Genomic DNA, 61,499 nt, shown 5'->3' with positions numbered 1-61,499 from the left:
AATAAATCAATATTTAATTTTACATGAAACTTCAGATGTTTTGACTCGTCTATATTTTTCTCAAAGCAATAATTGTGTTTTAAGTAATAAATTTTATGATGATTCTGGATTAAGATAATTTTCAATTTTTAAATGAGAAATTGATGAAATTAAGTTAATTGCATTAGGATGAATTTGTCACTCAAATATTACATTTTGGTATTTAAAACTTATACTATTCCTATATGTTACACACAGAATTAATTCCGTAATTATAAAGGGTCATGAATATGCTCGGAGGTTTTTATTTTAATTTATAAGGACGAAAGTATAATTACCCTCAAACTCAAGTAACCATTTGGGTTAGTGTTTTTTTTGTTTCCTGGATTTGAGTTAGTAATTGGATTAAAGTTTTTGCAACAAATAACTTGCGCGTGGAGTTCACGAGCTTCGTAAGAGCGTAAATATTATAGTTACTTTGAAATGGTGGTTGTCACTTCGCGGGAAGTGAAGTGACGGAAGCAAAACTGTAGTTGGGAGGTGTGTCGTTACGCTTCCAATGACTTTCTTTAATTAAAAAAATTTGGGGCTTATAATTTAACAAGAAGTTTAAAGCAAAAAATAAAAAAGAATAAAACCCTAATGGAGTACTTACTTTAATAATTGAATAAGAAATTAAAGATCTCACGTCTTTGACGGGAAGAAAGTGCTTGGAACTTTGCAGAAGAAAAACTTCTTTATATATAAACTTATACTAATAAACAAGTAACTTAGCATAAAAAAATTATTTACAGATTTTATTCTAGTTACAAGGCATATAAGCAGAAATAGGAGTGTTCATGGTTCGGTTTGGGTCGTTTTTCCCTAAAAAGAAACCAAACCAAGTAAGTCGGTTTTTCAAATATTGGAACCAAACCAAACCAATTAAGTCGGTTTTTTATCGATTCAGTTTTTGTCAGTTTTTCGGTTTTTTCGGTTATTTATCTGGTTTTTTCTTAAATATGAGACAGACTACCAAACGCATATTCCGGCGATCACATTTTCAACGTAACACTATCAAATAAATTGCTCTTTGAGAAATCTATCATTTACCAAGATATATTGATGATAATTGAATCAAATAGTGATGAATAATTTAAGTACTCAATTAAAAATCAATTATTTTTAACATGAAATAAATTCTTGTACTTACCAAAAGAAAACTACCAATCAAACTAGAATATAAAGGCAAAGAATTAGATTAATATAATAGTAAAGAACTAGACTAAAAATACAAATGACTAATATGTACCATAAAATTTTAGAAACTTTATATAAAAATATACTTTATATAGGTGTAGTAATAAATTTAAATAGCTACTTTTATAGTCAGTTTGATTCGGTTATTTTTTTGATTAAAACTAAAACCAAACCAAATTTGATCGTTTTTTAAAATTCAAAATCAAAACCAAACCAAACCTAAAAGTATCGATTTTTTTTATCGGTTTAGTTCGATTTTCGATTTGGTTCGATTTTTCGGTTTTTATGAACATCCCTAAGCAGAAACAATGGTCCCCAACGACACATGTTATTGGTTAAGTCATCGCGGCTAAAGAATTGTGGTGACTGCCTTGAATTATAATTTTCAACCAACAAGGCTATTATTATGCATATTTGAAAGGCACGGGCGGAGGTAGGCTATCGGCTACGGATTCGTCTGAACTCAATAACTTTGATTCAAATTATATATTTGTCTTATAAAATTCATTGAATATGTACTAATTAATAATTTAAAACTCAATAATTTAAAATGATTAAACTTTAACTCATAACCTTCAAAGCACTCCGTCTATGTTGAAGGGAGGTTAACAAATGTGTAAACTTTTCGGCTAATGCAGATTGCAAACATCACAAAGATTTTATAATTTGAAAAGTTGCGCTCAAAGACAATTTTTTTTTCTCCTAGCCTATCCAATCCACGTAGCTTACGAAAGATTTGAAGTAGTTTATTGTCTTTTCCGATGTACCAAAAAATTAAGCACGAATAATACTCCAACAAAGATTAAAACCTAGATTTCTCCTTTGATAGAAGCTTAGGGTCTACCAAATTGTCAATTTCCACAGAATACACACAATAAGAGATAAGCAAATGACACAGTAGAGTTTTACATAAAAAATTCTCAATTTACGGGATTAAATATCACGACCTACACTCGTAGATTTCAACTTCACTAACCGCAACTTTTAGATTACAACTTATTGTAACTTAGAAATTAAACTCTTAATCCCTCGCTCACTTGTAATAACTCTATTACAAGCCTATTTGTAATAACTCTATTACAAAGTTCACAACTCGACTAACTCTTACCAAGACACAAACACAAGGTTTATGTTTTTACAATTGGTTTCCTACACAATTCTTCTAGCTAAGCTAAGTAGAAATTACAAGTAAATCACTCTAACAAAGGTGCAACACAACTAGGGACATATAATAACACAATGCTGGAAATTGGTCATTCGTTATATTGTTCTTTGTTTTTGAAGCCTGGAAATCACTTGCAAGATGGCAACACACTTGAGAGAAGACTTGATTAATTCTGGAATGTGCAAGTGTGTATTTTTCTCATTGCTTCATGTTAATAATATCCAAGTGATGTCACTTGGATGATGCAAGCAATATCCGGTACAAGGCATGTCCTAGAAAGTGGTTGTTGCATTGTTCACACTGTTGCGTGTGTGCAGAGGAACAGTTGCAGTGACTTTATAACTGTGAGCAGTTGACTGGTACAGTCAGCAAGGGAACTGATGTCCATCAGTTCCCTCTGTCGTCTTTTTTACTCTGATTGTTGGAACTTGTGGCCGACTTGAGACTTGTTGATCTTGAGCACTTTAAGGATGTGTAACAGGTTCCCCGTCTGGTTCTTATCATTAAGTTTGTTAGATCATCAAAACATAACTGGACACATAACCTATCAATTTTCCCATTTTTTATGATGACAAACTTGTAATTGAAGTTCCCCCTAAGAACCAAAGTTCTAAGTTCCATACAATATTTCCCCTGAACGTGTTCCCCCTCAATCAATCTTCCCCCTTTTGGCATCATAAAAAGTGTAGTCACAAATAATAAGCAAAAAAAAGTCTAGCATGGTTAACTCATGCCACATGTGTGCACACAAACAAGGCTAAGAACATAGCATAAAAGTAAAACATGTATAGTAAAAGGACGAGAAACTCATTAATTGTAAAATAAAAAGGGAGCAAAATCAGCAGTACCATTTGTTATACAACTATTAACAAAAAAAATAGCTTAAAAAGTACCTTCCACCAAAAAAAAAACAACAAACAAAAAGGACCAAGATATAGGACAGACTACTTTGAACGGGATACTGGAAAGGGAAACTCTTTTAAGGAGCACTAGAAGGGGGAGGCAGGGATGACGAGGCAAGAGTTCGGAGGAGAATTGTCTCGATCCCAATTTTCCTCCGTAGGATGCTGTGATGGCACCTAATCTCTAAGACTAAGTAAGCCTAACAATTTGCGGAATAACTGAATATAAAACTGAACTCAAATCTCAACACATGAAATATAAATAGAAACTGTGATTCAAATAATTACAACTCCCAAAACCCGGTAGAAATAAGCCACAAACTTCTAAGAGTAAATACTAAGTGTCTCTATACATCAAAGCCTAAAGAGAATAAGGAAAAACAACATAATAAGGATAGAGGGGGACTCCGAGGTCTGCGGACGCTGGCAGATATACCTTGAAGTCTCCACGTATGGTCCAGCTCACTGGTATCTGGTCTGATATGAAGAACCTGGATCTGTACAAAAAGATGTACAGAAGTGTAGTATGAGTATACCACAACGGTACCTAGTAAGCGCCAAGCCTAACCTTGGTAGAGTAGTGACGAGTTCAGGTCACGACCTTACTAGAATAAAAGGAAATGAGGTAGAAAATATAATAATACAATGAAATGCTTGAGAAATGAACAATGAGAAATTACAGAAATGTAATAGCACAACAAATAGTGGTAAACAATAGAGGCGCTCTCGAGGTACCGCCTCGTAGTCCCAAACGTAAATACACAACATGGGGATCTCCCGAAGTACCGCCTCGTAGTTCCAAACGTAAATACACAATAGGGAAATCTCCCGAAGTACCGCCTCGTAGTACCAAAAGTAAATACATGACAGGGGGAACTCCCGAGGTACCGCCTCGTAGTCCCAAAAATAAGTACACAACTCATAACCTATGGAACAACGAATTTACAGCAAGAGATCATACAATTAAGGACTGAATACAAGATCACATAAGCAAGTAATTCGACTAAGCATGTTGCACAGATTTCAAGTAAAAGTTAAGACACGTAGACATGCGATACTTGGCCAAACATGACAGCTACACATGCTAAGGCAACTCAGCTAAGGAATTTAAAAAAGACTACTCAACAAGAACCAGAATTTCCGCATTTAGCCCATGTACGCACTCGTCACCTCGCGTACACGACACTCACATATCACAAATTGTTACAACAGTACCTAATCCTAAGGGGATCCGCCCCTCCCCCACAAGGTTAGACAAGTCACTTACCTCAAATCTCGCTCAATCAGTCGATCAGAATGTATTTCCCTCGACTTTCTGACTCCGATCGGCTCGAATCTAGAAAAAAATAATTACATACTATAAAATATAACTACAATAAACTAATTTAAATAATAAAACTACGACTTTAGCAAAGAACTGAAAATTTGGCCCAAAAAGTCGACCCAGCCTCACGTCTCGGAATCGGGTAAAATTCACAAAATACGAACACCCATTTGACCACAAGTCCAACCATACTAATTTTACCAAGATCTGATATCAACTCGACCTTCAAATCCTCAAATCTTATTTTCAAAAACATGCAACCTTGTCGAAATACTCAATGATAATTCAATATTATTGACTAGAAACGATCACAAGTGACTTACCTCGAGTTTTCCCGTGAATTCTCGCCCAAAAATCGCCTCAACCCATGTTTGAAAGGTCCAAAAATGACAAAATGTCGGACCCCTTCTATTTTTTAGCATGACCAGCGTTTCCGCTTCTGCTGAGTACTTAACCGCATATGCGGTCTCGTAGATGTGAAGTCCTCCCCGCTTCTGTGGCGTCTTTCGCTTCTACGGACAAGAGGTCTGCTTCTGTGGAACCAGGTGCCTCCATCTTCACTCCGCATCTGCGGTGCCTGGCTCGCACCTGTGGGCTCGCAGATGCGGAAAGATTCACTCACCTGCGATGCATCCCCAGACCAAGCCCCAAATCCGCTTCTGCGTCTTGCCAGCCGCACCTGCGAGAATAGTTCCGCATGTGAGATTGCACCAGAAGGTAGAAAGTCCAGTTTTGTTCTAAGTCCGATTTCGATCTGTTAACCATCTGAAACTCACCCCGAGGCCTCCAGGACCCCAACAAAATACACCAACAAGTCCTAAAGCATCATACTAACTTAGTCAACCCTATAAATCATACCAAACAACGCTAAAAATATGAATTGTGCATCGATTCAAGTCTAATGAACTTTAAAACTTCAAACTTCTACATTTGATGCCGAAACCTATCAAATCAAGTCTGATTGACCTCAAATTTTGCACACAAGTCATAATTGACATTAAGGACCTACTCCAACTTCTGGAATCAGAAACCGACCCCGATATCAAAAAATACACTCCCGGACAATCTTCTAGAAAATCATCCAATTTTCCAACTTTCACCAATTGATGCTAAAATGACCTACGGACTTCCAATTCAACATCTGAACACGCTCCTAAGACCAAAATCACCATACGGGGCTATTGGAACTGCCAAAACTCCATTCTAAGGTCGTCTTTACACAGTTCAAACTACTATCAAATTTCTAGAACTTAAACTCCCAATTTAGGGACTATATGTCCCTTTTCACCCCGAAACCAAAAATAAATCCTCCCGGCAAGTCACGTAACAAAAAAATAAAATAGAGGGAGTAATAAATAGGGGTTTCGGGGCTAATACTCTCAAAATGATCGACTGGGTCGTTACAAGAATATCTATTCTGGAATTTATAGACACTTTCTTGTTGAGCAGTCGCTCATTTAGGTCCTTGATCTGTTTCCTGATATCTGCATTTTCATTGGACAAACGAGCAACATCTGTGCCTTGTGCACTGTTGGAACCAGTGCCTCTTGAACCTGACTAAGCTGCCCTTCAAGAATGATATTTCGTGCCTTTAGCCTCCTTATCTCCTCAGTTGCAGCATTCTGAGCATCAATCAAATGCGAGATAGTGGAATTGTTGCCAACCCCTCCTTTCTTACCAATACATTCACACTCATCTAAGATGGTTTTGGAGAAGGTTTGCTTGCGAGTTCCCACTGTTGCTTTTCCCAACGGGACTTTGAAGAAGTTAAATACCTTGGTGAGTAAGAACCCGTAAGGTAACCCATTATTACCATCCTTAAAATCTGCCACTTTCTTCATGTGCTCTATCATGAGTCCAAGCAGATTGATAGTGGTGTAGGCATCCAATGCTTCCATGAGGAACAGATCTGCTCTAGACTTAATGGAACATCGTTCTGCACGTGAAAGCAAGACCTTGTTTGCCATCTCAAAAAGTAATTGATACACTAGAAGGAGGGCCTTCGTGTACACCCGTTCCCTTTGATGCACAACATCATCCTTCAGAATGGTACTTCTGAAATTGGGAGAACAAGTCCCTTCAATTGATGAAATCCCTTCAGTAGGCACCCCTAGAATGTTCCTCAATACAGCCTCATCTATCACAAATTCTACTCCATTCACCTTCAAGTAGATATTATCATCTTCCACTGTGAACATATCGGCATAGAAGCTCTGCACTTCTTCCTCATACACCTTTCGGCTCTCATTAGTGAACAAGTGTGTCCACTTTTGAAACTCACATATATCAACCAGTTGACGCATCCTTGTCATGTCCAGAATGTCAAGGGAAAATGTTCTGCCCCACAGAACCCTCTGTTTTCTCAGGTTTGTTCTGCTTTCATCCTTGGCCACACTTACTGTGGCCTTCTTGGAAGAACCAGGTTCCTCGTTGTCACCACCCTTCCTTTTCACAAAATTTCTCATATTTTTCTCTTTCTTTTCAGACTTCTTAGACACCTTCTCACTAGACTTGTCTACCTCAATATTCTCAACTTCCACAGCTTTCACAGATGGCTCTCTCCTGGGTTTTGGAACCACTGGTTTCTTAGAGGACTTACGAATTAAGGAAGCAGGTTACTCATTCAACTTTTCATCGTTAACATCAACAACAAGTGCTAGAGGCACTTCTTCCTCATTCACCAGCTTTTCCCCTTTCACCAACCTCCTATTTTTCTTCTCTTCTTTGTTTTTCTTCAAAACAGTTTCAAGAGCCTCATTCTTTTGCAACCTAGTAGTGGGTCTTTTTAGAGTAAGTGCATTCGGAACTTCTTTTCCACTTCTAGCAGCAATGAAGCTTGCTACATGCATATCATCATAGTCTTTCTCACTATTTTCCCTTCAAATAGAGATCTCATCTCAGGAATGACAAAGTTTAACATCTCAGCATCGAAGTGAGTAAAGTGAAAAGGATCAGTACTGACTTGGGGATCTTTTGTAGAGCAGGGAGTTTCATCCCAAGTAGGAACAGAGGGCTCCTATTGGGTGGAGGGAATAAGTCCCTCATTTGTTTCCCCGGTGGTACTATCAGGTGCTAGATTTTCAGGAGGCACCAGTTCCCTACCCTATTCCTGATGACCTCTACATTCCCCCTGAGACCCAACAGTCTCATTAACATCCTCACAACCACCAACCAAAACTCCCTCAGCAGTGATTAACAATATATTCTCAATGGTTTCTTGTTAATTTACCCCCAAAGTAGATTCAAACGACACAAGAGGAATATTACCTTTGGAGTTGGTAACGTTCAAATCGAAGCTTGGAATGGTCGTTGTTGAACCGTCACTGCTACGGACCACATTCTATTGGATTTTAGCACTCACTTCAACTATCAGAATGGAAACTTCCTGACTTTCATCACCATCTACTGTCTTTCCATCTGCTATTTTTTCTTGCAAGGTAGAAGGCGAGGTCTCAGCAAAAAACATTTTGGGGCTCTGAGTCTTACGACTCCGGTGAGAACCAGAACATGAGTTAGAGAGGAAGTAGGAGGAGGTTGGGGGTCTGGTGTAGGGTTTTGATTGGGTGACATAAGGGACTCAGACGATCGATCCTGTGTTTTGTGAGACAGAGACACAGGGGGGACTATACTGGAAACATTTGAGGCTTCTAGATTTTCAGATATAGTGAGGATTTGTAGTTAGAACAAAAGAGAAAGAGTGTTTGGTTTTGAGAGAAAATGGGGATTTTTGGCTTTGATGTGAATAGTGATGAGAAAGACAGCGTTTGGATTTATTTAAAGAAGGTGAGGGTCCGGTTACAAACATGTATAGATTTTCTAGGTAGACAAGTCATTTAGTAACGGGTACGGCGTTTGGATTCTAAAGAGATGAAAGAGAGAAACTGAATTTTAATAACGTGGCACTTTTACAGCCGTTAAAAAGATGTGCATCAGAGTACAAAGGAACTACTAACCCGAGTCAAGAGAACCAGTTTCCCTGACTTAGTTTTGTAAATATGAGCCTCATCCTTTTACCACAATGCAAATACTTCTTATTTGCTCTGTAATTTCCATGTGTGTCTACGTGTAACGGTATAGAAATGAGTTAGAACTTGCCAGAAAATACTTTTTAGCTATTTTACTTGTTCATTCTTTCATAGCCAATTATTGAGGGACCAAGTGCTTAGTTTGATTTTATCAACCCCAGTGCCAATCGATTCTTTTCAAAGTGCTCTCTGCTCAGTATTTTAGTGAATATATGTGCTACTTGCTCTTTTGTTTTACAAAACTTCATGCAGATAAGACCTTTTTCAACATTGTCTCTGAGAAAATAGTGTCGCACATCAATATACTTTGTTCTCTTATACTAAACTAGGTTCTTTGTCATGTTGAAAGCACTGGTGTTATCACACAATCAGAAAATATTCCAAAGTCCTCTAGTTACTGCTTGATCCACAATAATTAAGCACAGCAAGAGGCAACTGCCACTTATTCAGTACTGCATTTGAAACAGTCCTAGAGTTTTGTTTCCTTATACCCCATGAAATCAGACACGATCCCAGAAAATGTACAATGCTAGAAGTGCTTTTTTTATCCACCAGATAACCATCATAAGCAGCATCAGCATATCCAAATCAAGTCAAAATTGTCTCCTGAAGGGTAGTAGAGAACCAGATCCTGTGTTCTTTTGAGATACCGTAGAATTCTCTTGGCGGCCTTCAGATGAGATTCCTTTGGACTAGATTGAAACCTAGCACATAATCCTACACTGAATACAATACATGATCTACTAGTTGTGAGATACAAGAGTGAACCAATGATACCTCTGTATATGGTTTCGTTCATAAGGGAACCAGGTTCATCCATGTCCAAACGAGTGGCAGTGGAAATTGGGGTATCAATGATTTTTTAACTTTCCATCTCAAATATCTTTAGGATCTTTTTAATGTATTTATGCTGACTTACCATTGTACACTTAGGAGTTTACTTGACTTGTAGTCCCAAGAAAAAAATTAATTCCCTCATCATGCTCATTTCGAACTCACTTCCCATAAGCTTTGCAAACTCTTCACACAAGGAATTATTTGTTGTACCAAAGATGATGTCGTCAACATAGATTTGCACAATGAGCAGGTTCCTCCCCCGTTTGTTCAAAAATAGGGTGTTGTCAATTTTTCCTCTTGTAAAGACATTTTCAAGGAGGAATTTGGACAACATTTCATACCATGCACTAGGGGCCTGCTTCAGTCCATATAATGCCTTGTCATGTTTGAATACATGCTCAAGATGCTCATGATATTCAAAGACGGGTGGTTATTTGACGAAGAATTCCTCCTTTATATATCCATTCAGAAATGTACTTTTGACATCCATTTGGAACAATTTAAATTCCATATGAGATGCAAAGGCAATGAGGATTCCGACGGCTTCCATTCGAGCAACTGGAGCAAAAGTTTCATTATAGTCAATCCCTTCTTCTTGATTGTAGCCTTGAACTACTAACCTTGCTTTGTTTCTTGTTGTGTTCCCAAACTCATCAAGTTTGTTTCTGAACACCCGCCTAGTTCCTATAATAGTTCTGTCTGATGGTTGAGGAACCAGATGGCATACAATGTTCCTCTCAAATTGATGGAGTTTATCTTGCATAGCAGTAATCCAGTCAATACCTTTCAATACTTCCTTGATGTTTTTAGGCTCAATTTGAGAGAGAGGCTGAGAATGCAAGTGAATTTCTTGACTTTGATTTGGTTTGAATCCCTGAGTCAAAAGGAGTGATCATATTTTAAAGAGGATGTGAACTATTGTGTTTCCAGTTTTACACCTGAATCTCATTGTGAGAGGATCCAGGTTCCTCATAATACTCAGTACGACAATAACACCGACAAAAATAACACGGGAATACGACAAGTAAATCAACTCAAGAACTTTAGAACACAAAGAAACGAACGAACGAGCTCATAATGAAAGAGACAATAGAGAATAATGGTTTCAACAAGAATAGCTCAACAAGGGGAGAGATAGCGTGCAACAATGATTTCCACATAACTACAACTCGACGGTAAGAGTGATAGCATGAATCAATGATTCTATATAAGGATAAGTCAACAATGAAAGATAATAATGACTTCAATTAAGGATAAGCAATTATGGAAAGAATAATAATAACTTCAATTAAGGATAAGCAATTACGGAAAGGATAATAATAACTTTAATTAAGCATAAAAAATTACAGAAAAGATAGCATGGCAATAAAGAGGCAATATCTTCAATTAAGGCACATAAGCATTTAATTGGCAACAAGGGTAAAACTAGAATCAATTAATTCCAACAACGATGTGCAAGGGTAAATTTAGTAAATGGGGGATTTAACATGCTAAAACAACTTCACATCAAATGAACATAAGAACCTAAGAGTACTAAACGGAAATTTTCACAAATAAGCCCGAGTACGTACTCTTCACCTCGCGTACACCACCTTCACATGACACAATTAGCACAAATGACTCAAATTCTAAGGGGTAGTTTCCCTTACACAAAGTTAGGCAAAATACTTACCTCAAAGATTTTGGTATATTCGGGAGTATAATATTGAAAGTCGGCTCAGAAAGGGATTATGGTTCTAGTTGGGGCGAGAGGGCTCCGTGACTTGTTGATCTGGTAAGTGGTCATGAAATTTCGCGTGTTTCTTTTATTATCGACAGTGTACGAAGGTTTTGGGATTAGGTTTGGTTCTATATGGGTTTAATACTAGTATGCGGTTGGTTTGGAGTAGTCACTACGATCAGGAATGGTACTACGAGCATGCGAGTTATGTAATATGTTGGTTGATTATATCCGTGGTTATAGTTATAGCTCGATGCAACTTGTCCGGACTTATACGGTGAGTAAATGTAAGATTTGTGTCTTGAAAGAGATTTTAAAGGTTGAAAATTAAACTCCAAGGTTTATGGGCAAAGGTTAAATTAATGATTATTAGTTGCATTGTGTAGTCAAACCTTATGTGGGATAGGGTGACATGGGTTCACCCCCGGGCACATGTGTGGTAAGATGGAACAGTGATTTGATGGCTTGGAAACAACTCTTGGCACATTCGAGGACAAACGTATGTTTAAGTGGGGGAGAATGTAACGACCCGATCGGTCGTTTTGAGTATTACAACCCCGTTTCCCCATTTACTTCTCAAATTGTACTTTACAGTTGTTGTGTGAATTATCGGGGTAATTGGTTCGGGTCCAGTGAGGTTTTTGAAGGAATTCGAACACTTAGTTCCAAGGTTTAAAGCTTAAGTTAAAATAGTGACCGGATACGGACTTTTGTGTAAACGACCTCGGATTCGAATTTTGATGATTCCAATAGCTCCGTATGGTGATTTTGGACTTAGGAGCGTGTCCGAAAAATTATTTGGAGGTCAGTAGTGGAATTTGGCATGAATTGCCGAAAGTTGAATTTTTGAAAAGTTTGACCGAGGGTTGACTTTTTGATATCAAGGTCGGAATTCAATTCTGGAAATTGGAATAGGTCCGTAATATAAAATGTGACTTGTGTGCAAAATTTGAGGTCAATCGGACATGATTTGATAGGTTCCGGAGTCGTTTGTAGAAATTAGAAATTTTAAAGTTCATTAGGCTTGAATTGGGGTGTAATTCATGGTTTTAGCGCTGTTTTAGGTGATTTGAGGGTTCGACTGAGTTCGTATGATATTTTAGGACTTGTTGGTATATTTAGTTGAGGTCCCGAGGGGCTCGGGTGAGTTTCGGATGGTTAACGGGTTGGATTTTGGACTTGGAATTCTGCTGGAATTTTTCTGATGCACCATCCAGTTTCCTTCATCGCGTTTGCGAGTGGAGCCTCGCGTTCGCGAAGAGGAATTTCAGGCAGGCAGGATTTACTCATCGTGTTCGCGAGGTGGTCTTGCGTTTGCGAAGAGGAGCTGGGTTGTGCATCGCGTTCGCGGATGGGAGCTCGCGTTCGCGAAGAAGGGCTCCGTAAAGCATCGCGTTCGCGAAGAACAAATGTTGGGAAGCACATTTTGTACTTCGCGAACACGAGGGACCTATTGCGTTCGCGAAGAAAAGAGGTCTGGACAGAAAGTTTAAGTTCACATTTTTAGCGATTTGGAGCTCGGATTGAAGCGATATTTGGGAGATTTTCAGAGGAAACAACGTGGTAAGTGTTCTTAACTAAATATTGGTTAAATTACCCGAATCCATAGTTGTTGTTAACATTTAATTAGTGAATTAAGTTGGAAAATTGTGAAAACCCTCTTGGTTTAATTTGGAGATTTGAGGGTCGAATTGATGACGGATTTGAGTAAAAATTATATGGTTGGACTCGTGGTTGAATGGGCGTTAATATTTTGTAACTTTCATCAGATTCTGAGACGTGGACCCTACGTGTGATTTTTGGGGCGCAATTTTGGATTTTTGGAAAATATTAGTATTTTGATATGAAATTAATTCCTATAAATTTTGTGGGCTGAATCAAATTATTTTGACTAGATTCGAGCCGTTTGGAAGTTGATACGCGCATAATGGGATTTCTTGAGCATTGTTTAGCTTGCTCGGCATTGGATTTGGCTTGTTCGAGGTAAGTAACTCTTCTAATCTTGGAGTTGAGGGTATGAACCCTGAATATATGTATTTTGTGAATTATTGGGAGGTGACGCACATGCTAGGTGACGGGCGTGTGGGCGTGCACTATAGAAATCGTGACATAATTGTTTATGTGGAATTTTATAGTTAAATAATCTTGGCATTTTCCATGCGATTTTATGTGTTACAGAAATTGAGCTGAAAAGCATATTAAAAATCATGTTGAGGCTATGTGCCAGTATTATTGGGACCCACAGAGGTCATATTGCTGTGAATTATTGTGTTAAATTGAAAATTCATACACAGTCATATTCATTTCATTGCATATCATATCTCAGTCTCTGTTGTTATTTATTGATACAACATATCATCATTTTGGGCTATTTTCATGATATTGTTAAGCTTCTTCTTGTCCGGGCAGGCAATACACATTTTTTAATGGAGGGACCAAGTTCCTTAGCAGCAGTTACCTTTTCAGCAAAAACATATTTTTTCTGTTAGGACTAAATTCTAGCCTTACAGTTTTCTTTAAAGTATCCAGTGTTGCCACAGTGGGTGCAAAGTCAGTTGTCAGGGACAGTAACATACTTGCTATGCGGATTATAGGGAGTCTTTTCCTTTTGGAACCTGACTCCCTGCATGTTCCCACCATTGCTTGCATACATGGCAGTAATTGTATCAGAGGACCAGGTCCACTTTAGAGATTTTTCTAGGTCATTTTTAACTTTGCCTAGATCATTTTGAAGTTGTCTGTTTCTTTCAAGTTCAACACACATACTAGATTTCATAGATTTGAGTTCATTTTCAAGCTTAATGTGTGTCTCACTTGCAACTTCCTTTCCCTTTTGGATAATCCCAGAACTGTTTCCCTTTTTAATACCTCTATTGTTTCTTTTAGGTCCATGACAACTATTAATAGGTCATCTCTCTCATTTTCTACGTCTTCAATTTTTTTAATCAGAACATAATTTTCTTTCATTAGAACCTTGGTGGTTTCTTTTAGGTCAGCCACAACGATTACCAGATCATCTCTCTCATTTTCTACCTCTCCTAGTTCCATAGTTAATGTATTTTATCATTTATAAGACTGTAATAAGCATCAATGAAAACATTTGCCAAACATACAAGTTTTTTCTAAGAGTAAGACTTCATATTTATTTGAACGTCTAGAAATTTTACCTCATCATCATCATCATCTTCATCATCGTCAGATTTTGCCATCGGGGCAAAGATAGAGTCATATTCAGCTGCTTCACTTTCAACTGTCATCATCGAGGTATCACATTGTGCATCATCTTCTCCAGATTCGCTGGAAGAATCTCCTCATGCAGCAAGAGCTTATTTCACAACATTGTCAGCGACTTCTTTTCTTTTGAATCTTTTGTCAGGAACCGAGTTCCTCTTGGCTGCTTTGTCTGTGTTGTGCTTGTACTGGTCTTGCTTGAGGAGAGGACATTCCTTGATGAAGTGTCCTGACTTTTCACATTTATGACATAAGTCATACCCTCTTGGCTTGTTGGAGCTACCCCTTTTTGGAATACCTCCATTCCTGCGAACCATTTTTTGAAATCGCTTTGTCAGGTAAGCCATCTCAGCATCCTCACCACTTGAGTCATTATTGTCTGCCTTAAGGACCAGGTTCTTCTCCTTCATGGGTTCTCTTATTTTATGGTCCTTCTTTTTCTTCATTTAATATGTCTTCAGATTTCCAATAAGTTCATCAATGGTTAGCTTCTGCAGATCCTTTGCCTCTATGATAGCATTGACCTTGCTTTCCCATGAACTAGGTAGTAAACTAAGTATTTTCCTGACAAGTTTGTTCCTTGGAATGATTTCTCCCAGAGAGTGAAGCTCATTGATGATGGAGGTGAATCGAGTGTGCATGTCTTGAATGGATTCATCATTCTTCATCCTGAAGAGTTCATACTCAGTAGTGAGCATGTCGATCTTCGACTGCTTGACTTGAGTTGTTCCATCATGTGCTATTTGGAGAACTTCCCAGATCTCTTTGGCTGATTGACAGACAGAGATCCTGTTGTATTCATCTGGTCCAATACCACAAACGAAGATCTTTTTTGCTCGAAAGTTCTTCTCTATAACTTTGCGGTTAGCATCGTTGTATTCATTCCTTGTCTTGGGAACTGTTACTACTGGTTCACCAATGGTCTTCATAGTGACAGAGGGTCCATTACAGATAACATCACATAGCTCTGAATCTTCAGCCATGATAAAGCCATGCATCCTTGTCTTCCACCATCCATAGTATTGTCCATTGAATCTTGGTGGTCTGTAGGTTAAGTAACCTTCTTCAAATTTTGGCGGAGCAACCATTTGGATCCTTTCTAGGTGTTAGCCTGATAGAAAGAACCTCTCTGATACCAATTGATAGAATCTTAGGGTCCACCAATTTGTATAGAGAACCTGATTTTCTATCAGTTCCCACGGAATACACACAATAAGAGATAAGTAAATGACACAACAAAGTTTTACGTGGAAAACTCCCAGTTCACGGGATTAAAAATCACGACCTACACTCATAGGATTTCAACTTCACTAATCGAGCAACTTTTAGATTACAACTTATTGTAACCTAGGAGTTAAACTCTTAATCCATCACTCACATGTAATAACTCTATTACAAGCCTCTTTGTATTAATTCTACTGCAAAGTTCACAACTCGACTAACTCTAGCCAAGACACAAACACAATGTTTATGGTTTTACAATTGGTTTCCTACACAATGCTTCTAGCTAAGCTAAGTAGAAATTATAAGTAAATCACTCTAACAAAGGTGTAACACAACTAGGGACATATAATAACACAATGCTGAAAACTGGTCCTTTGTTATATTGTTCTTTATTTTTGAAGCATGGAAATCACTTGCATGATGGCAACACACTTGAGAGAAGACTTGATTAATTCTGGAATGTGCAAGTGTGTATTTTCCTCATTGCTTCATGTTAATAATATCCAAGTGATGTCACTTGGATGATGCAAGGAATATCCGGTACAAGGCATGTCCTAGAAAGTGGTTGTTGCATTGTTCACACTATTGCGTGTGTGCAGAGGAACAATTGCAGTGACTTTACAACTGTGAGCAGTTGACTGGTACAGTCAGCAAGGGAGCTGATGTCCATATGTTCCCTTTGTCGTCTCTTTGACTCTGATTGTTGGAACTTGTGGCCGACTTGAGACTTGTTGATCTTGAGCACTTTGAGGATGTGTAACAGGTTCTCCATCTGGTTCTTATCATTAAGTTTGTTAGATCATCAAAACATAACCGGGCACATAACCTATCATGTTTGATAATATGAAGCGACATACTATCTTGATTTCTTTTCACCATATAACCGGGTGAAATTAAGAATTATTTTTGTACAAAGGAATTGAGTTTTTAATACAATTAAGTTAGCAAAGTTTGGTAAGATGACTAAAAGTGTAAACACATATTGAGTGTTAATCATCAAAATGTTTTAAGATAAAATAATTCTTACGACATTGCAACTTTGAAGAAGAAATCAGTTAGAAACTTTAGTTTAACGTGTTCTATATGCTAATGAGATCTTGGTCTAGTCATAAAGTGAAATAATACATGAAAAATGCCAAAGTTTCTTGCTATGAGATTTAAAGCATCACCACTTTCTCTTTGTATATTTAGGTTTTAAGGACTTCTTGTCATTAATGTGTAATCTATTCTACTTTTATTTTAGGTCGGAAAGATAAAAGGTACAGCAATTTTGACTTAAAAGACAAGTAATCGTTTTTGATTATACAAAAGAAAGGACTAATTAAGAAAACAATAAGTACAACATGCATGGCCTTATGGTCATAGAATGTTATTAAGAAGTAAAAGTTGTAGCTACTCCTATAATCTTAAGACAATAAAACACAACTAGGTTCTACAAAGTATAGGGAGTTACGTGCCTAATATATACTAGTATATACTTTAGTGATCCTTTGACTTTTGAAAACTACTAGTACTGATCTCTACCAGCTAATATGACTTGTTGGCACTAGCTGATTGATTTTTATTTAGAAAAGGAAGTAGAAACTAACATGTGGAATTCTTACACTTTACATTAAATTTTAATGATAAAAGTAATTTTAATACATTGCATATAATCCTTTTATGTGTCAAAAGTCTTTTTTAAGTTTGTACTCAGTCAAACATTTTGTCATATAATTAGACTAATGAGTACATAATAACTTTAAAGAAACAAAAGAAGAAATTATTTCTTTCCATTACTTTCAATCAACTAAGGGATAAGGAAATTTTCTTATCAAGCTAGCTCGCACTTGAAAAGATTATTATAAGTGAATTAATTGCATATATTATTGGAATTATAATTAAAGAACCTTAATATAGTACTTCAGACTGAAAAGCAAAACTCCCATGCCATGCATTAGGTGTTCAAAAACTAGATTGATTAATTATCTTTGTGTTTAAGTCAAATCAAAAGGGTTTTTAGTCCTCTCAAGAGCATGAAAAGACATATATATATATGGTGTTAAAAAGTTGATATTAGCGTGAGACTATGAGCACATTCTATCCACCAAGCTGCAAATCCTACTTTGCTATCTTATTTTAGATTTTCCTTTTTAGGTAAGTACTAATAAAGCTGTGTTTTTTCAGTTGAGATAAGCAACTTTAATATACATTTGATCTTTTGTACTTTGGTGCCCTTTTGTCCACCCTAATCTCAACCTTCCCCCTACCTAACGCCCCTTCAAATTCTATAAAGACATTAGGGACAACTTAAGCTAACATTAGTTTATTCTAATGTCTTATTCTTGTTCTCTTCAATAGTACTTTGGGACAACTAGATCTTTTAAGATTGACATATTTCCTAGAAGGGGAACACATAAGATTGGCATATTTCCTCGTTGGGGAACTCATTTGTAGATTTATTTTTTCATGCACTTCTAAAAAAAAATCTTTAAGTAGCTCATACTTGAAATACAAATAAAAGTAAAAAAAATAAAAAATGATCGAGTTCGGTGTACGAAAATATCTAATTTAATTTTTTGTATAAAATTGAGACATTGATTTCTTGCTTTAAAATTACATAAAAGTATTATATTTCACACGATTTAACAGTTAAATTATGGTTAAAACTTTTTAAGAAAGTCGTATTAAAAAAAAATACTACTAATTGACTTCCTAAATAATAACATTATCATTTTCTCCTTTTAAGGTTACACAATTGATTGATGTCCATGCTCTTCCTTAGCATGTATACAATGGATATTCCCTACATTAATATCTTGGCGCAAAAATAATTTTGACATTATAAAATGCATTGCATTATTAGGCACGGAAATACTCTATTGCCACATTTAAGTAACCATAAACATTAGGACAAGTGGCAGCTTGTGGGTGATAATCAACCATGAGTATACGTGGCATAAAACAATAAGAGTCGTTTAATTTGAGGTTTGTTTTGAAATTATGATGAAAGCATTATTTATGTAATGAATAAAAATTTAAAATTATTGTACGACCAATAATAATACAGTGATTATTTATATGAATTATTTTGTGTTTTCCATAACAACTCTTGAGGAGTTGGTTTTGCAAATGAGAAGAATTTTTTACTCAGAAAGTAACTGTATGAGGTGATTTTTTGGAAGATGAAAGGCAGTGAAGTGAAAGGAATTAAAAATAATGAACTTGCCCCTAAACTTTATGAAACAGTTTAGATATGCCCTTCATTAATAGTTGGCCACGTGGAGACACGTGGCAGTTCCAGGTGCTAATCAGCTAATATTTAGATGCTAACTAGTGCTTTGTCCGTTCATAAGGTTATATGTGTGCCACTTTTGTAATGATAAAGTATTCCTGAAACCAATTATTAATGAAAGGTTAAGGTATTATTTCATTTAATTCAAAGGCAAATTTGAATATTCAAAGGCATTATAGAAACTGTAATTTCTTAGCATTTATCTACATTGGTATATTTGTTGAATTTTGCTTTAAATGTAATCTTGTTGGGGGAATGTGGGAAGAAGGGGAAAGAAAAGGGTTTTCTGCACTAACCAATTGTTAAAATTGGACCGGCAACATTTGAGTTTCCTTAAAACAAACAGTGGACTAGACAAGGAAATAATTTCGTTTGACGTGGTCCGACCAATCCAATTTTTGGTAAAAACCAATCTATAATTATTGAGGAATAAAAGAAGTATAAGTAAATAAATATTTTTGGTTATGTCATCTAATTATTTAGTTGGAAATATTTTTATTTCATTCCAAAAGTCTTAATTTAACTAGTCTGAAAAGAGAATACTGTTCTTCTTACTCTAAGAAAGAATAACAAATTTCAAATTCGATGAACAATAACAAATTGCAATTTTAAAATTTCATATTACCAAAAAAAAGAAAGAGTATGACACGTATCAATTATTTGAGAAAAAAAAGATAGTTTGTGTGACTGTTAGAAAATGTAATTAGACAATATTCTCTTGTTTCCCTATCAAAAAACAAGGGAAGTTGGCCCTACGTGATTCAACCAATTATGGCATTTTCAATTATATGAGGAGTATTAATTATTTGGCCCGACAAATTATAAAATATCCTTGAAAATGACTAGAAGAACATATTTCTACATTAACTCTCTGTTTCTGTCAAAATTAAATTGGTATATGGATCAAATGCGTAGCAAATTTTATGAGTTATTTATTTAAATGAGGACAAACCGCAATAATTGGGAAAATCGTACTGTAAATCGACGTACAAGTTAGACACATTATTTCTCACTGATTAATACACATTCGTTCAAGTCGATATCACCTATTTCCCGATTTTTATTTACACCGGTACAAAATAGGTCATGCACAATTAAAGTGAGTATGTACATCAATTAATTATGATTAAGAGGGTGTTTGGATTGGCTTTTAAAAAGTACTCCCTTCGTCTCATATTATGTGTCGTGTTTCTCTTTTACACGCCCTTAAGAAATATTAATTAGGAAAGAGATTAAACTATTCTACCCTTATTTATGTCTTAAGATATAATCTCTCTTCGTTGGATATTTATTTTATTTATGTGTTATCTCTATCTTCAAAAACAATTATTACTAAGGATAAAAAAGAAAAAAATAATCAATTTTGTCTTGAATTTCTAAAATGACAAATAATTTGAGATAATTTTTTTTAGTAACCATGACTATTAATATGAGATGGAGGGAGTAGCTTATAAGAGCAACTCGAACCTTGTTTCCAAAATGGGGTCAAAAATGGGGAAATTTCAAAAAATGGGGAAATTTCACTCCAACCCTCCCCCATTTTTGTCCCCAAAATGGGGAGTGAATAGTGTCTCCCCAAATTTGGGGACACACTATTCATCTCTCCATTTACTATTCTCCCATTAAAATATTATTATTATTATTATTTAATCTTTTAATTTATCTTTTTATATACGCTTAATTATGTTTATATAATATATTTACCTAATTAATTTTTCATCTTAACTTTGACGTATAATTTTAAAAAATTAATTATCGTGCATCTTTTTTTTTTAATGTAAAATTGGTAGTTAATTTTATTATGAGTTATAATTGTATGAAAAAGATATAACCATCATAAAAAATGAAAGGTGCAAATATAAAATATTTGATGTTGCTAAAATTGAAAATACATTAAAATTGAAAATACATTAAAATTAGAAATACATTAAAATTGAAAATATATTAAAATTGAAACTATGTTAAATAACATAATAATTTAGTAGCGAGACATGTCGTTTTTAGGTACACCAAAATTATTATAGTACTAAGTGAATGGGCAGATGATTGTTGTGGTTGTGACTGTTGTGGTTGTTGACTTCTTTTATACCTGCAACATCCTCATTTAAATTTACTGAAAATGATAAGTTAGGAGATGATACACAGGGTGAATCAGGGACACGAGCCTCATAGTCCGATGATATATTAGCATCGTTTTGCTTTCTTGTTTTTTCTTTCAACATTGCCATCGTTAAATTTCTCGAAATCCTTCATTAGAGCCCACACATGATCAAATTTAAATCCTTTTTTGAAGTTTGGATCTTGCATAAATAAAGATTTTACTTGTGTAAGCTACAATGTTTAAAAAAAGATAAGAAAAATAATAAGTAAATAAATACAAATAAAGTATAAGTAACTACAAAATAAATACTCACAATGTCTTGATCTGAAGCACCAATAGGACGCAACATTTCTACTTGACGTACATATCCATTTAAATTTCTTACTGCCTTCTCAATATTTACAAATCGATGTTGTAGTGATTTTTTGTTATGAATCTCCCAATTAGATACCTTTGCATTATTGTATGCATCTACAACTCGAGATCAAAATTGATCTCTAGATTGATAGACGCCCGTTATTGCACATCGGTGAACAACGTGGCTTTCTAAGAATGCTAGGCAGTCTAGACTGCATGCATTGAAAATGGAAAAATTGTCCAACAGCATGGGCTGGACAATATGCAGGTCGTAGTGGATCCCCAACAATTATTCTTGAAGCTGTGGCTGATTATGACCTTTGGATATGGCATGTATATTTTGGTATGTCCGGCACCTATAATGACATTAATATTTTAGAGTCATCACATTTGTTTTTCGATCTTGCTGCAGGTACTGCTCCTCCCGCCCATTATGTTATTCAAGGACAAGAATATAATATGAGTTATTATTTAGCTGACGGTATATATCCAAAATGGTCAACCCTTATGCAAACTATTCGTGAGCCACGTTCAGCAAAGAAGAAATATTTTGCGATGAAACAGGAATCATGTCGAAAAGATGTTGAACGTGCATTCGGAATTTTGCAACAACGTTTTGCAATTGTTGTAGGACCGTCACGTTTTTGGCAAAAAGAAGTGCTACATGATATAATGATTACATGTATTATACTGCACAACGTGATAATCGAGAATGCGTGTGATCTTAATGCACCAATTCAAGATGATTTGGAAGGTCCACCTCCAACAGTAGAAATGATAGTAGATGAAAATCAACGATTTCAAGAATTTTTAGCTCGACATAGAAAAATTAAGGACAAAGATACTCATTTTGCACTTCGTAATATATTAATAGATCATTTATGGGAGAGTACTAGAGGTTGAAGTTGAATATTTATGTAATATTTCGAATGCATTTTATCGTTATGTAATATGTATTTAATTAATCTTGTATCGCAATGATTTCACTTTTATTTGAATTATTAGTTAATCTATAATAATTGTTTATAAATTATATTATTTAAAATTTTATGGAATTGTTTTAATGAAAATTATAAATTAATGAAAATAAAAGATGGAATTTGTTTAATGTAAATTAAAAAATAAAATTGAAATGAAAGATAATAATATAATATAGAAGAGAGAGAAGAATATAAAAAAGAATATTCTCTTTTGGGGAAAAAAATTGGGGAATGGTTGGAGTAAATTGTCTCCAAAATGGAAAAATCCCGTAAAGGTTGAAAATGCCCTAAGCTAAAAGTCAAAAGTCATAAGTTGTTAATAATCAATTTTTGACTTTTGGCTTATTTTTGTACTTTTCATACCTAAAATTAAGTGATTTTAAACACTTTTTTAGCATTGTCAAACACCACAAAAATTTAAAAAGTATTTAAAAGCCAATAAGCACTTAAAATAAGCCAATTCAAACACCCTCTAAACGATAAATGAATATGCAAAACGTATGTATATCGTATTTATTCCTTTAATATAAACACGGAGTAGCAGTAAATTTTTAACGTACACCAACTTCATCATGGAACACCTGCACCACTGAGTAATATCCCAACAGGAACAAGGAAAACTAAAGAGTTTAATTAGAATTAGAATAGAAGTAAAATAATTGGTGCTTATAACTTTGTGATTACGAGTAGGAAAACATATGTCCCCACTGAAGCTGTTTAGTCCAACAGCACCTTTAGGAAAAAAGAAAGAAAATAGTGTGTCATCTAAGAAAATATTAGTGACACGTAACTTTCCATTCGATGTTACGAAGTATCACTAGGGTAAAATATAATATGATATGTAGCTGACTAAAAAAAGAATACGTGAAATCCAAGATGGAATGACTGAGGGCCGAACGTAGTCACTCCATTTGTCACCGGAAAGGATAACATTCATAAAAGTGTATTAAATGCTTTGCGCCCCGATAGCATTTACTAAGGAATATTCTGCAACATTAAGAGCGAGGGTCAATTACAGAGAATTTGGCTATGTTCACCGTTACATCTTCATCAATGACCCCCATAATTGACATTAAAGGAGGGCACGGTCTTAGGACCTTTTTCCCTAGACATAGCTATAAATAGTGGTAAACGGGAATTTTTATTGAAAAAATATATACTACATTCTATACAAAACTTTATACAATTTCACTTCCTTATTTTTTGATCTCATCATTGCTGTGTTCGGAAATTGTGTTCACGGAATCACCATCTTTGTTATTTCATCTACATTCTAAGGCTAAGTATCGTGTATTTCTTCGATTATTATATTATTTCAGAATTAAATTAATTCACATATCTAAAAATCACGTATAAATTCAACTGTATCGTTTTACGAATAAACACTTTCATATTTTAATTATTTTTTACACGAAAGAATAAAAGTGAAAGTTTTACTTTATTTTCCTCCCTTTTATTTGTTATTTGCAACTGTTGGTCCACAAATCTGTTTTACGTATAGGATAAAGCGATGAACATTTTTTGCAAGTGGGTTTTATTGGGTATCACTTTTACATAGTATATATATCATTTCTCTCTCATCTTCCTTTCCACACAACATACCTAAAGAATAGAACTTGTAAAGGACTAATGACATTCTTTGTTCCTTTTTTTTTTGGCACTCCCTAGGTCAAGGATGACTTGGAAACCTCTCCTTAAAATTGAAATAACCTTTACTATTCCACCATACTTCCTTTGTAGTAACATTTTATGTCGTCCATATAGCTAATTGAAATGTACATGAAAAAATAATCTTACTTCTCTTCTCCAATTTACCCAACTTAAATTAATTGTGTTGTAATTACTACTTTATGGAATTGAAAAGAATTAAATTGACCTTTCATTTCAGTCAGATCATAGAATCCGCATCTCTTTAAGGTTAAATCACAATTTATTCTTAATATTAAATTTGTTAAGATTTCACTAGAGTATCAATATGGAGTCATAATTAATGAAAATTAGATGATATTTTATATATATTATAGTTCTCTTTAAGTTCAAGCTGTCACTTTATTCATTAAAAATGTCCTAAATACACTACTAGAAATCCGGCCAAAACCTTTCAAAAAAACTGATCAAAGTTGGTTGGTAAAGGCCAATAACCGTCTAAAACGCGACCATTTACGTGTAGACGGTATTTTGAAGGTCGGAAGGGAATACCGACCAAAGTTAGTCGGAAATTACTGACCAATATTGGTATGTATGCTCTACACGACCATCTAACAATGTAATTGACTTACCGATCAAAAATGGTCAGAATATTATTTTAATAATTTAATTTTACCGACCAAACTTGGTCGGTGTATTAAATTTATTAATTTTTTCTACCGACCAACTGTGGTCGGTATTGGAAAATATTTTTTTTAACTAATTAAAATTTAACAATACCGACCAACTTTGGTCGGTAAACTGGACAGTGTAGGCAAAAAACCGACCAAACTTGATCTGTAATGTTGAATTCTCGGAATTCATTGTTCATTAACCGACCAACATTGGTCGGTAATGTGCAATTTTATATTTTTTTTTTCTGGGTTTAATTTTGGCAAAAAATACTTGTGTTGGTAGTTACACCACCTGCCAAATAAAAATAGCATACCAATACTCCCAATTCACATCTAATAATCACCAATTCATCACATACAACCCCCAATTCACCACAAATCCAACAAAATATCCAACAACAACAACAACAACAATCAAACATCCAATTAATACTTTAAAACTAACAAATTAAAGTTCAATTGAATATCACAATCCAAAACTAAGCAAAAACTAATTACAACAAGTTCAAAATTGTTCAATCTAATTCAAAACTAGTTCTATTAGTGTAGTTCAAAGTACATCAAAGTATTGGTCAAGAGGTATTTTCTACAACATCATCACCATCTGATGAACTTTGATCTACAAGACGGTTTAGAGAATGGTCTTGTGGAGGAGGGAAAGAACAATCACGAAGAGGACGGGAGGAACGATCAAGTGGTCTTCTATTTTTAAAGTGTCACCTCATATGAGGAGCATAACTCATCGACACATATAAACTCTTTAACCTAAGTAGAAGAGGTAAATAATGCATCGCCTTTACATCGATCATATTCCCGCTGGAAAGCCTCTTGAAACGAGGCTTTTCGCATAATTTACAAGTTTCTAAATTTGCATCATCTTTATAATATAACATGCAATCATCTTCACAACAATCAATTCTCATTGACGAAAGTCCTGACTTAGAAACCAATCTATTTGCCTTATAGAAATCACAAGGTAAATTGATATTTGGGTCAACTAGTTCACTCATAAGGTCAATGAAAGAGTCCATGGCCGTTTGATAAATATTCCAATCAGATTTGATACTTAGTAATCTAACTGCAACAGACAGCTCAGAGTGCGGACTTCCTTCACGTAGTGGACGACTAGCTTCCTCTAACTGTTCATAAAAATGCTTTGCATCATCATTAGTAGTGTGTTTAACATTTTCATTGGGTTCACCCCTGGAGTGCATCCCAAAAGCATCCGCAACCATATCCTGAATTCTAGAATCATGATTTGTATTCTCCACCGACCTACTACTTTCATCAACAACCATATTATGAAATATTCCACAACTACCATTGATCTCTCCATAGTTAGTCTACACAAAGTAATTTTCTATAAACCCCTTCCTATAAAGATGAAACTTAACTTCCTCCTGTTTTTTAAATTTTACACAATCGCACATGACACAAGGGCACCTAATTACTCCTTCAATTTGGTATGTTGAAAGTGACATTGCATGTCTAATAAAGTCATCAACCCCTTCTACAAAATCCTATTGCAATCCCCGCCGATTAGGATAATTCCTATTGTATATCCAAGTACGATGTTCCATCTATACAAATAAAACAAAAATAAATGGAGATATTTTCGTAAGTATTAGAACTACTTAATTTATTCTACAATTATAAATTAATTAAATCCTTTTTAGTTAATTAAGATAATTATTATTTTCCAATTACACTAAAATTAAATTATAGTAAATATACTTAATTATAATTCATTCAATTTAAATATAAACTATAAGTTTAATTCATATCCTAAAAGTTTAAACATAAACTAAAAGTTAAATTTATATCCTAGAAATTCAATTCATATACAAAAAATTCAATTCATATCCTAAAAGTTTAACCCATACCCTAAAAGTTCAATTCACAAGAACAAACCCTAAAAACTCAATTCAATTCAAAGTTAATAATTCAATTCTAACTAAACTATTCAAGACAATACAAACTTAAACATTCAATTTACACCATATGTAATCAATTCAATTAAAACAAGACCTAAACCCAAGATTTCAATAAAATGCAAAGTTAAACAATCAATTTAAACACTAATTAACTAATTCATAACTAATTAACAAAATATTAAATTTATACAAAAAAGATATAAGTTGTAATTCAAACCTCAAAAAAGATATAAGTTGTAATTCAAACCTAGAATTTTTAGGAGGTGGAGAAGAAGGGGCGGCAGCGAGGCAGTAGCAATGGCAGCGACGACGGCCGGGGAGCGGTGACGACGGGGTGGAGGGGGGATGGGGAATGGGATTTGTGTGAGGGAAGTAGAGAAGGAGAGATGGAATAGTGTTGTGTGTGTGAGGGAGAAGAGAGTGAGGAGAAAGAAAATTTTGAGAAAGAGTAAGAGAAATGATGGGGAAATCCCGTTTTCAGATCTGAAATTAGAATTACCGACCAACATTGGTCGGTACACTAAGTGAATGGCGTTGACTATATTTTGACTATTAACCGACCAACTTTGGTCGGTTATTTTTTTTTAAAAAAAAACTAAATTGTTTTTTTTGTGTTTTTATTTCTTTAAATATTATAAACTATAAAAAAAATTAATATAAACTATAAGCATTTATTTTATTCACACATATATTTATTATAAATAATTATAAACTATAAGCATAATTTTTATAAATAATTATATTAACTAATTACTTTTAATAAATTATAATAGCATCTATCTAAGTTAATTTTCTAAGTTATAATTAAGTATATGAGTAATTTCACACACACACACACACACACACACACACACATACATTATATTGTAATTGATGATCAATCATATACATTACTACGTACGAAAAATTTATCAATTGATAAACCAATATTATTCTATTTTAAATATGTTTAGTCGTTTGACCTATTAACTCGTTTACTTAATACTAATAACTTCTTTCATTTCTTTAATTTGTGATCCATATATACATGTCAAAGATATTTAGTATTAATTTTTCTATATTTCATTCATTCATCACTAATAATGCATGACATAGATTAATCGATATAGGTCGAGTCATTTTTATTTTTAATATTCATCGATATAGGTCGAAATATTTTGTTTTTAATATTCATCGATGCATCTAAGTAAGTTATAAGTCGATGAATCAATTTTACAAATAGATATATTTGATGATGATCAATTATATATACTAATTATATTATTGCTTCTTCGCAAGTCTATCCCCAAAAGAACCCGGGCATGTGGCCCTAGCGCTTCGTATTCTTATATATATCCGGCTATACCTATACACACACGCACACACACACACACTTCGTTGTACTACTTTAACTATATATAGCATGTTATAGTATATGTTAGTGTATTCATTATTTGTATTACAAAATAAAATGTTAACGGATTACATTTATATTATTTAGATAGTAAATATTAATGTGTTTCAAAAGTTTGACCATGTTTGACCTATTAACTCGTTTACTTAATGCTAATAACTTCTTTCGTTTCTTTAATTTATGATCCATATATACATGTCAAAAATGTTTAGTATTAATTCTTCTATATTTCATTCATTCATCACTAATAATGCATGACATGGATTAATCGATATATGTTTTGACGTTTTATTTTTAATATTCATCGATATAGGTCGAAATATTTTATTTTTAATATTCATCGATGCATCTAAGTACGTTATAAGTCGATGAATCAATATACAAATAGATATATTTGATGATGATCAATTATATATACTAATTAGATTATTGTTTCTCCACAAGTCTATCCCCAAAAGAACCCGACCCTGTGGCCCTAGCGCTTCGTGTTCTTATATATATGCGGCTATACATACATACATACATATATATACATACATACTTTAACTATATATAGCTTGTTATAGTTTGTGTTAGTGTATTCATTATTTGTATTACAAAATAAAGTGTTAACGGATTACATTTATATTATTTAGATAGTAAATAGTAATGTGATTCAAAAATTTGACCATGTTTGACCTAATAACCGACCAACTTTGGTTGGTTATTTTCCAAGAAATTACATATATCGACCAAAGTTTGTCGGTCAAATCTCCCCTTGCAATAACCGACCAACTTTGGTCGATTAAATATAAATTTTATAAGATCTTTTAAGTAATAATATAATTATTTAAATTTAAAAATATAGGTCCACATTACCGACCAACTTTGGTCGGTAATAAAGAAATTACTTTGACTAAGCAAGTCTGATCAGAACAGTCAAATTTTTGACCAATATACCGACCAACTTTGGTCGGTATGTAATTTAAAAATAATATATATATTTTTTGTAGTTTTCGTCCAAGTTAGACGATTTTTTGATCGCTTATGTTGACCGACCAACGTTAGTCGTTATTGGTTGATCGGTTTTTACCTGATTTCTAGTAGTGATATTTGTCGTTTCAAAAACCACGAAGCTATTAATTTTTTTTAATCACTTCCAGCCTAGCTTACCAATTACTATCCCATCTATATAATGATTAACTTGTCGATATTTGAGGAAGAGATAAAGGTAATTTAATTAGTCAAACACCCCTTATGAAATATATGCATGAAAATTTAAACATTAGTGTAAAAAAATTAGAGGAGTATCAAAATTTACAGCTGTATATTTTCAACTTTTTTTATATTTTAATCTTTTCATGCGGACTAAAACTCAAGATTGTTCTCTAGCTTATGTGTCTCACTTTAAAGGACGAGTTTGTCACGATCAAATTAGGCGAGCATATATCAGTGTACAAAGAAATCAAGGAGGAGGAAAAGGAAAAAAGAAAAATGAATCTAAATTATGATTTGCATGGACTCTCTACTTCTGTAGATTTGCATGTTCTCTTTCAATAATATAGAATCATTATACACAGGGTGATGAAATAATATTACTCTATGATTGTTTTTAAATTTTTCAGTCGATGTCCAATACTCATATTAGACTTTTAATTATGTGCCGCTTAAGGTCCATTAAATGAGGTAGTGCTTCCTATCAAAATTTCTTTCATACACAAAGACTCAAATCTGAGATCCTTAGTTAAGGGAGGCAAGTGCACAAATAGTCATTTTCCTGAATGTTATTTAGAGATTAGTCAGTACTTATTTTATTCTGAAATTTTAAACTAAAAATCTTGACTTAAGAACAATTCATGACATTTTTGTCTTGAAAAATTAAACTTAAAAAATGAAATATATGGCACTGACTAATTACTAAATAGCAGCCCTTTAAAATATCTACGTAATGTTATTTTTATCAGTTAAAAGTGGAAGGATCCCATACATCCTACCACTTCCAATTACTACAATTAGGTTAATGAAATTTTCGACGATGACGTCAGCACTCACGCACGCATGCAGGCAGAGATATACATATACAAAATTAATGGACTTTAGTGACGTTTAGTACTAACCATAAGCTTAACATAAATAAATAATGATGTCAATAATATATCCACTTAGACATGAGATAAGATTAAGAATAATAGTTTAATTAGGTTATGGTGCTGATGTTATGTTAAAACATACAATAATTATAGTGGTACCTACCTATCAATGGTTGGGTGATGATTCCTTAGTGATTTTCCTTTTCAGATTCTCTATTTGAGCGTTTCAATGTATGAAAAGCTACGTCACCCTTTCCCACTACCATCCCATTTCATTTTAGATAATTTATTCTTATCAATTTATGTGGTGTTAATTCAACAATATGAGTTTCGCAAGTATCATTGGCTTTAAGATTGAATTATGTAAGATTATAGCAGATTAGATATCATCGTAAAAATAGTCCAATAATGATATATTTTTTGAACATTGATTTTGAAGAAAAACAGTAAATACATGATGAATATAGAAAAATTAACCTAAATAGCTCCCCCAACCGTTTAAACGAAAAATAGCTGGCGAATATATAATATATGTATAATTTATGTACAATATGTATAACCATGTATAATTAATATACATCGCTAGAAAAAATAAAAAGTGAATCCATTCAATTATTTGTGTAAGGATTCCGGTATATAATCTATGTATATATACCGTCTATAAAAAATTAAACAGATTTGCTTAAAAGTTCGATGATTTATACCGTCGATCCAACTAAATTTGAGATTCAAGCATAGTTTATTGATTATCATGTGGGGTTTTTCTTTACTATTTTCTCAAGTGCACTTTCTAAAGTGGATTTACCACTAAGAGTGGCTAGTGTGGTGTCACCATGTGGTGAAAGATTCAATTCCACAAGAATTTAGATTCTCTCCCCCAAGTTTGGATCATTCGATTTATTGAAAGCATTCTTTGAAGCAAAAATTCCGGTAAATCAAGCCTGCGTAGAATACTTGACTTTTCCATGTGCAAGACCACAAAAAGTATTCCCCCTAAAGCTCAGCTCTGCGAAGACCTTTGGGAGATTGACCTTGGGGGGGGGGGGTTGGTGGGGTTTTCCCAACTTGGAACTCGTTCAAGTGACATGGTTTGTGGCTAGATAAGGAATTAGGTTTTATTATTATCTACAGTCTACACAAAGGTCAATGCTTTTACATGAATATGACAATGAAGTACAGTTTTATCTCATCAGCTTATGAATGGCCACTTACTGTTTCAAAATTGATCATTTTCATCAAACAAACTTACTCTAACGATCGGTCTCCCACGCATGCAGGCAGAGATATACATGTTGTATGTTATATATAAAAAATTATACAAATTTTATATAATTTTTCGGATATAAAATATAAATAGATTCTGACGCGAACTAAAAATGAAAAAAGACCAAATTATAATTGCAAGAAAATATAGGGTCCTAGCAACCAAATAAATGTATACTGGACCACAAGAATGCAACTTGCAAGTCCCACCCTCAGAAAAAATGAATTTTATATACCATCTAATTCCAACAAAATTTGGAAAGAAAAAAATAATATTGGAATTTGTACTTTAGCCTCCTTAATTATAATTATAATCCCGTGTTTGCCTCTAACTAATTGCCCTAATCAAATTTCATCGTATTGCATAGCGTCGCATAAAATGCGCACTGTAATTTTCAAGAAAGCAAAAGAACACAAAACAGACATTTTTAACAAAGGAAAAGAAAAATCGAATCCAATCCTTGGAATTTAGGTATGTTAGTCAAGTATTCTGTTGAATCCAATAGATACGCTAAGGGTTGTAGAAGGAATACAACAAGTGATCTTATTTGAGAAGCTATCTATCTATAGAATCTTTGAACCATCTACGTTTGAATGTGGCAATCACACAGAATATAACATGATATCTGATTATTCTTTATAGGACTCATGCATGCCTAGAAATACTTCCTTTTGGACTTAATTTCATTTTATTTTCTTCGAGCAACTGTGGCAACTTTTTTTGCACAACAGTAAATGTGACCGTGACCTTACATTGAACCAAGTCATTTCTTTTTTCTATTTACCCCGGTGATAGACGAATTGACGCGATACATTCAAATAGAAGTGCCATAATATATGTTATTTGCAGATGACATAGTGCTGATTGACAAGTCGCGATGCGAAGTTAACGCTAAATTCAACGACGTAAACCAGGAAGTGGACATGGAGGTAAGGCTTGATACATAAGTCATCCCCAAAAGAAGAAGTTTTAGGTACCACCCAGGAAGCGGACATGGGGTGAGTCTTGATACACAAGTCATCCCCAAGAGAGGAAGTTTCAAGTATCTTGGGTCAATAATACAAGAAAGTAGGGAGATTGATGAGGAAGTCACACATTGTATTAGAGCAGGATGGATGAAATAATGGCTTTTGGTGTCATGTATCTTGTGTGATAAGAATATAATGTATCACCAAGACTTATCGACTATATTATATTGGGAGTGTTGGCCAATCAAGAACTCTCATGTCCCGAAGATGAACGTAACAGAAATGATGATGCTGAGATGAATGTGTGTGTATACTAAGAAAGAATTCTTATTCTTAGAATTCTTTTACTACATGTTATTTTTTGTGCTTCAGTTATCGTATTATCTTGATGTTGTTACTGCTTCTTTTTTCGATGGCTTCTCCACTAACATAAATCTTTTTATAACTGTTGTGATTGAGCTGAAGGTCTATCTGGAACATCATCTCTACCTTCACAAGGTTGAAGTAAAATTTGCATATAAATTACTTATCCTAGACCCCATTTATATAATTACATTAAGTATGTTGTTGTTTGTTTGTTCAACTACATAATATAAGACTATTGAGATTTAAACTCATGATAATACAGTTTCTTTTTTAAAATATCTATTAATTTTTGCATAACTATATATATATATATATATATATATATATATATATATATATATATATATATATATATATATATATATATATATATAGATATTGAAAAAATATATATATATATATATATATATATATATATATATATATATATATATATATATATATATATATATATATATATATTAATGGAAAAAATATAATTAGGCAATATTTAAGAAAAAAAATTCAGAATCCTAGCAGAAGTGTGTAATTAACAAAACTAGCAACTAATTAGCTACATATCTAAAATAAATATATAACGAGAATCACATTAAAAAGAATCACGAACGATTCAGTTCCTAAATTATATTTCAATAATATATTATTTGGATATACATGATTCATAATTATACCATGTATTCATTGAATACTAAGTTATAAACAAAAAATTATGGTTATAAGTTATAACAATGGTATATTCAATATTTATTTCAGTTTATTCATCACATATTCAACATAATGTGTGAAGTATACCAAATATATTTCAAAAATATTATGCGTATAAACATATAAATTTTTATATTTTTAAACAATACCTTGGAAAGTGAAAAGGGGTGAAATTGAATGGGGGGGAGGGGGTTGACGTATAGGAGAGGCGTTTGGGAAAGAGAAAGATATTGAAATTCCTATCTTTTTGTATTAGCTTTTTGATAAAAATAGGTAATAGATCCTTAATTTGTGTTTTTATTTTGATGTCAAAAGATCAAATATGGCAAACAAAAAAGTGATAATTTTCTCTTAAATAATTAGCTGTGTAAAAATCTCTCTTGGAATAGGTGAATCGTTGAAAAGCCCAAAAAGGAAACAGTCTAAGGCCCGACTACGTCGTTGGGCTTTTCCACTTCTTGTAAAGCCTGTTATTCTCGTTAGAAACATGCTCCCAAATCCAATTTGCAAAACTTTAACCTTGACAAGGCAAATGATTGATACATATTAATTAATCTCCTTTTAAGATGAATTATTAGTATCAGATGTCCTGGCCTGGACCTAACTATATTTCTCGAAATCAAGAATATGATTATAATAAGTAAGGTAGGAGAACGCTTACCCAACTCATACTTCCTACTAACTCATGCATTGTGATCAGACTAATATATTGCTACGGTTTTATTACTTCAGATCTCTCAATTAAATTTATTAATATATTGCTACTTTAGATCTATTAATTAAATAATATCTATATGAGAGGTTAATAATGCACAAAGCATGCTCATTCTTGAAAGATTAGATAAATATCAAAATCCTTTTCTTATATACGGATTCTATTCTAAGATAATATTTGTAAAATATAGATTTTTAGAAACAAGTCTGGGTGGTGTAGTTGGTTATCACGCTGGTCTCACACACTAGAGGTCCCCGGTTCAAACCTGGGCTCAGACAATTTATTTACCCTGAAGAAGGTTTTCTTCTCCTTTTTTTTCCACAATTTTTCTTTTTCTTTTATCTCAACAAATCCAGAGATTTAGGGGAAGACATAGATGTGAGCACCTAATTTTGACCTTACTTGAATTTTTCGCCATCTCTTAGTGTTTAAATATTTATTAAGTTTAATCTTGATACTTTAGCCTTTATTTCACTTTTTAGTAGGTTTATTTGATAAAATTAAAAATCATATAAAAAGAATCACATTTTAGATAATAGTTGTGTTTTATTTGCAAAAGAAAAGAAAATTCACAAAAAATATATTTTCCTTCTAATTTTGGTAAGACTAGTAATTTTATAATTTTTTTAGTAGTTTTTTTTTCTAGTTTATAATATTAATGTAGTATTCTTAATTTTAGATTATCTTTAAAAAAGAAAAGACAAAAAAAAAAGAAAAAAAAAAAGCTCATTTCCATGGCAAGATTTTTCCTTTATCTTCTTTTAACCAACCTCACATGCTCACTATATACACACACAGAGATAATTTTTCTTTTAGCCTTATCTAATAAAACCTTTCTTGCTCCCCAATTCAACTGCTCAGCTATATAAACACACACACGAAACGGGCCTGGGGGAAAAGAAACAGAAAAGAGCAGAGAAACATTGAGAAGGGATTTGGAAAAGAAATAACAACAGAGAGACGAAAAGATATAAAGCACAAAAAGAGGAATAGAGTATCAACCCCAAATCCTCTTCTTCCTCCATGATACCTAAAATCCTCCATTAAATCCAGCAGTGAGCACCACTAAAATCCAGCTGAAACAACATCAAGAACTCCTCCATATTCACCAAAAATTTCCATCAACGTCACCCCAAAGCAGCTCCGAACCCAGCTGTAAATCAGTCCAAGGATCCACACGGACAGACCTTAAATCATCGAAAAGAGTATGAGTTTAAGTGAGGTCTTCGTTTGACCTTCGGCGAGGTTTTCCGGCGAGTTTTCCATGTTCTAGTCACGGTTCGATCGAAGCTCCGATCTATCGCGGTTCAGTTCGCGTTCCGGAGATTTTCATTTTTTAGGCAAATCTAGAACTTTATTCCAGTGTACGCCATAGAAAAGAAAAATCATTAATAAAGGTCCGTTTTCATCTTTCCCTTCATTTTTGTTCCTCATCTCTATTTTTGTTGATCATATTTTTTCCTTTTTTTTTTCTTTTTCTTTTTCGTTTTCTCTAGTTCACTTGAATAGTTGTAATATAGTTTGTCTCCTTTGTTTTCATATGGTCATTATTGCTAAATGTTTGGGTGACTGCTTCGTTTGCTTGACAATAGCTTAAAAGTCTATAAATTGGACCCCTCTTGTTGTTTGTTATTCATTAATAAAAATGGAGATTAAGTTGCTGAAGGAATTAGTTTTTGAAACACGAAAGGTTTTTCTATTATTGTCTTTATTAATTTATGGTTTTGAAATTTTGTTTAAGTTTGTTTATGAAGCTGTAAATGAGAAACTTTAAGAATTAGAGTTAGCTGGATATAGCGATTTAAATAAGATCAATAATGGGCCAAATAATTTTTAGCGCAGTTCAACAAGAGCAATATTAATCTAATCTTTGTAAATATAGTTTTTTTTTACACACTTCATCCCTTTTTAACTATTATTTAAAAAAATAGCATCATTTATTCTTTATTCCATAAAGAGTACTTTTTTTTCATTATTAGTATATTATAAAAATTAAGCTCAACATTTAATAAGTTAACTGACTCACTAATCACAGGAAGTACTTATTTTGTCCATCTCCATTCTCCCTTTCCAACATTCATCTTATTCACTCCATTTTTGAAAATTCGATACATATGTAAATGTCACCTAAATTTAAGATGTATTGATTTATACGTCTTTTATACTTTGTATATCAAGTATCACTTTAATTCAAAATGTATTTTTATGTATATAATTGTTATATATTTATTTATGAAGTGTCATCTTATTTTAAGATGTATTTTAATGTATATTTCAAATATATTTTATATGTCAAGTGCCATTTTAATTCAGGATGTATTTTTTATGTATATTTTTTTGTATCTTTATATGCCAGTGCCTTCAGCAGCCCCTTGAAGACAAGTTAGCACTTGATGTTAGTTGGTCCTTTTTGAACACTTGCTTCGAGACTCTAACCGAAGCTAGCAGGAATGTTGGAAGGTGGACTCCCGAGCAGGTGCGGGCTCTGGAGTTTTATGATAACTCGCAGGTGCGGTTGGTTGTCCGCAGAAGCGAAATCGCAGATGCGGCTCAGGGGTCGAAGGTGCGGACCCAACCTAAGTAAGTGGACTTCGCACCTGTGATGGCACGTAGAATAAAATTTCTGGAGCATTGTTTAGCTTGCTCAGCATTGGCATTGGTATTGACTTGTTTAGCTTGCTCGGCATTGGTATTATGTGAATTGTTTGGAGAAGCAAATGAGTTCCAAATTCAGTTTTGATGGAAGCATTAGATCCATATTGAAATTTTGGAGCCATAGCAAAAAGAATCGTCGAATTCGGACATCGTATAAGAGAGTTATGTCCAATTCTGAGTGCGGCCACACATTTGATTTCTATGGCCGCACAATAATTGTGCGTTCCGCAAGTCTTGTTTGGCTTAGATGTGGAACTCGCTGACCTTTGTCTTCTGCGGCTGCACAATTATTGTGCAGTCCGCTCTCTCTCTCTCTCTCTCTCTCTCTCTCTATATATATATATATATATATATATATATACACACACACACACACACACACACATCTTACTATATACATAGTATATAACGCTAAAACCACAAATCATACCCCTATTCAAGCTTTAGGAACTTAAGAATTTTCAACTTCTACATTCGATGTCGAAACCTATCAAATCAAGTCCGATTGAACTCAAATTTTGCACATAAGCCATATTGGTATTGTGAATAATGATATTGTGAACGATGATACATCGGTAATAAGGATCTCCAACTTAAAAATATGGAAATTTACTTGATAATTTATGTGGTTCTAACTTGATGTTTTGGTATTGTTCGAGGCTTCTGGTATACGTTGATGATTTGCCCACAGTGGCCGAGATGATATGATGGGATGCCCTCAGAGGCTTGATGATGTTATGAACGCATATACCTATGCATGGTATGACATTTATACGCATATGCATGACATAATAAAAATGGAATGATTCACAGTGTTATGCAGACGTACATGTCGGGTGAGTTCCGCGGAAGAGGAGGTGTGGTCGTAAAAGCAACGTCGCATGTGAGAATCAGGCGAAATTCTAGTTTTTTGGCCGAAAAATATAAAAAATGAGGAATGATCATTGCGGGGCGGTTACTATGGTTCCTTATCTTAATTAAATTTAAAATATATTTTTATGTATATTTCACATGTCTAAGTGTCATCTTAATTGAAGATGTATTTTTTTATATGTTTTAATTCAATGTATATTTTTTATATATACGTTTTGTATATATTAACATATATTATTATCGAAGTAAGATCTTTATCTTAAGAAAGAAAGAAAGAAAGAAGGAAGAGAAAAATTTAAGAAAGATAATTAAAAAGAAAACAAATGGAACAAATTTAGAAAATCTATTAGCTTCGGTAGAAAATATCTTAAGAAAGAAAGAAAGAAAGAAGGAAGAGAAAAATTTAAGAAAGATAATTAAAAAGAAAACAAATGGAACAAATTTAGAAAATCTATTAGTTTCGGTAGAAAATAAAATTAAGAAGAAGAAGAAAAAGAAGGAAAGTTAATAGATAAAGAGAAAAAAGGCATGATTTTTGTATAAAGAATTATTGACTTTCCATTCAAATTGCTAATATTTAGGGATTAATAATTAATATTTCTATTTTAATAGAACTGTGTGCTACAAATATAAATATTTTCCTGCCACAACTGTAATATTGAGTTTTATGCTAAGAATTTGTTATATTTTTTTTAAACTATGACAATTATGTAAAATTCCCGTAAATATACGTAGTTGGCCCATTTTTGCTCATTTAGTTCATACTAAATAATTGTTGAACATGTTCCAAAATCGTTATCATGCTTTAGGCACGTTCTTAATTCAAATCAATTGTCGTGATTATGTATACGCTCGCGTGATATAATTACGATTCCAGAAATAAATTACGGTACGCGTTCGCGCAACTTTGACAAAACAATCTTGATAAATAATTAAGTGTTATTAATTGTGTACACGTACGCGTGACATGATTTTACTATACCGAATAAAACGGCCTCGCACACACGTGATCCGTTTCCAAGATTAATTTCATAACCAAGTAATTAAAAAGTGGTAAAAAGTAAAATACACATAAGTTCTAAAATACGTAATTAACAATTAATTAAGCCAAATATGATTGAAGCGACTGTGCTAAAATCACGGAACTCGAGAGTGCCTCACACCTTCTCCGGGTTAACAGAATTCCTTACCCGGTCTTCTGTGTTCGCGAGCCATAATTCGAAATCAAAAATTTCCTCGATTTGGGATTTTAAAATAAATCGGTGACTTGGGATACTATAATAAATATTCCAAGTGCGATTCTAATTAAATAAATAATCTCATTTCGAATAATGTCATTTTAATTGAAAAAACTCTCCCACGGAAAAAGAAAAGAAAAGAAGGAGGTGTGACAATAGACATCTCTTTTAAGTTATTTTCTTCCTAGTATCCAATTTTTCCTATCCACACATGCCTATTTATCCCTTCCCCCCCGCCCCCCGCCCAAAAAAAAAAAGATACTCCACTTTTGGCTTGATTTACAAGATATTAAGTTTATGGTCGATGGTAAACTTTTGCACAAGCGACCTTTTGAGTAATGAGTATTGGTCAAATGCATTCTATCTTGGCGATAAAACACTCTACTTGTATGCTACTGCTCTTTATATAATTTGGTGTGTCATTTTATTTTAATATAGGTTAACTAATACTAAAAGAATCTCTAAAAATGAACTCTCTTGTCTATCTCAACTATCAATTTAAGCTTTAAGCTTTTTGTCACATCAACTAACGTAATATTGAAGGAGAATACGGAAGAAATTTACGTTGGATATTCCACCGGCAATATCATAAAATTAATAATTTAGTAAATTTGAACATTTGTTGGTAGAGTTTTTTTTTTTTTCCAATCTGTTGCTAGAGTTCGTTGTATCAATTATTGTGATATTTATCCCTTATTCTTGTTACAGAACAATCCATAGAGAATTAAATGAAGGATAGTAGGATTATTAAAGAGTGATTTTTAATACTTTTCTGTAATTGGTTTTAAAACAAGTAAAATATTATTCCTCTTTTTTCCTCTTTGTAATGGAACATTTTGAGATAGAAAAGGACCATTTACCAAACTTTAATTTCTGCCCTTAGTTTATGAATTCAGAAAAAGAAAGGATCATTTCTCAAATCGAACAATACCCTAAGTTGAAGTGCAATTCCTTTTTCCTCTTGAGGGCAAACTCATAGTGTTATTTTTATACTAGTGGTAGAACCCGTACTATGCGTGAATTTTTTAAAAGAGAATTAGTCTTATGAAATTATAATATGATATATCATACCGTTTTAATAAAATTTAGTTGCTATTTTATTTTGTAATGCAATGTGCATCTATATAGAAATAAAGGATACACATCATATGGTAATCAAATAAATTATTTGATCTTTATTTTATTCTTTACTAAATTAGCCAGTACGGGTATTTGGGTTGGCTTTTAAGCTGGCCAAATCAACTTTTAAGCTCTTTTTAGTTTTTTTCAGTATTTGGCAAAGTCAAAAAGTGCTTAAAATAAGTTCAAAAATGCTTAAAACAAGCCAAAAGGTGGGCAACCACAACTTATTGCTTTTTAGCTTAAAAACTATTTCTGCTGAAAAGCCACTTTTTATTAACTTGTCAATTGTCCTAATATTTTGTCACTATTTTTTTTAAATATAATATAGATATATATTTTCTTACTCTAAAAATATATATTTTTTTAAATTTATGTTATACTGTTCAAAATTCTTATATTGTCTAAATTTATCAATAATTTTTTGAGTATTATTTACGTACCTTTTGTTATATTTAATTGATTTAAAGTATAAATATCTTAATATTATCTTTATCCCCCTCTTTTCGTACATTATTTTCTATTGTAATATTTGATTAGTTTTTTTAGATAAAGTATTTGTTCCCCCTAAATTATAATCTTTAATTCATCAAAACTATAAAGAAATAAGGCTTTTATTATTTTTGCAAAACATCTACCAATATTTTAAACATTTTTTATTTTATGTTATATATAATATCCTTATATATATATATATATATATATATATATATATATATATATATATATATATATATATATATATATATATATATATATATATATATATATATATATATATATATATATATATATATATATATATATATATATATATATATATATATATATATATATATATATATATATATATATATATATATATATATATATATATATATATATATATATATATATATATATATATATATATATATATATATATATATATATATATATATATATATATATATATATATATATATATATATATATATATATATATATATATATATATATATATATATATATATATATATATATATATATATATATATATATATATATATATATATATATATATATATATATATATATATATATATATTAAATTTTTTCTAAAATTGTCAAGTGGATTCTTATTAGTTTGCCACTCGGCTTCACCATATTACAAATTATCCTCTTATTTTATATATATAGATATATATAATTCGAACTCTACTCTTTTTATTTTCTTGCAAAATAATAAAGTCACTCTTTTTATAAGTTTTCCATGAGGCAAAATAGGAAATACAATTAAGAAGAAAAAAAAAGCATAAAATTAGAAAAGAAAGCTCAAACAAAAAGACGTTGGTTTCGTTTCCAAAGCAAGAACATTTATCCTCTCTTTGCTTTACCACACCTAGAGAATATCGGCAAAGCTCAAATAAATCAGTGTTAAGATCAGCAGATGTAAAGTCAGAATTTGAAGTTTACGATTTTAAGATTCTAAATTTTTTAAATTATTAAATTTTTAAATAATAATTTGTACATATTTAACGAATTTCTTAATTAAATATATAGTTTAAACTAAAATATTGGGTTCAACTTCTGCTCTCCCTCAAGTATAATCTCAAAGTAATGCTAGCTAATGATTTGTTGAATGTGTGGCATGTGGCCAACAACAGATGCAACAATGAGCTTGTAGATGGAAGGTACTTTGGGGAACTTTGAGATAAGTTTGAATACATTAGTAGCTCCTCCCTTGAAGCTACACCTTGGCAGCTTGTTCGTGATAATCTCTAAGCTTCAGTTTTGTTTTGCAAGTAAATAAAGAGATTAGGGTTTAATTTATTTGAGTTTTTAAAAAAAAAGGATAAGTTGCAAATCACACACAAAAACACACACATTAAGGCTGCATACAATTAAAAATAATGATTAAACCTACAATTTTGCGCCTCCACTAAGGTCTGCAAGATTATAAAATTTGCTTCAGCAATAAGGGTGTATATCGGTAAAATCAGGGATTGACCATACCCCGATTTCCTGGTAAAGAAAACGGAAGAAGGACACGGACGCATGAGACTGAAATAGAGATCGGAAATCATTCATGTCGAGACCCATGAAAGATGAAGGGCCGTAATATTTGTACCTGACCGAGGATCACAACGCGAATCTCGCTCGATGTCGGTTACAGATCAGTAACTAACGGGAAATGGAAGATTTTACTTTTTTTAGACTTGTACTAGGGATGAAACTCTCCTACTATACAAATAAGAGGGTTTTTCTTTTATTCAACACATTGTAACACGCAAACCAAGGCAATACAAATTAATTTTCTGCTTTCTACCTATTGCAAAAGCTCTTACATAACTGTTTGTTCTTTATCCGATTTGGATTCGAACCAAGGGTCCGATCAAAGGCGAAACTACTGTTCAACTTAGGTTTGGCATGGGCCGTAACATTACAATTGGTTTGATTATTCATTATGTCTTTAACTCGTTTATCTAATATTCTTGATTATTTGTGTTGAATCAATCCACATACCCTTAAAACTGCGTATAAATTTAATTGTTATCTGTTTTAATGGTAAACAGTTTGGCGCCCATCGTGGAGCTAAGGATAATAGTGGTGATTTGATACAAATCTTCATAACACACTCTATTTTACGCTTGTTCTTTAAGGTCCTAATTTCAGCTCAGCTTAAAAATGTCAAATTCTCAATCTGCCTACTTGAACGTTAACCCTGAGTCTACCCATAAAATCTGGTGCCTAGCAACGAGGCGCCTCATGCTGATCCCAACAGAGTCCCGGTTGTCGATCTGGTCGATGCTAACTCATAGGTGGCAATCGACGTCAATATGTTAACTTATCCCAAAAACAGCGTTCGTGGGGGACCCCGACCAATGGCTCGAGAAACGCATGAATGCGAAGGCGACAGGGTAAGCCTACGGTTAATCGTCGAAATGTTGCAGGCTCAACAGGCAACGATGGCGTAACTACAGAATCAAAGCCACACTCCTAGTAGGGTTGAGCCCGAAAAATCTCGAGAAAACATCCGAAGAAATGAACAGATCACCGAGAGACCGGGTGAAGCTGAGCCTGGGTCAATCCCGAAATAATAAAAATGCTTGAAGCATTAACGAAGTGGGCGGAGTCAGGTGAAAAGAAAATTGAGGCCAATGACAAGAAGGCGAAAACATACAATTTCAGGGTCGATCAAATCATAGGAGCACCCCCGATATTGAAAGGGCCGAATTCCAAGAAGTTTATCCAGAAGCCTTTTCCTCCGAATGCGGCACCGAAGCCGATCCCAAAGAGGTTTCATATGCCTGAAATAACAAAATATAACGGAACCACGGATCCGAATGACCATGTGACCTCTTATACATGCACAATCAAAGGGAACGACTTGGAAGATGATGAAATCGAGTCGGTTTTGCTGAAGAAGTTTGGGGAGACTTTGTCCAAATGAGCAATGATATGATATCACAACTTACCCCCAAATTCTATTGACTCGTTTGCTATGCTTGCAAATGCTTTCGTGAAGGCCCATGTCAGGGCCATCAAGGTCGAGACCAAAAAGTCGGACCTTTTCAAGGTTAAACAAAGAGACAACGAGATGCACATGGAGTTCGTGTTGAGGCTCCAGATGGAACAGATGGACCTGCCCCCGGTCGCAGATGATTGGTCCGTTCAGGCATTTACTCAAGGGCTTGACCCCTGAAGCTCCTTGGCTTCGCAGTAGCTAAAACAAAATTTGGTAGGGTACGTGGCAGTAACTTGGGCCGACGTCCACAACAGGTACTAGTCAATAATTAGGGTCGAGGACGAGTAACTCGGAGCCCCTTTCTGGGTCTGTTTATCCCATTAGGGACGGCGATATGTCTAAGAGAGCCGTCAATCATGAGCCAAGGCCTGTTTGGGATCAGTACCAACCATACAGCACGGACCGAAGGGGAAATGGGACTGGGTGCCACCCCATAAGGAATGAAAAGAGAGGCGATCAAGGGCCCAGTAGCCGAGGTCTGATGAGAAAAAATGGTTTCGACAGACCACTCGGGGGTAGGGAAGCATCGAGATTATCAGAGTATAAGTTCAACGTTGATGTTGCCAGCATCGTATCAGCCATCAGGCGCATCAAGGAGACCAAGTAGCCTCGATCATTGCAATCCGATCCTACCCATAGAGATCCCAAATTGATGTGTAAGTATCATGGCACTCATGGCCACAGGACCAAGGATTACCGAAAATTGAGAGAAGAAGTTACCTGGTTATTCAACAACGGGTACCTTCGAGAATTTCTGAGCGATCGAGCCAAAAATCACTTCAGGAATAAAGACACCAACAAACAGGTCAAACAAAAGGAGCCTCTGCACGTCATCAACATGATCATTGGAGGGATCAATGTCCCCCAAGGGCCAATGATAAAGCGCACTAAAGTATCTATCACAAGGGAAAAATGCACCCGAGATTATGTCCCGCAGGGAACCATTTCGTTCAGCGACGAGGATGCCGAGGGTATCATACAACCTCACAATGATGTGCTGGTAATATCCATACTTATCAATAAATCTCGAGTTAAATGTGTGTTGATTGATCCAGGTAGTTCGGCCAACATCATCAGATCGAAGGTCGTAGAGAAATTAGGGTTACAAAACCAAATAATGCCGACAATCCGGGTGTTGAACGAATTTAAAATGGCATGTGAAACCACTAAAGGAGAGATAACCCTACCGGTGAACACTGTCGGGATGATCTAAGAAACAAAGTTCTATGTGATTGAAGGGGACGTGAGGTATAACGCCCTATTCGGAAGTTTGTGGGTTCACAACACGAGGGCGGTACCTCCGACCTTGCATGAGGTGTTAAAATTCTCTACGCTGGGAGGAGTCAATACGGTCTATGGAGAGAAGCCGGCTGCAAAGGAGATGTTCACAATCGACGAGGTAATCCCGGTGCCTACAGTTTTGACATCAAGGAACACAGAGCCGACCAGAAAGGAAGAAATTAAATAGCAATCACTGATGTCGATCTTGGTCGAACAAGAAGAACGAGGAACAGATGGGGAGGATGATTACGGAGTCCCGAGATCGTTCATAGCTCTTGATGACACCGACGCCACCAAATCGACGGTCGATGAGTTAAAGCAAGTCATATTAATCGAACACCTACCTGATCGAAAGGTATACCTGGGCATGGGGTTAACCCCCGAGCTTAGGAAAAAACTTATTGATTTTCTTAAAGCTAACATAGATTATTTCACTTGGTCCCATATTGACATGACAGGGATCCCACCGGAGGTAACCAATCATAAGCTGAGCTTGGACCTGAAGTTCCATCCAGTTAAGCAGAAGAGGAGACTGCAGTCCGAGGTCAAGCATGCGTTCATCGATGACGAGGTATCTAAACTCCTAAAAATAGGGTCCATTCGGGAAGTTAAATACCTAGACTAGTTAGCTAACGTAGTGGTAGTACCTAAAAAGGGAATAAGTTAAGGATATGTGTAGTTTACAAAGATCTAAACAAGGCATGCCCCAAGGATTCTTTCCCTTTACCTAACATCGATTGGATGATCGACACGACAACCGGGCATGAGATACTCAGCTTTCTCGATGCCTATTCCCGGTACTTCCAAATTTGGATGGACCTGTACGATCAAGAAAAGACTTCTTTCATCACTAAATTTGGACCTACTGTTATAATGTAATGTCATTCGGATTAAAGAATGCCAGTTCTACCTATCAACGCCTAGTAAACCGGATGTTCAAAGAACGGATATAAAAACTAATGGAAGTTTATATTGACGATATGTTAGTCAAGTCCCTGCGAGCAGAGGACCATTTGAAACATTTGCAGGAGAGCTTTGACATACTGAAGAAATAAAATATGAAGCTGAACCCAGAGAAGTATGCATTTGGGTTCGGATCGGGAAAATTCCTCAGATTCATGGTATCCAATCGAGGGATCGAGATCAACCCCAACAAAATCAAAGCCATAGAGGACATCATCGTGGTGGACAAAAGCCATCGATTCTTCTCACTATTAAAGAAGAAGAATAACTTTTCCTGGACCCCAGAATGCCAGCAAGCTTTGGAAGAACTCAAACGGTACCTATCGAGTCCGCCCCTGCTGCACACTCCGAAGGCGGACAAACAACTGTACCTTTACTTGGTGGTTTCTGAGGTGGCGGTAAGTGGAGTCCTAGTCAGGAAGGAAGAAGGTACGCAATTTCCTATTTACTATGTCAGTAGAACTCTAGGCGAGGCTGAAACAAGGTATCCTCAACTAGAAAAATTGGCGCTCGCTTTGCTAAGTGCCTCCAGAAAGCTAAAGTCGTACTTTCAATACCACCCCATATGTGTCTTGGCCTCTTACCCGCTGAGAAACATCATGCACAAACCCAAGTTCTCGGGCTGGTTGGCCAAATGGACCATCAAAATTAGCAGGCATGATATCGAATATTGACCCCAAACCACTATAAAATCTCAGATTTTGGCAGACTTCATGGCCAACTTTACATCGGCCTTAATACTCGAAGTCGAAAGGGAATTACTATTGACCTCAAGGACCACTTCGGGAATTCGGACCCTTTTTGCCGATGGTGCCTCGAATGCTAAGGGGTCCAGGCTCGACATCGTATTAAAGCCACCTACGGAAAATGTAATCATGCAATCTATTAGAACTGTGAAATTGACTAACAATGAGGCTGAGTATGAGGCCATGATTGCAGGTCTCGAATTAGCTAAAAGCCTTGGGGCCGAGGTGATCGAAGCTAAGTGTGACCCCCTCCTCGTGGTAAATCAAGTTAACGGGACGTTCGAAGTAAAAGAAGAACGAATGCGAAGGTACTTGGACAAATTACAGGTAACGCTTCATCAATTCAATGAATGGACCCTGCAGCACGTACCTCGAGATCAGAACAGCGAGGCCGATGCTCTGGCTAACTTGGGGTCATCGGTCAATGCCGATGAATTCAGTTCGGGAACAATAGTGCAACTCATGAAGCCGGTGATAGAAGAAGGCCACGCTGAAGTAAACTCAACGAGTTTAACTTGGGATTGGAGGAATAAGTACATATGCTACTTGAAGACCAGAAAATTGCCTTCAAATCCCAAAATATTAAGAGCCTTGCTTAAAGGCTGCCAGATTTAGCTTGGTCGAAGGGGATTTGTTTAGGAGAACCTTCAACGACCCGCTAGCCAGATGCTTGAGACCGGGAGATACCGAATATGCCTTGAGAGAAATTCACGAAGGCACTTGCGGGAACCATTCGGGTGCAGAATCTTTGGTTTAGAAACTAATTAGGGCCGATTATTACTGGACCGAAATGAAGAAAGATGCGAATGACTTCGTACGGAAATGCGATGACTGCCAGAGACACTCCATGATGATCCATCAACCGAGAGAAATGCTCCACTCGGTTTTATCCCCGTGGCTATTTATGAAGTGGGAAATGGACACTGTCGGTCCCCTACCATGGGAACCCGGTAAAGCTCAATTCAAACTATTCATGACCGATTATTTTCCAAATGAGTCGAGGCTTAAGCATTCGAAAAGGTCCGGGAAAAAGATGTCATTGACTTCATCTGGGACCACATAATATGTCAATTTGGGATACCGGCCGAGATCGTTTGCGATATTGGAAAATAATTCGTCGGCAACAAGATAAATAAATTTTTCGAAGATCACAAGTATCAAGGAGATACTATCAATACCTTATCACCCTAGTGGGAATGGGTAGGCAGAATTAACAAATAAAACCATACTTCAAAACATAAAAAAGAGGTTGACCGGTGCGAAAGGGAAATGGAAGGAGATCCAGCCCGAAGTCCTGTGGGCATACCGTACAACTTCAAAATCTAGCACCAGGGCCTCCCCGTTTTCATTGGTTTACGGAGCCGAAGCCTTAATACCAGTCGAGGTGGGATAACCGAGCCTCAGGTTCCAATATGCGATAGATGAGCCAAATGACGAGACCATGATCACGAGCCTGGAACTATTAGATGAAAGACAGGAGGCCACCCTGGTCCGGTTGGCCACCCAAAAATAGCAAATAAAAAGGTATTACAACCGGAGAGCCAGCCCCCGACACTTTAAGTTGGGGACTTGGTGTTGAGGAAAGTAACATTACACACCAGGAACACCGAACGAAGGAAATCTAGGACTAGACTGGGAAGGACCATATCGAGTTATCGGAATAACCGGCAAAGGCTCGTATAAACTTGAAGCGGGAAACGACGTACAACTACCGAACAACTGGAATGTGACACACTTAAAGTGGTACTACTGCTAAGGTACAAACTCAATTACTTTTTAATAGCGTTATAAATCAGACTAACGTATGCATGTAAACGGCCATGGACTGATGTGGCTAGTAGGTCTGAAAGCACGCATTGTGCTCTTTTTCCCTTTGAACCGGTTTTGTCCCAAAGTGGGTTTTTCGGCAAGGTTTTTAACGAGGCAATAGTAAAATGTGTTAACTTCGATTTGAAGACCGGTTTCAAACCGGAGTCAACGATCATTTGCTTCAGGTTAACAACATCCGACCCATCACGAGTTCGACCTCGAATACTGGGGGTCATTACCCTCGGAGTAAGGTCTTTAGAAAGGGAAAAAAGGAAACTTTGTGTACTAAAAGCTAAGGCTTGATGGTTAGGATTCATTGTAAGGGCCAAACGACCATATGAACCGTGCCCACATAGTCCGCTCTTTCCTTGGAACAAGTTTTTATACGCTTTCGATCGTATACTTTACATACTAAGAAATGAAAGAAATTTCCACTTCCTTTACACTTCGTTACTACGTGTTTTTTCTTCTTCGATCCCAGATCCTAAAGCCCACGGGCTACCCCTACTCGGGGACTGTCGCCCGATGAAAATTCGGATGACGCGGGCTACCGAATCCTGGAGGCACCAAACCTATTAGGCGGTGCTAAAATATAAAAGGCTACGACCATCCCAAAATTTGGCTCAGAGACTTTTGAAGTCCGTAACTAGAAAGTAAGGCCCCTACAAAAATTCAAAACCTACTAAGAGGTTACCCTCGGCAAAAACATCGTCTAAAAACACTTAAGCATCTTAAAAACCTCCGGTCTCACCGAGGGTTCGAAGCCACAAGCAAACCAATGTTGCATCAAAGTCGGGCTTCATTCGAACCTCCGAAAAATGGTTGCTCCAGAACTACATCTGATTCTATGCTAAGGCATCAAAAATAATACGCAAATAGAAATTGCAAAAAAAATGCTAGAAAAGTAAAGACACGGTATTGTCAGAAAAAAGAATTTTTTTTTTATATATTCCAAAGATATGTTTACAAAGGTCCAATAGACGTCCCCAGAACAAACACACAAAAAAATACATAAGAAAATCTGGAAAAATATTAAGGCATCTACGCTTGGTCTTCACCGGGGCCCGATTCTTCGCCAGAACCATCGGAACCCTTGGAGCCTTCCGAGCCCTCGGAACCCTCAGAGCCTTCAAGACCCTCAGGCTCGTATATCTCCTTTGCCTCAGCCTCGAGTCTCCTAGCTTCTTCAATCTCAGTCGATAGGTCATAACCTCAGGCAGGGATCTCTTCGAGGGTCTCTCTCCTGGATAGCCACTTTATGTATTTGGTCTTTGTCTTTAAGCAGGTCTCAGCTGCCTCCACGTCGGCCTTGTATTGGGCCACCATTTCCTTGGCATCATCAGAGGTCGCATCCAATTTGGACCTCAGTGCAGCATACTCTTGTCCAAAAGTATCCCGTTCCATGACGACCAAGCTCAACTGTGCCCGAAGATCATTATTCAGCCAGACCACTTTTCGGCTTTGTCCTTTGCCACCCGGAATTGGTTCTCGACTGATTCCATCTCCTCCTTCGCAGCTTCTTTCTCCAAAGCTAGCATGTCCATCCTGCCCTTCCACACTTCGATCGTGGCCTTGACCTCGTCCATTTCAGCCCACAGCTGGTCGATCAGGTCTATCTTCTGTTGGACCTACAAAGTTGTGTTATTAGTCACCATGACTAATTGCTCGTTTTTAGCCTCAAATATCTTTACCTTCTCAACTAAATCAGCGTGTTCCCGCTTCAGGGTAGAGACCTCCTTCTGAGCTTTTTCTAGCTCGGCCTGAAGAATCAAAAACTGTTGCTCACTAAGAGCCCTTTACATGTCCTTCTTCTGGACCTGCTCTTTGAGCTCGAACTCGAGTTGGATAATTTCCAAGAGGTACCAGAGGAAGCTTTCATGGTGAAGCACTTAAGCCTGTAAAATGATGAAATTAGTAAAAGACATCAAAAGAAAACCTAAGTGGGATTCATAAAGGGGTACAAAAGGGTTGACGCCTTACCCCATTCAGCTTATGCTGTGCCTCGTTGAAGAGACTCGACGTGCACACCTCATTCATCTTTGCCCGGTCCTCTTGGGTCACTAGGCATCGAAGGTAGCTGGCTACGCCCACCAGAGCAGACACGACCCGAGCATCCTATGGGATTATGATAATAACCGTTCTCTTAATCTCGGGGTCCACACTCGGCGTGGGAAATTAATTCACTAGTTTTGGGCTCGAATTCGGCCCGCTAGCTCCCAAGGGCACATCTTTATTCAGGACCTCCAGGTGATTCAGCCTGAAAAAATTCTCCAATGCGGCCATGTCCATGCCATCGAAAAAGGAGTTGACGGGATCATGTGGAACCTGCACTCCCTCACTTGACTTTTCTTTGCCCGCTTGTGCCTCTTCAAGCATAAACTCAGTATAGGAGGGCGTCTCCATGATGTCAATGACACCGTATCGCCTCCTTCAGAATAGGAGCAGCTTCCTGGAAGGTCGCAACCTCCATCTCCCCCTCAGGTTCCCGAGTTAGAAGGGGATCGGCCTCGTGGTCCTCTTTCTCGGTCATCGCCTATTGCTTAGCAAGGATCGACCCATGAACGACGAAGATGTCCATTTCTTCGGGCTCGTCCCTGAGTCGGTAGAGAAAGTTAGGGTCCAGTACCGTGGACTTGGTATTCTTCTTGGGATTCCGGACCCGGGTGGCCGCCCTCTTCTTCCTCTTCGCCTTGGGATCCGGGAAACCCGAGGACTTTCTCATTTTCTTATTCTTCACCTCCTTCGCGGCAGCCCCGAGCTGTCCTAAAACGGAGGGCTCGGCAAGCGAGGACAGATCCTCATCCTTATCCAGTGGCCTAAGTTTGGTGGTCATAGGCAGACTTGTAAGAAAAAAGAAAAAGTTGTATAAGTTAATAGCGTGATGGTAACTATTCAGGGAAGAACCTCACCATGAGAACGTGCCTCCCATTTGCCCTTCGAAAGTTTGTGCCATGTGCGCTCGGAGTATGACATCTGCTTACAAATCCCTCGATAAGATCACATCAGGAACTTGGGCAACATTTGCATGACCACAAACACAGGAGATAAGAGAAAGAATAAAAATAACAAAATATCCAAGAGAGACAATACTTACGGGATACGTTCCACTCCTCGGGGAACGGCAGAAACACAAGGGTTCAGGTCTTCAATTTTTACCTGAATAAACCTCCCATGCCAGCCTCAGTCTCGGTCCTCGTCAATGCTCGAGAAATGAGCCTTGCTTGATTGGCGAACGAGCTTGATTATACCCCTCAAAATATTCGAGGACTGTACAGGCGGAGTAGGTGGTCGAGGGTGAACCGAGGAGATTCAGTGTTGTTCACGAAATGGCACAAGAGGCTCACAATCCTCCAGAAGGATGGGTGGATTTTACCAAGGCACACCTCATACCTCTTGTAAAAATCAAGAACTATGGGGTCCAAGAGGGAAAGTATGAAAGGGTAAGTGTAAACACTCAGATACCCTCTCACGTGAGTAGTGATGTTGTCATTGGTGTAATGACCCAACTGGTCATTTTGAGCATTTGTATTCTGTTTAGCTATTTAAAGTCTTGAGCAACATCGTATGATGTATTATGACTTGTGTGAATCATTGGTTTTGATTTTTAAGTTTTTTGGAAGTGATTTGAAAGAATGAATTTCATGTTTGAAGTTTTAAGTTGGAAGAGTTGATCAAGTTTGACTTTTGTGAATTTGACCCCAGAGCAGAGTTTTGATGGTCCTGTCAAGTCCGGATGATGATTTTGTACTCGAGCGTATGCCCGAATTTTCATTTGGATAATTCTAGAAGTATTCGGCGCTAATTGGCGAAAGTTAGAAATTTGAAGGTTTGGAAAGTTCATAAGTTTGACTAGAAGTTGACTTTGATGATATGAGGTTTGGATTATGGTTTCGGGAATTTGAATAGCTTCGTTATGTCATTTGGGACCGTGTGCAAAATTTAGGTTCATTCCGGGTTGATTTGATATGTTTCAGCGTGAGTTTTGGAAGTTCAAAGTTCATTTTAGTTCGAATTGAGGTGCGATTCATCGTTTCGATATTGTTATGAGTAATTTGAGGCCTCGAGTAGGTCCATATTATGTTATGGGACTTGTTGGTATATTTGGTCGGGGTCCCGAGTGGCTCGGGTGAGTTACAGACGTGGTTCGAATCATTTTTCCTCTTATTGCCTTGTTGAAGAGTTGTTGGTACTGGTGTAGCCGCATCTGCAGAGTCTTGGACGCGACTTCGCAGATACGGGTTGTCCATCGCAGAAGCGATGTGAGAGCTGGGTGAAGAAGACCACATAAGCGAATTTTTGTAGCGCACCTGCGTGCGCGCAGACGCGAGATTTGAACGAAGGAGCAGGAGTTGGGGCAAATACGGGTCCATGTGTCGCACCTGCGATGTCGCAGGAGCAGATGTTTTTCCACAGGTGCGAGGGCCATTTCTCCAGTGCCTCTCCGCAGAAGCAGAACGTTTGTCGCAAAAGAGACGCCGCAGAAGCGGCTAAGTGTGTCGCAGATGCGACGATGCCTGGGCAGATTCTATATATTTCAAGATTTTGGTTATTTCATCATATTTTGTAATTGGGGGCTCAGATTGAGACGATTTGTGAAGAAAATTTTATCACAAGGATTGGGGTAAGTGTTTTATACTAGGTTTTGATTTTATTTTTTTAATCCATCTTCATTTTTGGCAATTGGTTGATGAATTTTAAAGAGGAAATTGGGGGTTTTGTCTAAAACTTCATAAAGCGACTTTTCGAGTTTTGAACATCGATTCAGAGTCGTATTTGAGTGAAACAAGTATGGTTGGACTCGTAATTGAATGGGTTGTCAGATTTTATAAGTTTTATCGGGTTCTGAGATGCGGCCTCGGGTTTGACTTTTTGGCCAATTTTGGGATTTTGATTAAGGATTCGACCTTTATCATTTGGAATTATTTTCTTATGCATTAATTGATGTATTTTAGTTGCTTTTTGCTAGTTTCGAGCCATTCGGAGGTCAGTGCGCGCGGGTTGCCATTTTTGGAGCATCGCTTGGCTTGCTCGGTATTGGATTTGGCTTGTTCGAGGTAAGTAATACTTCTAAACTTGGAGCTGAGGGTATGAACCCTGATTATACATGTTATGTAATTTTTTTGGAGGTGACACACATGATAGGTGACGGGCGTGTGGGTGTGCACCGTAGAAATTGAGACTCGGTCGATTCCGAAGAGCTGTGTAGCCAATTGACTTGTATTTTCCATGTGTTAGAGAAACTGAGTTGTGACTCATGCTAGAAATCATGCTTAGGCAAATGCTTTCTACTATCGAATTATATGTTTAAATTGTAATTTCGTACTCAGTCATGTTCATTCATTGCATGTCATATCTCAGTCTCTGTTGCTATTTAATGATACATCATACTATCATTTTGGGCTAGTTTCACGACATTGTGAGCCCGAGAGACTGGAGAGATTGATGACGGAGAGAGGCCGAGGGCCTGATTGTGAGTGATATTTATGGGATCGGGCTGCACGCCGCAACATGTTTTAATAATTTATACCTGGATTTGGGTTATTATAGCTCTTGGGCTGAAGGAGCCCCTCCAGTCTGCACATCCATGGTGAGCGCAGTTGATATTATATTGGGGGGATGGATCTTCCCTGTGCATGGATGTTGCCTAATTATTTATATTAAGGGATAGATTTTCCCTGGGCATAGATCTTGCCTAATTATTTATATTGAGGGATGGATTTTTCCTGGGCATAGATCTTGCCTAAATATTTATATTGAGGGATGGATTTTTCCTTGGCATAGATCTTGCCTAATTATTTATATTGAGGGATGGATATTACCTGGGCATGGATCTTGCCCGAATCATTTATATTTGGGGATGGACCTTCCCTGGGCAAGATTGGCCTTATACAATACTGAGTGACTATATATATATATATTTGGGATGGATCTTCCCTAGGCTGGATTGGCCATATACTGTGCGCGAGTTGTCATTTATAGGTTCATAGGTTCTACAAGTCATGAACAAGCGTCCAGTAGAGTCTTGCAGATCGGTATGATGACGTCCATACCTATCTTCGAGAGGCTACAGGGCATTTAGGATGAACTTCCCATCTTTCTTTCCTATCGTGAGACATTGATTCAGCTTGATATATAACTCTTTTAATTCCCTCCACGCATTCGTGTGCGCATGTGAGCGCTCAATATCAGTTGTGCATCGCCGGCTTATGATTCCATGGATGAGGAGCGAGATATGATTTCTGTGTGCTGATGATGGGCCAGTCTGTAGGACTTGAGGCCGGGTTATGACTGTAGCTTGAGCACATGGATTTCGATTATGTGAGCACGTGCTTTTGGTCTTATATGTTTGGTAGCGTCCCTATGAGTGGAATTTGTGACTCGATGAGTGGCTAGGATAGCTATATGATGAGCATGAAGTGACTGCGGAATGTGTTCAGATGGTTTGATTGTGACGAGAATAGTTTGCTTAAGATATAAAAAGATTGTTGTCTTGATGTGACGTATAGTCTCGAGTTATGAGTGTGTTGAATGATTTTTCATGTTGATTAATTGTGGAACAAAGTAAATTTTCATGTCTTGTTGTAAGTTCAGACTTAGGAAGATTAAGTGATGGCATAGTAATCGTGGCTGCAAAAGGGTATAGCAAGATGCCAATTTGAGGTTAAGCAAGTGAGTTATCTCATGCAGAGTAATCTACAGAAGTGTGATCCTTATAATGTTATGTGGAGAGTTTCTTTTCTACTAGTGGGGGTACATGTGTTGAGATTTGAATTTGAATTTGTTTGAGAAAGTTGACATGATTGTCATGTGGATGAATGTGAGATTTGCAGATAATTTGAGGTATTAGATGGTTTGTGTTACATGAGCTTATGAAGGATTGAGTTGAACATCAGTGCGGGATTATGGCAGTAATAGAGTATGGGTATTATGAGTTATCGAGTGTTTTGTTTTATGGCTTTGATCCAAGTGGTGGAGTATGCTATCGACGATTTGATTGTGTGGTTATGTGTTGTACTGATTTCGGTTTGAGGCATACTTGTGAATCAGATATGACTTGCAGAGGTTGAGATCAAGGATGACTCGAGTAAATGAATTTCTAGATACGGGTTATATTACACTTTATAGGTATATGTAAATCATGGAATTAGTTGAGTTGCATGGTGTATGACGGATGCAGTGTGCATGGTGTATTCCGGGTTGATTTGATATATTTTGGCATGAGTTTTGAAAGTTGAAAGTTAAAAGTTCATTCTAGCTCGAATTGAGATGTGATTTGTCGTTTTGATGTCGTTATGTGTGATGTGGGGCCTCGAGTAGGTCCGTATTGTGCTATGGGGATTGTTGGTATATTTGGTCAGGGTCCCAAGTGGCTCGGGTGAGTTACAGACGTGGTTCAAATCATTTTTCCTCTTGTTGCCTTGTTGAAAAGTTGTCGGTACTGGTGTAGCCGCATCTGCGGAGTCTTGGCCGCATAAGCGACTTCGCAGATGCGGGATGTCCATCGCAAAAGCGGATTTTTGTAGCGAACCTGCGTGCGCGCAGACGCGAGATTTTGAGGCAGGAGCGAGAGTTGGGTCAGATGTCCTTGTGTCGCACCTGCGATGTCGCAGGAGCAGATGTTTTTCCGCAGGTGCGAGGGCTATTTCTCCAGTGCCTCTCCGCAGAAGCGGAACGTTTGTCGCAAAAGCGATGCCGTAGAAGCGGCTAAGTATGTCGTAGATGCAACGATGCCTGGGCAGATTCTATATATTTCGAGGTTTTGGTTCTTTCATCATATTTTGTAATTGGGGGCTCGAATTGAGACGATTTGTGAAGCAAATTTCATCACAAGGATTGGGATAAGTGTTTTATACTTGGTTTTGATTTTATTTTTTTAATCCATATTTATTTTTGTCAATTAGTTGATGAATTTTAAAGAGAAAATTGGGGGTTTTGTCTAAAACTTTATAAAGCGAATTTTCGAGTTTTGAACATCGTTTCGGAGTCGGATTTGAGTGAAACTAGTATGGCTGGACTCGTAATTGAATAGGTTATCAGATTTTATATGTTTCATCGGGTTTTGAGGCGCGGGCCCAGGTTTGACCCTTTGGCCGATTTTAGGCTTTTGATTAAGGATTCGACCTTTATCATTTGGAATTATTTCCTTATGCATTAATTGATGTATTTGAGTTGCTTTTGGTTAATTTCGAGCCATTCTGAGGTCGATGCGCACGGGATGGCATTTTTGGAGCATCGCTTGGCATGAGGTATTGAATTTGGCTTGTTCGAGGTAAGTAACTCTTCTAAACTTGGAGTTGAGGGTATGAACCTTGATTATACGTGTTATATGATTTGTTTGGAGGTGACGCACATGCTATGTGACGAGCATGTGGGTGTGCACCATAGAAACTGAGACTCGCTCGATTTTGTAAAGCTGTGTAGCCAATTGACTCATGTGTTAGAGAAACCGAACTGTGACTCATGTTAGAAATCATGCTTAGGTAAATATTGGTATTATTGGGACCTAATGAGGTCATTTCTGCTGTCGAATTATATGTTTAAATTGGAACTTCGTACTCAATCATGTCCATTCATTGCATGTCATATCTCAGTCTCTGTTGCTATTTATTGATAGATCATATCATCATTTTGGGCTAGTTTCACGACATTGTGAGCCTGAGAGACTAGAGAGATTGATGACTGAGTGGGGCCGAGGGCCTGATTGTGTGTGATATTTATGAGATCGGGATGCACACCGCAGCGTATTTTATTGACTTATGCTAAGATTTGGCTTATTATAGCGCTTTGGCTGAAGGAGCCCCTCCGAAGTCTTCACACCCACAGTGAGCGTAATTGATATTATACAGGGGGATGGATCTTCCATGGGCATGTATCTTGCCTAATTATTTATATTGAGGGATGGATCTTCCTTGGGCATAGATCTTGCCTAATTATTTATATTGAGGGATGGATCTTCCGTGGGCATGGATCTTGCATAATTATTTATATTGAGGGATGGATCTTCCCTGGGCTGGATTGGACTTATATAGTACTGAGTGACTGCATGTTAGTTATCATATATATATATATATATATATATATATATATATATATATATATATATATATGGGATGGATCTTCCCTGGGCTGGATTGTCCATATACAATACTGAGTGACTATGCGTGAGTTGTCATTTATATTTGGGCTGGATCTGCCTTGTACAGTGCCGAGTGACTGAGTGTGCTGAATATTGAGCGTGATGAGTGGAAATGCGAGACAGTGAGATTGAGTACTCTGAGAGTGTGAGTACATGAGTTCATTATTGTGCTGCATTGCATTAGACATGCATACTTGATATGTAGGCATAGAGAAGTATTTTTCCTCATGCCATCAGATAATTGAATTTCTTATCTGTCGTTAAAGTTTTTGAGAAAAATCACATATTTCAGACTTACTCATATTTTCGGTGATTTCAGCGAAAGATTTGAGTTTTATTGTTATACTTGAAAAGAAAATATTTATTTTTCGAAATTCTATACGAGCTAAGAATTTATTTGTTGAGTTATTTCTTGTACCATCTTTATTATATTGTTATGAATTGTTGCTGGTTATTGGAGTTGGACTCTGACCTTTGTCCCAACTCGTCACTACTTTTAACCTAAGGTTAGGTTTGTTACTTTTTGAGTACTTGGGGTCAGTTGTACTCATACTACATTTCTGTATCTTGCGTGTAGATTTTGGATGCTGATGTTGCCGTGTATCACGGAAGCTAGCATTGAAGACGTACCTGCGTTCTAGTTACAACTGCCTCTTGTTCATGGTAGCCCTATACTTATGAAAATCTGTTTATGTATATTCGGATAGATGATGTATTTATTTCATACTAGCTTTGTAAACTCTAAATCTTAGAAGCTCATAATTTGTACTACCAGTCCTTGGGAATTCTTGTATAATAGTTCAGTTGTATTATCATTTCTTCTCTTAATAAATATCATCTGAACTGGTTTGTTGTTAACTGGCTTACCTAGCCGGTTGAGTTAGGTGTTATCACGGCTAGTTGGATTTTGGCTCGTGATAATTGGGCCCGGGGACGACCACTTCCTTACCCTCCCACTTACAGTTTGCTTGAACTACGGGTAGGGTTTCTTTAGTAATAGAGCATATGTATCTCCATGCTCCCTTGCCTCGGTCTTGTTGACTAGAGGCCTTCTCGACATTGAAGTCATCCCTCATAAAGCATTCCCGGGGTATGAAGCTCTTCATGGGAGGCTTCTGAGCCACCTCGGCATCTGCGGTCGAGTGGAAAGATGAAGGGGCAGCCTGCTGAGGCACTGACTTGGAAGTTTTAGCCATTATGATTTGGAAAATATAAGTCTGAAGAAAAATATGAAGATTTGAAGATGATATGAAGGTTCAAAGAAGAAGTATAAAGATGAAGATGAAGATATGAAGGCTCAATGAACCATGTATGAAGATCTGGAGAATTTAAAAGCCGTTAGAATATTCGAAGGTAAAGTATAGAATCGAAAAGTGAAAGAAGTGAAGAGGGTTGAAGCTTTTATAGGGGAAAAGGCAATCAATGCGCGATGTTTCGCATTCGAAGACAACCAACCGGTGACTGATACGTGTCCAAAGTCAAAGTGACGTGACTGATGGGACATTTTGATTTATCCGTCATCTTTGTTATAACGTATAAGGAAAGAAATCGGGGTTCATCTATTGTTTTACCATCATTTCGGGAAATCTACTCTCCAGAAAATGAGGGGACTATTTGTATACGGATAAAATCGGGAATAAAGTATACTCTGATTTCCCGATGAAGAAAACGAAAGAAGGGCACGGACGCATGAGAATGAAATCGAGGATGAGAATCTTTCATGTTAAGACCCATGAAAGATGAACGATGTGTTTATCACGAGACATGATAAAGCAACTCTCCCTGGACCCATAACGAGTTCTAAAATCTCGGGGAAACATGGTAAACAGTTACACACGACGGATAAAGGGCCGCGATATTCGTACCTGACCGGGGATCACGGCACGGATCTCGCTCGATGTCGGTTACAGATTAGTAACTAACGGGAAAGGAAGATTTTTACCTTTTTTAGACTTGTACTAGGAATGAAACTCTCCTACTATATAAAGTAGTGGGTTTTTCTTTTATTCAACACATTGTAACACGCAAACCAAGGCAATACAAATTCATTTTCTGCTTTCTAGCTATTGCAAAAGCTCTTACATAACTATATTTTCTTCATCCGATTTGGGTTCGAACCAAGGGTCCGATCAAGGGCGAAACTACTGTTCAATTTAGGTTTGGGCTGGGCCGTAACATTACAATTGGTTTGATTATTCATTTTGTCTTTAACTCGTTTATTTAATATTCTTGTTATTTGTGTTGAATCAATCCACATATCCTTAAAACCGCGTAAAAATTTAATTGTTATCCATTTTAAGGGTTAATAAAGGGACACCAATATTGCAAAGATTATGACTGAATCATAATTAGGTTTATGAAAATAATATATAGGGTTAATAAAGTTTTGCTTTAATAGAAAATTACATAATGTTATGCATCTTAACTTACTGTGCTATAAAATTACACATTTTTATTACTTCTATTAGAGAAAAAGAAAGCAAAAGCTCATGTGTATTTGACAAAGATGCCAGAAAATTAGTGGGCGTTTGGACATAAGAATTGTAAAATTCCAAAAAAAAAAGTGAAATAAAGTTTTAAGTGAAAATGGTATTTGAAAATTAGCGTTGTGTTTGGACATGAATATAATTTTGGGTTATTTTTGAAGTTTTGTGAGTGAAAATTTTTAAAAACAGCTTTTTGGAGTTTTTCAAATTTTCGAAAAAATTCAAAATGCATTTTCAAGTGAAAATTAGAAAATTTATGACCAAACGCTGATTTAGAAAAAAAAGTGAAATTCTTTTGAAAAAAAGTAAAAAAATTTTAATGTCCAAACGGGCTCTTAATATTTGACATAAACGATAAAATGAAACTAAAACTTCATTAAAGGCAAGAATTCAATTCAAAGAAAGAGAAGATGAGCAACTTGGACTAAAACTGTATTCCTTGCTTCATCCTCTTTGAATGTTTACATGATACCCAAGTCATTTTTCATTATATTTGTGCTTGAATATATTTTTCACCATCATTAAGCTTTTAATATCTACTATTAACTCATGGGCTTTGTCATCGACCCTCTTTTCAGTTTTCTTCAATTGATTCTCATAGATGTTAATCCATTGCGGAAAGAAAAATGGGTGTACATCAAAATCGAGTCAAAACAAAGAAGACTTGAGTTTTGTTATTCAAGAATCTTAAATCTTAGTGATCCATTATTAAAAAAAATTATAAAAGAAGTAATGAAAGGGAAGTCCGGGTCAAAGCGTGTCCGTTGTTGATATGACTAAAAGAATCTAGTATAGTATAAACTTGTAACCAATTCAAAAGTTTAAAAAATTCATGGCAAAAAATATATTCTTTCTCCACTTTAGATTCAACTATTGGTCACTCATTACGAATAAATAATAAATAAGAAAATATATTCTTCTATTGAAATAAATCTATTGAGTTACCCCCTATGTATTATAATTTTTTTTAGAAGCTATTGAATTATCAATTTCATCCAGCTTCTTTCCTCCCGATAAATCATGCAATTTTTATTAAACTGGATTAAATAGATAAAGCATCATCATTATTAAATAATAAATGAGAACAAAAAATAATTCAAAGGATGATTATAACATACTAACCGTTAATACAATCATAAGTATCAAAGAAAAATTGTTTGTGATCTAAATGACATACGCAAAGGATAAAAGCTCGGGAATAATCGAATTCTTATGAAGCACAGTTAGATGTGCCCAAGATCCACTTGTACAAAAGAAGCCAAAAAAAAAAACTTGATCAATTGAGAACGGAAAATTCTTCAGCTCAATTCAAACAAAATACGGTACGTTGCAAAATATTTATGGATTAACAATGATCAGTGGGATGAAATAGTAAAAATGAAAAGAATTTATTTTATATTTTAGACTAATTCAATATTTTTATCTCTCAATTCAAATTCATACGATTGTTTTTGAGTTCACAAATTTTTTAATTTCAACTAAACTTCAAATTCAAATACTTTTAAATTGAAATGTGTGATAGATTTCAAAATAATATGTATATGATAGGATTAATTAAAGATTGCTCGACTTTTAAACTCAAATAGGGATTT

General features: G+C 35.7%; 1 protein-coding gene, 1 long non-coding RNA gene and 1 other non-coding gene across 3 annotated transcripts; 2 read left to right on the top strand and 1 right to left on the bottom strand.

Moving 5' to 3' along the window:
• Nucleotides 1-14,868: 14,868 nt before the first annotated feature.
• LOC142168287 (uncharacterized) lies at nt 14,869-15,405 on the bottom strand. The gene has a single exon (XM_075228949.1). It carries the CDS (start codon nt 15,403-15,405, stop codon nt 14,869-14,871), a length of 537 nt encoding a protein of 178 aa, XP_075085050.1.
• Nucleotides 15,406-34,297: 18,892 nt separating this feature from the next.
• TRNAV-CAC (transfer RNA valine (anticodon CAC)) lies at nt 34,298-34,371 on the top strand. The gene has a single exon. It is a non-coding gene; the product is annotated as a tRNA-Val (tRNA).
• A 476-nt stretch (nt 34,372-34,847) lies between these two features.
• On the top strand, nt 34,848-37,145 carry LOC142167886 (uncharacterized). The gene is made up of 2 exons (XR_012698127.1): nt 34,848-35,490; nt 36,450-37,145. It is a non-coding gene; the product is annotated as an uncharacterized LOC142167886 (long non-coding RNA).
• The last annotated feature ends 24,354 nt before the right edge of the window (nt 37,146-61,499 follow it).

Source organism: Nicotiana tabacum, chromosome 13 (assembly GCF_000715075.1).
Source record: "Nicotiana tabacum cultivar K326 chromosome 13, ASM71507v2, whole genome shotgun sequence".
In the NCBI taxonomy this organism is placed as follows: Eukaryota; Viridiplantae; Streptophyta; class Magnoliopsida; order Solanales; family Solanaceae; genus Nicotiana; species Nicotiana tabacum.
Note: the sequence above shows the minus strand (reverse complement) of the source record. Positions and strands in the feature narration are given on the sequence as shown.

Bases quoted from the DNA above. Each gene is read 5' to 3' on its own strand.
- LOC142168287 (XM_075228949.1), bottom strand. From the start codon at position 15,405: ATGGCTGAAGATTCAGAGCTATGTGATGTTATCTGTAATGGACCCTCT.